The sequence below is a fragment of the Pelodiscus sinensis genome, chromosome 25 (genome assembly GCF_049634645.1).
Source record: "Pelodiscus sinensis isolate JC-2024 chromosome 25, ASM4963464v1, whole genome shotgun sequence".
NCBI lineage: Eukaryota > Metazoa > Chordata > Testudines > Trionychidae > Pelodiscus > Pelodiscus sinensis.
Genome location: NC_134735.1, coordinates 18,378,342 through 18,447,828, shown reverse-complemented (window position 1 = coordinate 18,447,828; position 69,487 = coordinate 18,378,342). Strand labels below are relative to the sequence as shown.

General features: G+C 57.5%; 8 non-coding genes across 8 annotated transcripts; 6 read left to right on the top strand and 2 right to left on the bottom strand.

Annotated features, from left to right (window-relative positions):
- The first annotated feature begins 1,702 nt into the window (after positions 1 to 1,702).
- On the top strand, positions 1,703 to 1,774 carry TRNAM-CAU (transfer RNA methionine (anticodon CAU)). The gene has a single exon. It is a non-coding gene; the product is annotated as a tRNA-Met (tRNA).
- Positions 1,775 to 19,884: 18,110 nt separating this feature from the next.
- TRNAN-GUU (transfer RNA asparagine (anticodon GUU)) lies at positions 19,885 to 19,958 on the bottom strand. The gene has a single exon. It is a non-coding gene; the product is annotated as a tRNA-Asn (tRNA).
- A 105-nt stretch (positions 19,959 to 20,063) lies between these two features.
- On the top strand, positions 20,064 to 20,135 carry TRNAM-CAU (transfer RNA methionine (anticodon CAU)). Its single transcript has one exon. It is a non-coding gene; the product is annotated as a tRNA-Met (tRNA).
- A 1,374-nt stretch (positions 20,136 to 21,509) lies between these two features.
- Positions 21,510 to 21,583, bottom strand: TRNAN-GUU (transfer RNA asparagine (anticodon GUU)). Its single transcript has one exon. It is a non-coding gene; the product is annotated as a tRNA-Asn (tRNA).
- Positions 21,584 to 24,938: 3,355 nt separating this feature from the next.
- On the top strand, positions 24,939 to 25,010 carry TRNAM-CAU (transfer RNA methionine (anticodon CAU)). Its single transcript has one exon. It is a non-coding gene; the product is annotated as a tRNA-Met (tRNA).
- A 12,519-nt stretch (positions 25,011 to 37,529) lies between these two features.
- TRNAM-CAU (transfer RNA methionine (anticodon CAU)) lies at positions 37,530 to 37,601 on the top strand. Its single transcript has one exon. It is a non-coding gene; the product is annotated as a tRNA-Met (tRNA).
- A 1,546-nt stretch (positions 37,602 to 39,147) lies between these two features.
- Positions 39,148 to 39,219, top strand: TRNAM-CAU (transfer RNA methionine (anticodon CAU)). Its single transcript has one exon. It is a non-coding gene; the product is annotated as a tRNA-Met (tRNA).
- Positions 39,220 to 40,772: 1,553 nt separating this feature from the next.
- On the top strand, positions 40,773 to 40,844 carry TRNAM-CAU (transfer RNA methionine (anticodon CAU)). Its single transcript has one exon. It is a non-coding gene; the product is annotated as a tRNA-Met (tRNA).
- Positions 40,845 to 69,487: the final 28,643 nt, after the last annotated feature.

Genomic DNA, 69,487 nt, shown 5'->3' with positions numbered 1-69,487 from the left:
AAGAAGCCAAGTGCTCTTGTTCCCACTACTCCTCCATTCCCCTGCTTCCACCTGATGTCAAATACACAAAGCTCACTACTTCTTCTTTCCTGCACTTAAGCCAAGCAGATCAGGATGGGGAGGAGACATGAGGGAGCCCCCAGGCTCTTGCTCTTTCTCGCACATACACACACATATATTACTTTAGAAAATGCCAGGTGTGAGCTAGAGGAGAATCTCCATTAACTGTTAGCACTATAGGGCATATGATACATACATAAAGCATTTACAGTCCATCCAGCAGAGGGCAACAATACACCCCGCACACATGTAGCTCCCCTCCTTTTCCAAATGCCCCAAGATTTAAACTACTGGAGACTACCCATTAGCTGCTAGTTGTATAGGAACTATGGGTATGTCTACACTACAAAGTTAATTCGAACTAACAGCCGTTAGTTGGAAGTAACGTTCATAGGTGCTACACATACAAACCGCTAGTTTGGACTTAATTCGAACTAGGTAAACTTCATTCTACCAGGAGTAACGCCAAATTCGAATTCAGTAGTTGGAATTAAGGGCTGTGTAGCCACTTAATTCGAAGTAGCTGGAGCCCAGCCCTCCCCAGGTTCCCCTGGTGGCTGCTCTGGGCCAAACCAGGAAAACTCCTCTCCTCTCCCCAGCCCTGGGGCCCTCAAAGGGGTAGACTCTGGCCAGACGGCACTTGCCAGAGCCAGCCCTGCCAGCAGTCTCTGCCCCGAGCCAGGGGCTGCAGGATGAGCCAGGCAGCCAGTGCCAGCGAGCCGTCCCCCCGCCCAGTCCCCCAGCACCCAGGGGCCAGCCAGGGGCCGTAGATGGCGCGCACCCTCCTGGTCTAGTGTGGAGGTCATGGACCTCATTGAGGTTTGGGGGCAGGGCCCCAGCGTCCATGATCTCTGTACTAGGAGGAGGAACGTGGCCGTCTACGGGCGCATAGCGGCCGCCATGGCCCGAAAGGGACACAGGCCACCCAGGAGCAGGCGAATCCTGGTGTTCTGGCTGTGGAAGAAGACAGCCACAAGATGGCGTTTGGAGTCACACGGGCGAGTCGCCTGTCCAAGCGGGACCGAGTCCCTTCCAAAGAGAAACCATGGCAGCCATGCAAGTCCAAGGCTGCACAGGAAACCTCGGGAGCTGCGACTGGGGCTCAGTTCGCGCGGCCACGCTTCCCAGGGGAGGCATGAGACAGGCCCAGAGGTCTGCGCAGCAAACAGGCCCGCAGGAGGGAGGCGGCTAAGAACCCGCGCGGCTCGTGCGTTTCTCCCTCTCAGCTGGCGTAGAGGCGGGAGGGGAGCGACACCTGCCCGGCTGGAGCTTTCGCGCTTGGGCTCGGGGCTTAAGCCCTGAGGCCGAGGCCCCGGCGCGGTTGCTGGGAGACGGGCTCCCGTGGCACGGCACGGCCCCTGAACCTTGCCGGCCACAAGGTGACCTCACCGAGGCCGAGAGGGATGGCTTGGAGGTGGCAAAAGGGAGCCCGCTAGCAAGCGCCAGGAGGCCGAGCGTAGCCACGTCCCCGGGTGGGCTCGAATCACCATCCTTTCGGTTAACAGCCGAACGCGCTGACCCATTGCGCCACAGAGACCTCGAAGGGCTTTCCGAAACGCTGCCTAGCAGCCTGCTCCTCTGCCTGGCCGTGCCAGTGCAGCCCAGGTGCTAGAGTGGATTGCGGGCAGTCTAGCCCCAAGGGAGCAGAGTGGCGCAGCGGAAGCGTGCTGGGCCCATAACCCAGAGGTCGATGGATCGAAACCATCCTCTGCTACGTGTGGGCCGGCCTCTTTTGACTCCGCGCCTTCACTCCAGGCTGCAAGTAGCTAAAGGCCAGGCCAGGATGCCGCCTGCGGGGAAGCTCTCGGCAGCCCCCCGCTTCCTGTGTGGGAGGCACGGAGGCCTCCTCTTCTGTCCTCAGGCAACAGGGCTTCCTCCTGCCCTTTTCCCACCCACAAGGGCCGCCGGGACCCGCTCAGGGAGCGCGCCAGGGAGGCTCTCCAGACGCTCGTGGAACAAAGCACTTCTGGACCACGCTACCCAGAGCCTTCATTCAGGCCTAGACAAAACGCCTAGACAGAGAGCTGCCACAGCATCAACACTGGCCTTGCTCTACTACTCCCAGGCACGCCAAACCCCTCACAAAGAGAACTTCTGCCTTCGCCATACTGCTCAACAACAGGACACGCGAGCAATTCCCTCCGACGCGCCGCTTCTCCCGCATCGCCACCACCCACGCTCTTTAGGCACACGCCGGCTGACCAAAACCCATCTCATCCCATCAAAAGCTTCTGCCCAGCCCAAGAGGACCAGCTACGTTCCCGGCTCAATTCATCCCTTACAGTCAGAGCCAAAAATCACCAGCTGACGGTCCTTCAGAATCCTCAATGGAAAGGGGGAGAGGGAATTGTGGGAGCACTCGCCACGGTCTCGGTTGAGGCTTGCAGCAGTCATGGAAGAGAGAGCTGGCTTCGGTCAAGTCTCGGGAGTACGGCCACGGCTTGGACGGGTCCTTCAGTCCTTGGCTCAGAGCTTCGGTTGGTAGCCCACATCCTCCCGAGGTAAAAAAGCAGGAGGGCTTTCCTTCCAGGGCCTTTTGCATCTTCTGCCGTGGGAGGCGAATCCTGGTGTTCTGGCTGTGGGGGAAAAAGACAGCCACAAGATGGCGTTTGGAGTGACACGGGCGAGTCGCCTGTCCAAGCGGGACCGAGTCCCTTCCAAAGAGAAACCATGGCAGCCATGCAAGTCCAAGGCTGCACAGGAAACCTCAGGAGCTGCGACTGGGGCTCAGTTCGCGCGGCCACGCTTCCCAGGGGAGGCATGAGACAGGCCCAGAGGTCTGTGCAGCAAACAGGCCCGCAGGAGGGAGGCGGCTAAGAACCCGCGCGGCTCGTGCGTTTCTCCCTCTCAGCTGGCGTAGAGGCGGGAGGGGAGCGACACCTGCCCGGCTGGAGCTTTCGCGCTTGGGCTCGGGGCTTAAGCCCTGAGGCCGAGACCGAGGCCCCGGCGCGGTTGCTGGGAGACGGGCTCCTGTGGCACGGCACGGCCCCTGAACCTTGCCGGCCACAAGGTGACCTCACGGAGGACGAGAGGGATGGCTTGGAGGTGGCAAAAGGGAGCCCGCTAGCAAGCGCCAGGAGGCCGTGCGTAGCCACGTCCCTGGGTGGGCTCGAATCACCATCCTTTCGGTTAACGGCCAAACGTGCTGACCCATTGCGCCACAGAGACCTCGAAGGGGTTTCCGAAACGCTGCCTAGCAGCCTGCTCCTCTGCCTGGCCGTGCCAGTGCAGCCCAGGTGCTAGAGTGGATTGCGGGCAGTCTAACCCAAAAGGAGCAGAGTGGCGCAGCGGAAGCGTGCTGGGCCCATAACCCAGAGGTCGATGGATTGAAACCATCCTCTGCTACGTGTGGGCCGGCCTCTTTTGACTCCGCGCCTTCACTCCAGGCTGCAAGTAGCTAAAGGCCAGGCCAGGATTCCGCCTGCGGGGAATCCCTCGGCAGCCCCCCGCTTCCTGTGTGGGAGGCACGGAGGCCTCCTCTTCTGTCCTCAGGCAACAGGGCTTCCTCCTGCCCTTTTCCCACCCACAAGGGCCGCCGGGACCCGCTCAGGGAGCGCGCCAGGGAGTCTCTCCAGACGCTCGTGGAACTAAGCACTTCTGGACCACGCTACCCAGAGCCTTCATTCAGGCCTAGACAAAACGCCTAGACAAAGAGCTGCCACAGCATCAACACTGGCCTTGCTCTACTACTCCGAGGCACTGCCAAACCCCTCACAAAGAGAACTTCTGCCTTCGCCATACTGCTCAACAACAGGACACGCGAGCAATTCCCTCCGACGCGCCGCTTCTCCCGCATCGCCACCACCCACGCTCTTTAGGCACACGCCGGCTGACCAAAACCCATCTCATCCCATCAAAAGCTTCTGCCCAGCCCAAGAGGACCAGCTACGTTCCCGGCTCAATTCATCCCTTACAGTCAGAGCCAAAAATCACCAGCTGACGGTCCTTCAGAATCCTCAGTGGAAAGGGGGAGAGGGAATTGTGGGAGCACGGGCAGCACTCGCCACGTTCTCGGTTGAGGCTTGCAGCAGTCATGGAAGAGAGAGCTGGCTTCGGTCAAGTCTCGGGAGTACGGCCACGGCTTGGACGGGTCCTTCAGTCCTTGGCTCAGAGCTTCGGTTGGTAGCCCACATCCTCCCGTGGTAAAAAAGCAGGAGGGCTTTCCTTCCAGGGCCTTTTGCATCTTCTGCCGTGGGAGCACCTGAAAGTAAAACAGCTGCGGCAGGCGTACGCCATGGCCACCAGGGGCGGCGCCGCAGCAGGGGCTGCCACCTGCCCCTACTTCCCTGCCCTCGACCGACTCTTGGGGGGCGGGGTGGTCCGTGCCAGCCCGGGAGGCAGCGAGCCGGGACTGGAGGGCCCTGACCTGGGCACACCGGAGGGGCCACCACAAGGAGTTCCAGCACTGGAGTCGGCAGGGTCATCCAGGGAGACCGTACCGGGGAAGTAGTTCCAATTAAGTAGTTCGGGGGAGGAGGCGGGAGGGAGACCAGGGACCGCGCACGTGGGCCATGCCTCCCACGGATCACACAGACACCTGTGCACGTGCAAGCACATGCCATGCCACGCTCCAGCTGCGTGACACCCAGGGGCCGTGGCCCAATAGGCACATGCATGTCTGAAGAGACCTGACATGCTCCTGACCCTGGGGCGGTACCACAACTTCACGAGTTTTGCTTACAACACACCTGTTGATACAACCTAGAATCATATTTGCTTTTTTTGCAACAGCATCACACTGTTGACTCATATTCAACTTGTGGTCCACTGTGACCCCTAGATCCCTTTCCACCATGCTCCTTCCTAGACAGTCGCTTCCCATCTTGTATGTATGGAACTGATTGTTCCTTCCTAAGTGGAGCACTTTGCATTTCTCTTTATTAAACCTCATCCTGTTTACCTCTGACCATTTCCCTAACTTGCTAAGGTCATTTTGAATTATGTCCCTCTCCTCCAAAGAAGTTGCAACCCCACCCAGTTTGGTATCATCTGCAAACTTAATAAGCGTACTCTCTATCCCAATATCTACATCATGGATGAAGATATTGAACAGTACGGGTCCCAAAACAGACCCTTGAGGAACTCCACTTGTTATCCCTTTCCAGCAGGATTTAGAACCGTTAACAACAACTCTCTGACTACGGTTATCCAGCCAATTATGCACCCACCTTATCGTGGCCCTATCTAAGTTATAGTTGCCTAGTTTATCAATAAGAATATCATGCGAGACCGTATCAAATGCCTTACTAAAGTCTAGGTATATGACATCCACCGCTTCTCCCTTATCCACAAGGCTCGTTATCCTATCAAAGAAAGCTATCAGATTAGTTTGGCATGACTTGTTCTTCACAAACCCATGCTGGCTATTCCCTATCACTTTATTACCTTCCAAGTGTTTGCATATGATTTCCTTAATTACCTGCTCCATTATCTTCCCTGGGACAGACGTTAAACAGACCGGTCTGTAGTTTCCTGGGTTGTTCTTATTCCCCTTTTTATAGATGGGCACAATATTTGCCCTTTTCCAGTCTTCTGGAATCTCCCCCGTCTGCCATGATTTTTCAAAAATCATAGCTAAATGCTCAGATAGCTCCTCTATCAGCTCCTTGAGTATCCTGGGATGCATTTCATCAGGACCTGGTGAACAGTGGGATGGGGAATGTGGGAGTATGGGGAGCTCAGGGCGGGGGATGAGGAGTGTGAGGATGTGGGGGAGCTCAGGGCAGGGGGTGGGGAGTGTGGGAGGATGGGGAGCTCAGGGCAGGGGTATGGTGGAGCTCAGGACAGGGGGCTGGGGAGTGTATGGGTGTGGGGAGCTCAGGGCAGGGAGTCCAGGAGTGAGGGGGGGCGCAGTGCAGGGATTGTGGTGCAGGAGTCAGGGGTAGGTGGGGGGGGGGGTTTGGAGGCTCAGGGCAGGGGACTGGGAGTGCAGCCACTACACTACTTGGCCACCAGATCCCTGGAGTACACTGTGGCTGTGCAGCCCAGCGTGCTGACAGCACCCAAAGCCCCGCCCCCAGCCCGCCAGGCTTAGTGGGGCACCCCAGAGCGGCTTCCTATCGCCCTTGTCTAGCACAACATGGACAGTTGGTTCCCACTACCGTGATCTCCTGGGAGACTGAGACACTATTCTGCCAGGACGGCCCAAGCTGCTGAGGGAAATTGCCCCCCACCATCCCGTCTGTCCAGGTCCCTCTGCCTCTGGGTTTGTTCTTCAAGGGCCAGACGCGTGGGGCTGAGACTGTCCTTGTTCTGTGTTTGCAGAGTGCCCAGCAGAATGGCTCCTGCTTCACCCCTGGCCTAGAAATAACCAGAACAGGCAGTTTGGGGAGGGAAGAACCAGGGAAGGGAAGGTTTGGGGCCGGGGGCTAAGAGGCGGGGCTGGGAGGCAGGGCTGGGCTGGAGATGCAGATGTAGGGAGTTGGGGTGGAGGCTGGAAGAAATGGAACTCAAGGAGCTGGAAGGGTTGGTGAAGAATGGAGTAAAGGGAGGGGGGCCAGGCTACAGGACATGGAGGTGCCAGCCACAGGAGGGAGGAAGAGACGTTTGTTTGACAGGACCCCAGGGATTTGGGAGCGAGGAACAGTGGGAGGGGAGTGGGAAACATTTGGGGAGAGGAACCTTTGGGAGACCTGGTGGTGAGGAGGGCGGCAGTCAATGGGAGAGGAGACAAAAAGGAGCAGGTGCTGCCTGGGTCCAAGGAGGTGGGGAGAGATGGGGTCTGGGTGTCACGAGTACCAGAGTTAGCTGCACCTCCGTCCTCCTCCCTACCTGGTATCTCTGCCCCCTCCCTCCCGAACTTTCCTTCTGCATGTCTCTGGGCCTCTCTGTCAGTGCCAGAGGGGATCCCCCCCCCCATGGCTGGATTCTTCCCTTCCCGAGACATGCAGTCACCATCTCAGTGGGGTGGGAGCCCTTTGATGCTTCGCCTGCGTGTTCCCAGCCGAGAAGGGGCGGCTAATCCCGCAGAAGCAGAGCCCTGCACTTTTGAGTACCTGGACCCAGGTTTTTGCTGCTTTATAGCGGGTGGGGTTAAAATAACGGAACGTCTCTTGTCCCACCAATCCCCCAGGACTCACCCCTCTTCTCTGCATTGCGCAGCGTCCGGGGGATACCGCCCCGCGGGGACACTCATGCCCGTGTCCAAGGGGCTGTCCCGTAGCCTATGTCAGTGTGAAAAGCATTAAAGGACCCTGCCCCAGAGGGAGAGCGTCTCTGGGGGCGTTGTCCCGGGATGACTGCAGTGCTTTGTCCACACCAGAGTAGTGAGAGGCAGCCGCAGCCAGGGTTGCCAGATGGTCAATAAAAATACCAGTCATACTTGCCATTGCATCACAACCTAGAGTACATCTTATTTAGAAAACTGAGATATTTTCTCAATTTATCTCCTGGACAGAAAGCTCAAATACTGGACTGTCCGGTTCAAACGGGACACCTGGCAACCCTAGCCGCAGCCCCTGCCCGGAAAAGCTCCCAAGCTAAGCACCTGGGGGATTTAGGAGCACCAAGCAGTGGGCACAAAGCACAGTCACACACTTGTGCTCCCAACTCCCTTAGGGCTTTGAAAATTCTCCCCTTAGACGAGTTAGAATCAGTGTCCCCGTTTCACACACGGGGGCTGAGGCCCACTCAGGGGAGTGGCAGGGCCAAGGGCTCTGCAGCAGACCTGGGACTTGAACCTCAGTCTCCCAGAAGTTCCACAACCAGCCCGCTCTGCTTTGCTAAAGGAGCAGGCGGGACTGTTTGTGCAGGAGGAGCTGGGCTGGCTGGCTGGGTGGGGCAGGCCACAGCAGGGCTCAGCCCTTGGCCTGGCTGAGAGCGAGGAGAGGCCTGCAGGCTGAGGGGCAGTGTGACGGACCGGGCCGTGTCTGGGCACAGCTGAGGGCGTCTGCTCAGGGCGAATTGCTCAACTTCGGGGCTCCTTACAGCCCCCAGACTGGTGACCTCTCCACACAGGCCACAAACCAGTCCCACAGAGCGCTTCAGCTGCCTGCCTGAAGCCTCACGAGCAAAACCCCTCCGGCACCCCAGCAATATCCATGCCCCCGATGGCCCCGGGCCTCATACACCGGTGGGGGTCCTAGCACCCAATCCCACCTACCCCGAACAAGTTCTGTCTGGTCCCAAGAAACCAGCCACAGATCCCTGGTCAATTTACCCTCTGGATCTTACCCACAAATCATGCTGAGCCAATCCTTTAGCATCTAACACCTAAAGGTTTATTATTACAATAAAGAAAAGCATGAGAGTAAGGTTGTTAAAGGAATAGTATGTTACATGCACCGAATCTCCCAGTTCTCGATGCAGCCTCTAGCAGAGATGTTACAGCTGCTGGTTTAAGAGTTCTTGTTGCACATCCTAGGGTCAGGATGGGTTCACAGGTCTCTCGGGCTCTTCGATCCCTGCAATGCTGCCTCTGGGATGAAGTGCTGAGCTGAGAACCAAGATGGCATCGACCACATGGCCTATTTATCCCTCCTTCCTGGCCTCTTCTTGGCTGCAGGAGATCACCTGGTCCTCAGCCTCTCTCTGCTGGCCGCTCTTAGGTGTCCGCCCTCATGCTTTAGGTGTGTCCTTGGCCCATTCAGTGCCATTGTCCCACAGGGCCTCGCTCATTAGCATGTCCACAGGCCGGGCTCTGCCCAATGCTCAACCACATGCAGAGAAATATTCAGGATCCACACAGACTACAGATTCCTAACTACACACACAGACGTTATACAACCACATAAATAGCTTACATAGGACTATCAGATAATAAGCTTCTATTCAGCACCCCACATGGCCCCCTTTTCTACCATTTTCTGGGGCCAACACCCCCACCTATGGGTGCAGCAGTGATCTGGCTGCTCCCCTCAAGATCCAGTAATGTGACAGGCAGTGACTGGAGGAGCTGCCTGGGCATAGACTGTAACCCAGGGGCCCACAGTGCAGCAATCATCAGCAGTGTCTGTGTCTCCCCAGCCCCCATTCAGAGCTGAGTACAGGTACCTCCCCAGCCCCCTCCCCACCCCCGTCTCCTGCTCACAGCAGGTCAATAGGGTTCTCCCATTCTTGGGCCTCTGCTTCCCATGCAGCTGCTCCCAACAGGAGTCCCTTGCAGCCCGGCAGGCTGGGGCAGGCCCCATCTCTCCAGCACCAAGGTGATGACGGATACAGACACCAGGAGGAGCGAGACGAGGGTGCAGCCAATGGCCTAGCGGGCAGGAGATGTGGCCGGCCCTGCAAATGGAAAGGACCTGGTGACAGTCGGGTGCAAAGTGGCAAATGGCTCTGCAGTGCCAGCACTAGGCACAGAGCAGCTGCCGTGTAGAGACCTTGGGTGAGTGCCCAGAGGGCTAGATCTACAGGGGATCATGCTGCAGGGGGCATGTTCCCCCGACAGGAGGCCGAAGTGACAGAGGCTGTTGGGGACTCTCCTCCCTTTGCCCAGGTGGTGTTGGAGGAGCAGGGAAGGACCCAGGTTTGCTCAGGCTGCACCAGGACTTGGTGCAAAGGCCTGACAGGAGCCAGCAACGGACACAGCAGCCCAGACCCTCTCGCCTCTCCCCAGTATGGCTGGCAGCTCACAGGGGCGACCCCGCCCTGGGCACGAGGCCTTGGCACCGGCTGTGGGCTCAGGAGGGGGCGGACATGGGACATAAGCGATGCCGAAGGGAGGGGTGTGGGCATTAGAGGCCACTACCATTGCCCCGCCCCCTTCCCCGCACCTACCCCTGCCCCTGTTCTGAGGCCACGCCCCCACTCATTCCACTCCCCCCTCCCTCTGCTGCTTGGGCTCCCCCACCCTCACTCAGGTTCGCTGGCCTGAGGCTGGGGTTACGGTGCAGGATGGCTGGGGAGTGGGGCGCGGGAGAGGCTGCGGGTTGCAGGCTCTGGGACAGGTTCAGGGCAGCGATGGGAGTTTGGGTGCAGACTCAGAGGCAGTTAACTGTGGGAGGAGGATCCAACAGGAGGCTGGGGTTTGGGGTGGGGGGTGTCTACCCCAGCTGCCTGAGAGATACTAGACTGACTCTGGTTTCCTTGTGTCTCCCCGGCTGGGCTCTCACTCCCACTTCTCCTCTCAGGGTCCCTGCCGGCTCCCCTGCTCTATCTGAATGCGTCCCTGGCGCCTCCAACCCCCCCCAAGCCTCACGAATGTGGCCCCGACTGAGACATCTCACTCCCCTGGCACTCCAGCCCCAGCACAGATTAACTCTCCTGGGTTCCAGGGAGAGTGGCATTTGCGGGTCCCTCTCAATCTGAGGGGGGGCCAAAAATGAGGGATCCCCGAACCTCAGTCCTCCCTGTCCCTTCCCCTCACCTCAGTGAGGCTTGTGGGTTTTGGAAGAAGGGTTTTTGTATTTTGCTTTTCTCGTGTGTGGTCCCCAACTGGTTTTTCTGGGGGTCAGTGGCCCTGGAGACAAAAAAGGTTCCTCATCCCTGCCTTTAAGAAAGAAAACTTTGAAACCCTTTGTGGTAGACAGAAATTAACATTTGACCTTATTTAAAATGAAGTTTCCTAAAGTTAAAACACCTAATCTGTGTAAACATTCAAATTAAACCAGTCACCCAAGCTCCAGCACTAGCACAATGGCGCCGCGTGATGATGCAATGGACGGTGCGCACCCAGGCTCCTCCCCTCAGCTCTCTTCTGCACCCAACCGCCCCGTCCCAGACCCCAAACTCCTCGGTAGAAATGTGGCCCTTGACCACTTGCCAAAATGCCCCCCCCCATTAAAAATTATTGACAAAGCCTGATCCAAATGTTTTTTGAAACGTTATTTAATCCGAATTTAAATACATTCTATACAATTGGGAGGGTTGGGGGGAGGGGGACGCAGCTGCTGGCTCCTCAGCTCCTTGTGCTCTCACTGGCTGTCTTCCTGCTGCAAGGGAAGCAGAATCCGTCACATTCATCCCTGGGGACTCAGGGGTACTGGGCCCCCCCAGCATTTCCACCCTCCTCCCCCCTGCGCTGAGACTTGTTCTGCTCTCTGGTCACCCCCCGTCAGGCCCGCAGGGTGAGCTTCTGACCCACCCAGCAGGGACGTGGGGTGGGGGCAGCATGAGGAAAGGGGCGGGGGACTCCCTGAGGGGATGGGAAGGAGACCCTGGCCCTGCCCCGCTCTCCTGCATCTGCTCCGGCTGCTCACCATGTATCCCAGGAGCTGATGGGCCTGCCCATGCAGGGCGTGGGCCAGGACCAGCCCGGCCTGGCTGGGGCGCCTCAGGGGGGAGCGGGCAGCGAGCAGAGCCTTCTCTAAAAAGCAGTTCTCCTGCTCTGGCGTGAAGAGCTGCCCAAAGACCTGAAATCAAGAGCACGGGAGGTTTCAGCTGACGGCCCAGAGCCCGGCCCCAACTCCTGGGGCTAAAACAGCTTCCTCCTTCTGCAAACTCCCTTCCAGACCCTGCACCCAGACGCTCTCCTCACCCTGCACCCCAACCCCTGCCCCAGGTCACACCTTCCTCCTGCCCCCAAGACCCTCCCAGACCTCACCCCCCTCCGCACAACAGAGCAGCCCTAGGCCACTGGCCAACATCTTGGAGCGACCTCCATCAAAAAGTGTTGCCCCCCGTCCCGCCCTGCTTCCCCTCCTACGGGAGATCCGGGGCAAGGTGCGGCGCTGCCCCTAGGAAGCGCCGCCCCTTTGAAAAGCCGGGACAGCGTCACAAAGGGGCAGCGCCGCCCTGTCCACGGCTCGAATAGTCGAGGGAAAATGCATCGACCATTCGATCAGCGACTCCCCGCTTCCCACCCCGCGTCCTACCCGCACGAGGGCCCCAGCCAGCCCCACCCCCGAGCCCTGCCCTGCCCTGGCAGCGCGTCCTTACCTCTCCCACCCGCACGGTGTTGCTGTGCGCCAGGACCCATCTCTCCTTATAGTAGTGCCTGCACCACAGGTCCTCTGCCTGGTGGATGTTGAGGCCTGCAAGAGACAAACCAGGGTGATTCTGCTGGCAGGTCTGAGCCCTTCCCCTCCCACGGGTCCCTGCAGGCATCCCTGGGCAAATGGAGGGGCACAGGGGGCAGAAGGGGAACACAGAGGGACGCATCCCCCCTTGGGCCAGTCTGGGGGAAAAGGGCTGGGTCCCCTCCCCCCGCCGCCGGCACCCTCAGGGTGTCCCTGGGGCCCAGGTCCCGGCTGGGTTCCTTACCCCTGTGGTGCAGGAGGAGTCGGTACAGGCTGTGCACCCCCTTCCGGGCCAGCCGGCTGACGTCTTCGGATGGGTCCGAAATAAAAAGGCCCAGCTGGGCCACGTGGTGACCCATCCTCGGCCAGTCGGCGGAGTTCTGAGGGGAGAGAAGAGGGGGGGTCCCTCAGCATCCTGGGGCTGCACGTCCCATGCTAACGGCCGCCGAGGCGGTTCTGAGCTCGGGGACGGACAGAGACACCTCCCGGGGCGGGGCGGGGCGGGGCGGGGCCGGCCTTGCGAGGAGACAACCCTGAGCAATGGCCCCGACTGAAGGGTCACTCCGGGGGTGGAACAAGGGGATCCACTGACGGCCACTCCCCAGTCTGGGGCCCAGGTGCCCCCCGGAAAGGCCCAGGGTCGCCCCTCCCCGGGGAAAGGAGAACGCGGCCCATTCCCGGCCCATTCCCAGCTCTGCCTCCCGGGGACGCTCCCAGCCCCGCGCCCTGCAGCCCCAGACCCCCCGGCTCCGAGGTCACTTACCTCAAACCCCGGGAGGGTGGTGGCGACTCCCAGCAGGGCCGTGGTGCTGCCAAGGGCCCTGGCTCGCTCCTGGGGCAGGCGGGACTCCAGCCACGGGCTCAGGTGCTGGGGGGGAAAGAGGCAGGTCAGGACCCGTAGGGAGGCGCCGGTTCTGGGCAGAGCCTGGGGCTCCTCTCAGACTGTGCCCCCCCCCCCCCCCCCAGCCACTGACACAGCTCCTCTCTCGGCCCCCCGAGGAAGCAGGGACAATGGCCCCGTCCCCCCCACGGGGCTCACCTCCATGATCAGCTGCAGCCTGGCGGTGTCTGGGGACTCGGCGAGGAGGCTTGCCAGTAGGGCCTGGAGGTCGACGGGAAGGGCCCGGATGAACTGCTGCAAGACAAGGGGGAGCCCTGGGTCAGAGGGGGGTTGGGGAATCCAGGCCACCCGCTGGCCCCGGGGTGCAGCCTTGAGCAGGGTCTGAGCCGCCTCGCAGAGCAGGGAGGAGCCCAGGCTGGGCATGGAAGGGACGGGCCCCCAGGGAGAGCAACGGGAAACCTGGAGGGAAGGATCCAAACCTGCAGCTTCTTCTCTCCCTCTGCCCCCACCCCCACTCCTCTCTGGAGCTCCAGCCCAGCCCGGGAGCAGGGCCCGGAGGGACGTACCTGTGTGTGGATGGGCTCCTGCTGCCAGTCCCCAGACACAGTCTGTCCCACGGCCGCCCTCAGCAGGGGGCTCAGGAGCTGGGCCTGTAGGGGAGGCTGCAAGGTGCTGGCAGGAGAGAGGGGCAGAGACTGTTACTTCAGCAGCAGGGCTGTGTCCAGACTCAGGGGGTTTTTCGGGAAAAGTAGCCTTTTTCCGAAAAAACATCACCTGCGTCTAGACTGCAGTCGCGTTCTTTCGAAATTAAATCGAAAGAACGCGGCTTTTCTTTCCACGGCGGTAAACCTCATTTCACGAGGAAGAACGCCTTCTTTGGAAAGTGCTTCTTTCGAACGAAGGCGTTCTTGAATGGAACTAGGGCTTCTTCCAAAGAGAGCATCCAGACTCACTGGGTGCTCTCTTTCGAAAGAGGCTTGCAGTCTAGACATAGCCCAGGAGACAGAGACTTTCCCACTCCCTGGTCAGGGGATCTGCTCTGGGGGGGAGTCGGCGGGGGGGGGGGGGGGTCGGTACCTGAGGCTGCAGGCGGCGTTGAGGCAGTCGGCCAAGACCAGTGGGGTGGGGGAGTCCTCCATGATCTCCTGTGAGACCCAAGGAGACAAAGGGGCGTGTGAGGCTGGGGCCCCCAAGAGACGCTCACACGGCCAGCGCCCCCACCCAGCAGGATCCAACCCCACTGCCTCCCGCTGGCCTGTAGCCCCCCTGCCCGGCACAGGGCCCCTCCCAGCACCCCCCTCCCAAACCGGGACCAGCTCAATCCTTGTCCCCAGGCCGTCTCCTGCCCCTCACTGCCCTGGTGACCAGCCTCTGAAGCTCCTCATCCCTGCTCCCCAGGCGCATCCTCAGCAGCCCGCTCTGCTAACCTTCCAGCTCCCCCCCCCATGGCCCGGGGAGACCCCTCCCTGTTCCGAATCCCCCTACCTGTCCAGCACCCCAGACCTGCCCCATTTCTGTGTCCCTCCCTCCTCCAGCATCCCCACCCACCCTCCCCATGTCCACCTCCCCCTCCCCCTCCAGCACTCCTGGCCCCACCCATCCCATTTCCAGCACCTCCACCCGCCGCCATGGCCCAGGCAGACCCCTGTCCACCCCACGTATCCCCTCCCCTCCTCCCGGCCGCCGCGACTCGCTCACCACGATCCTGGCCATCATGGTGTCCTTGCAGCAGCGCGGCGCCAGGGTGTCCTCGCCCCTTTGGAGGGCGGCGAGGCAGGCGGGGGGGACGGCCAGGAGGAACCGCTGCAGGGCGGCTGGGCTCTGCACCCCAGAGAGAGTCTGTGAGCCTGGGGCCTGCCTGCCCCCCACGGACAGCTGCAGGGCTCAGGCCTCCCAGGAGTGGAGGTGGGAGCTGCCGGTTGTCCAAGCACCCACACTCCCCCCCCAACTGCTTCCTCAGGCTTGTGGGGGCCCAGCTGGTGCATGACAAGAGACCTCAGCTTGGGGGGCCCAGGTCATGCAGGAGAAGGGGCCCCAGGGGGATCCCCAGGGACAAGCCCCTCCCGGAGGGGGGGACGTGCTGGGAAGGGGCCGGACAATCTCGGGTCCCCCCCGTGTGGAGAAGGTTCCTACCGTGTCCCGGGTGTGGAGCTGCTCTTCAATATCATAGATGGCCCCTTCCTCCACCCGGGAGTCCATCCGCTCCTGGCAGAGCTCCGCCGAGGCGCAGGGGGGCTCTGTGCGGGAGGGAAGGGACCAGGGTGACTCCAGCGGCCAGCAGGGGTCACGCGCCCCCATGTCAGGGACACAGGGCAGGTTTGGCCCCACACGCCCCTCGCAGGGACCCATCCCCCTTCCACCCTCACATCTGCCAACGCCCTCAGCAGAGCCCCCGCCAGGAACAAGAGAGCCAAGCAGCAGCTCCCGCCCCCATCCATTGCCCTGGCTGCGGGGCAGACACTGGGGCTGCCCCCCCGTGTACTGGGTGAGCCCCTGGGCCCAGCATGTTCACGGCCCCTCACCTGGGTCTGAGCGGCTGCAGGAGGTGGCCCGGCTGCAGCTGGAGGCCCAGGCGCTGCTGCTCACTGAGCTGGACCCACAGCTGCAGGGGCTGGTGCGGAGAGGCTGGGGGCTCCCGGAGACTGGCAGGTCCCCGGGGGCCGGGCAGGGCGATGCCCCCTGGTGGTAATGGGGGCTGGGCTCCTGGGGCAGGTGTTTCTCTCCACAGAGGAGGCCCCAGAGCCACCCTACCCGGCTGCCCCGCTGGGCTGGGTCCCGCCTTCCCAGCCGCCTCTGGAGCCAGGTCCGGAGGGGCCTGGCCGGTGGGCGAGTCGCCCCGAGCTGGTGGGATTCAGCTTCCCCGCCCGCGGGGACGGAGGAGCTGCTTCCCACCGGCCCTGGGGCCATCTTCAGGGCTTTCCGGAACCACAGCCTGATGTGTTTGGCCATGCTGCAAATGAGGGGAGCAAAGGGGAGCTTGGGGCGCAGCCTGCAGAGCGAAATCCAGGGGTTCCAGCTCCCCAGAGCGACTGCCCCCAGCCCCCAAATGGCCCCTTGCTTATCGGCTCGGTCTTGCACAGGCACTTCTGGCCCTTGACCGAGGGCTGGGCCTGCCTGGAACCCAGCCGGCCCCGGGCGGGATCCAAACCCCTGGGGGCTCTTACCTTCTGCAAAACGCTGTCCGGATGTGGAACTCACAGAGGACAAAGCAACTGTGAGCAGGAGACGCACCAGAGCTAAAGCAACCGGGGGTCTCCAAAGTCCCCTGGGCCCGCCCCCCCCTTTTCTCAGCCTGAGATGTGGGTTCCTCTGTGAGGTCACCACCTCCCCACCTGCCCTTTGCCTGATCTGCTGAGGGCTGCCCAAAGCCCCTGTGAGGTCACTGCCCCCCCACCTCACCCTGCCAGGCAAATGTCCTGCCTCTGGCCACCCCTCTAGGAAGTTGGAGCCATTCCTAGGGGTCCCCCCCACTCCCTGACTGGGCATCCTGCAGCCAGCAGCTCCAGTAGCCCCATAGGCTGCTCCCTGCCCTACACTGCAGGCTTCTTGCACAAGAACTGTTTCACACCGGAGTTCTTGCGCAAAAGGTCTCGTGCAAGAGCACCTCCACCCTGCCATGTGCTTTTGCACAAGAGTGTCCATGGCATTGTGAACGCTTTCTCGTGCAAGAAAGCTCTGATGACCATTTTAGCCATAAAAGTGTCTTGCTCAAGAAGCCCCTGGTGCCCGTCCACGCTGCCTTCTTGCACAACAGCTCTTGCACAAAAGGGGCTTATTCCTCGTGGGGAGAGGAATAACTCCTGTGCAAGAAGCCCTCTTTTCTGATGCTTTACTGCAAATTTACTTGCACAAGAATTCACGTGCAGTGTAGACGCGCCACAAGTTTTTGCACAAGAACAGTTGTTCTTGAGCAAAATGCCTGCAGTGCAGACTTGGCCTTGGTGTCACCCAGCACTGGACTTCCTGGCCAGGAGCAAGAGTTAGAGCCTCCCACTCGCCCCGCTGCCTCTCACGGGCTCCCGTCCGGCCCCAGCCCTGGGCTTTGCCCTAGCGCATCCCAGCAAGGCCTCTGGCCTGCACTAGACCCATTGACATGTGGAGACTCCACCACTGCCCTGGGGTGCTTTTGTCTATGGGACTCGGACTCACAGCTGAGCATGGAGCCTGATTTCTCCCAGGACTTGGGCTCTTTCCTGGCCAGGCCCTGGAACTGGTTCCACCTTTGTCTGCCAGGGACCGATACTGTCTCTCCAGGGAGGCCCTGCAGTGAAGGCACCTTCCTTTCCCCCCTCGGGAGCAGTCATTGTTCTGCACCCCACAAAGCAGTGGGGGGCTCCTGGCTGCCCCAGCTCCAATCTCTGAGCTTCTCTCTCAACGGGGGCCAGGCCTGGAGGCTCTAGGCCCCCTGGGTATGTATTTCTACACTACCCCGCTAGTTGGAACTAGGGGGGTAATGTATGCATACCGAACTTGCTAATGAAGCCCGGGATTTGAATTTCCCGGGCTTCATTAGCATAAAGCCGGCGCCGCCATTTTTAAAAGCCGGCTAGTGCGAACCCCGTGCCGCGCGGCTACACGCGGCACGGGCTAGATAGTTCGAACTACGTAGCCATTCCGAACTATCTGTACTCCTCGTTCCACGGCTCGGGGTACGCACTAGCCGGCTTTTAAAAATGGCAGCGCCGGCTTTATGCTAATGAAGCCCGGGAAATTCAAATCCCGGGCTTCATTAGCAAGTTCGGTATGCATACATTACCCCCCTAGTTCGAACTAGCGGGGTAGTGTAGACATACCCCCTGAGACTCACTGGTGCTGGCTCACCCCCTGTCCTGCTCGTGGCTCCATTGTCCTTCTCCCCGCAGCCCCCCCCAGCTCTAAATGCTGCTCACATCAGTTCCCCTTCCCCGTGGCCAGGCCCTGCAGGGCTCTGGGGGCTGGTTTGCTGCCCTCAGCCCTGCAGTAGCCTGCTCCCCAGTTTGCAGCCCCTCCCATCATGCGTGGGGTCTCCTGGTACCGGAGGGAGGACGGGGGCAGACCAGGAAGGTTAATTTGATGTTGCAGCGGCGGGAAGAGGAGGGGTGGCGCAGAGGAGCTGTCAGTACATTATCCCAATACGCCATCCCAGTGCAGGCGTCGCACTCAGCTCTACCTGCAGAGGAGTCTCTATCTGCGCTGAGCAGAAAGGGGGTCTAGGACACACACACAAGTAGCCCCAGAACCACGCAGGAGCAGAGTCGTTCTGCGAAAGGGAGAGGTTTATTGGGTCTGCGAGGGCGGCCGTAGGGGGGTGTCGTGTGTGTGCCACTCATCTCCGTTTGGGCAGCGGCACCGGTCGGGCTCAGAACTGGGCACAGGACCCGACCACGGCACCATCGATCTCCAGTGTATCGATCTGCTGGAAGCCGCGGCAGAGCTGAATTGCAGAACGGCTGCCCATTGGCAAAGACCTTGAAATGCTGGTTCCTGCAGCCGATGGAGAGGAACCCGCTCCTCCTGGGGGGAGGAGCAGCCAAGAGAGGGACCCACTCAGACCGGTCTGGCAGCGTGACGTAGTGGAACCAGCGCTGCCTAGGTAGGCTTTTACCTCCCCCCAGTCTGCTTCTGAGACCGAGTTTCCCCCTCTGCCCCATGGGCTAACAACAAGGCACTTTACAAACATTCTCTGTGTCATCGGCATTGTATGAAGGGGGAAACTGAGGCATGGAGCGGCATCTGATTTATATAGCTCAACCCAGTCCCCACCCCTCTCGGTCTGCAGGAAAAGAAGCCAAGTGCTCTTGTTCCCACTACTCCTCCATTCCCCTGCTTCCACCTGATGTCAAATACACAAAGCTCACTACTTCTTCTTTCCTGCACTTAAGCCAAGCAGATCAGGATGGGGAGGAGACATGAGGGAGCCCCCAGGCTCTTGCTCTCTCTCGCACATACACACACATATATTACTTTAGAAAATGCCAGGTGTGAGCTAGAGGAGAATCTCCATTAACTGTTAGCACTATAGGGCATATGATACATACATAAAGCATTTACAGTCCATCCAGCAGAGGGCAACAATACACCCCGCACACATGTAGCTCCCCCTCCTTTTCCAAATGCCCCAAGATTTAAACTACTGGAGACTACCCATTAGCTGCTAGTTGTATAGGAACTATGGGTATGTCTACACTACAAAGTTAATTCGAACTAACAGCCGTTAGTTGGAATTAACGTTCATAGGTGCTACACATACAAACCGCTAGTTTGGACTTAATTCGAACTAGGTAAACTTCATTCTACCAGGAGTAACGCCAAATTCGAATTCAGTAGTTGGAATTAAGGGCTGTGTAGCCACTTAATTCGAAGTAGCTGGAGGCCAGCACTCCCCAGGTTCCCCTGGTGGCTGCTCTGGGCCAAACCAGGAAAACTCCTCTCCTCTCCCCAGCCCTGGGGCCCTTAAAGGGGTAGACTCTGGCCAGACGGCACTGCCAGCAGTCTCTGTACTAGGAGGAGGAACGTGGCCGTCTACGGGCGCATAGCGGCCGCCATGGCCCGAAAGGGACACAGGCCACCCAGGAGCAGGCGAATCCTGGTGTTCTGGCTGTGGGGGAAAAAGACAGCCACAAGATGGCGTTTGGAGTCACACGGGCGAGTCGCCTGTCCAAGCGGGACCGAGTCCCTTCCAAAGAGAAACCATGGCAGCCATGCAAGTCCAAGGCTGCACAGGAAACCTCAGGAGCTGCGACTGGGGCTCAGTTCGCGCGGCCACGCTTCCCAGGGGAGGCATGAGACAGGCCCAGAGGTCTGCGCAGCAAACAGGCCCGCAGGAGGGAGGCGGCTAAGAACCCGCGCGGCTCGTGCGTTTCTCCCTCTCAGCTGGCGTAGAGGCGGGAGGGGAACGACACCTGCCCGGCTGGAGCTTTCGCGCTTGGGCTCGGGGCTTAAGCCCCGAGGCCGAGGCCCCGGCGCGGTTGCTGGGAGACGGGCTCCCGTGGCACGGCACGGCCCCTGAACCTTGCCGGCCACAAGGTGACCTCACCGCGGCAGAGAGGGATGGCTTGGAGGTGGCAAAAGGGAGCCCGCTAGCAAGCGCCAGGAGGCCGAGCGTAGCCACGTCCCTGGGTGGGCTCGAACCACCATCCTTTCGGTTAACAGCCGAACGCGCTGACCCATTGCGCCACAGAGACCTCGAAGGGCTTTCCGAAACGCTGCCTAGCAGCCTGCTCCTCTGCCTGGCCGTGCCAGTGCAGCCCAGGTGCTAGAGTGGATTGCGGGCAGTCTAGCCCCAAGGGAGCAGAGTGGCGCAGCGGAAGCGTGCTGGGCCCATAACCCAGAGGTCGATGGATCGAAACCATCCTCTGCTACGTGTGGGCCGGCCTCTTTTGACTCCGCGCCTTCACTCCAGGCTGCAAGTAGCTAAAGGCCAGGCCAGGATGCCGCCTGCGGGGAAGCTCTCGGCAGGCCCCCGCTTCCTGTGTGGGAGGCACGGAGGCCTCCTCTTCTGTCCTCAGGCAACAGGGCTTCCTCCTGCCCTTTTCCCACCCAGATGGGCCGCCGGGACCCGCTCAGGGAGCGCGCCAGGGAGGCTCTCCAGACGCTCGTGGAACAAAGCACTTCTGGACCACGCTACCCAGAGCCTTCATTCAGGCCTAGACAAAACGCCTAGACAAAGAGCTGCCACAGCATCCACACTGGCCTTGCTCTACTACTCCCAGGCACGCCAAACCCCTCACAAAGAGAACATCTGCCTTCGCCATACTGCTCAACAACAGGACACGCGAGCAATTCCCTCCGACGCGCCGCTTCTCCCGCATCGCCACCACCCACGCTCTTTAGGCACACGCCGGCTGACCAAAACCCATCTCATCCCATCAAAAGCTTCTGCCCAGCCCAAGAGGACCAGCTACGTTCCCGGCTCAATTCATCCCTTACAGTCAGAGCCAAAAATCGCCAGCTGACGGTCCTTCAGAATCCTCAATGGAAAGGGGGAGAGGGAATTGTGGGAGCACTCGCCACGGTCTCGGTTGAGGCTTGCAGCAGTCATGGAAGAGAGAGCTGGCTTCGGTCAAGTCTCGGGAGTACGGCCACGGCTTGGACGGGTCCTTCAGTCCTTGGCTCAGAGCTTCGGTTGGTAGCCCACATCCTCCCGAGGTAAAAAAGCAGGAGGGCTTTCCTTCCAGGGCCTTTTGCATCTTCTGCCGTGGGAGGCGAATCCTGGTGATCTGGCTGTGGGGGAAAAAGACAGCCACAAGATGGCGTTTGGAGTCACACGGGCGAGTCGCCTGTCCAAGCGGGACCGAGTCCCTTCCAAAGAGAAACCATGGCAGCCATGCAAGTCCAAGGCTGCACAGGAAACCTCGGGAGCTGCGACTGGGGCTCAGTTCGCGCGGCCACGCTTCCCAGGGGAGGCATGGGACAGGCCCGGAGGTCTGCGCAGCAAACAGGCCCGCAGGAGGGAGGTGGCTAAGAACCCGCGCAGCTCGTGCGTTTCTCCCTCTCAGCTGGCGTAGAGGCGGGAGGGGAACGACACCTGCCCGGCTGGAGCTTTCGCGCTTGGGCTCGGGGCTTAAGCCCCGAGGCCGAGGCCCCGGCGCGGTTGCTGGGAGACGGGCTCCCGTGGCACGGCACGGCCCCTGAACCTTGCCGGCCACAAGGTGACCTCACCGAGGCCGAGAGGGATGGCTTGGAGGTGGCAAAAGGGAGCCCGCTAGCAAGCGCCAGGAGGCCGAGCGTAGCCACGTCCCTGGGTGGGCTCGAACCACCATCCTTTCGGTTAACAGCCGAACGCGCTGACCCATTGCGCCACAGAGACCTCGAAGGGCTTTCCGAAACGCTGCCTAGCAGCCTGCTCCTCTGCCTGGCCGTGCCAGTGCAGCCCAGGTGCTAGAGTGGATTGCGGGCAGACTAACCCAAAGGGAGCAGAGTGGTGCAGCGGAAGCGTGCTGGGCCCATAACCCAGAGGTCAATGGATCGAAACCATCCTCTGCTACGTGTGGGCCGGCCTCTTTTGACTCCGCGCCTTCACTCCAGGCTGCAAGTAGCTAAAGGCCAGGCCAGGATGCCGCCTGCGGGGAAGCTCTCCGCAGCCCCCCGCTTCCTGTGTGGGAGGCACGGAGGCCTCCTCTTCTGTCCTCGGGCAACAGGGCTTCCTCCTGCCCTTTTCCCACCCACAAGGGCCGCCGGGACCCGCTCAGGGAGCGCGCCAGGGAGGCTCTCCAGACGCTCGTGGAACAAAGCACTTCTGGACCACGCTACCCAGAGCCTTCATTCAGGCCTAGACAAAACGCCTAGACAAAGAGCTGCCACAGCATCAACACTGGCCTTGCTCTACTACTCCCAGGCACGCCAAACTCCTCACAAAGAGAACTTCTGCCTTCGCCATACTGCTCAACAACAGGACACGCGAGCAATTCCCTCCGACGCGCCGCTTCTCCCGCATCGCCACCACCCACGCTCTTTAGGCACACGCCGGCTGACCAAAACCCATCTCATCCCATCAAAAGCTTCTGCCCAGCCCAAGAGGACCAGCTACGTTCCCGGCTCAATTCATCCCTTACAGTCAGAGCCAAAAATCACCAGCTGACGGTCCTTCAGAATCCTCAATGGAAAGGGGGAGAGGGAATTGTGGGAGCACTCGCCACGTTCTCGGTTGAGGCTTGCAGCAGTCATGGAAGAGAGAGCTGGCTTCGGTCAAGTCTCGGGAGTACGGCCACGGCTTGGACGGGTCCTTCAGTCCTTGGCTCAGAGCTTCGGTTGGTAGCCCACATCCTCCCGAGGTAAAAAAGCAGGAGGGCTTTCCTTCCAGGGCCTTTTGCATCTTCTGCCGTGGGAGGCGAATCCTGGTGTTCTGGCTGTGGGGGAAAAAGACAGCCACAAGATGGCGTTTGGAGTCACACGGGCGAGTCGCCTGTCCAAGCGGGACCGAGTCCCTTCCAAAGAGAAACCATGGCAGCCATGCAAGTCCAAGGCTGCACAGGAAACCTCAGGAGCTGCGACTGGGGCTCAGTTCGCGCGGCCACGCTTCCCAGGGGAGGCATGAGACAGGCCCAGAGGTCTGCGCAGCAAACAGGCCCGCAGGAGGGAGGCGGCTAAGAACCCGCGCGGCTCGTGCGTTTCTCCCTCTCAGCTGGCGTAGAGGCGGGAGGGGAGCGACACCTGCCCGGCTGGAGCTTTCGCGCTTGGGCTCGGGGCTTAAGCCCCGAGGCCGAGGCCCCGGCGCGGTTGCTGGGAGACGGGCTCCTGTGGCACGGCACGGCCCCTGAACCTTGCCGGCCACAAGGTGACCTCACCGAGGCCGAGAGGGATGGCTTGGAGGTGGCAAAAGGGAGCCCGCTAGCAAGCGCCAGGAGGGCGAGCGTAGCCACGTCCCTGGGTGGGCTCGAACCACCATCCTTTCGGTTAACAGCCAAATGCACTGACCCATTGCGCCACAGAGACCTCAAAGGGCTTTCCGAAACGCTGCCTAGCAGCCTGCTCCTCTGCCTGGCCGTGCCAGTGCAGCCCAGGTGCTAGAGTGGATTGCGGGCAGTCTAGCCCAAAGGGAGCAGAGTGGCGCAGCAGAAGCGTGCTGGGCCCATAACCCAGAGGTCAATGGATCGAAACCATCCTCTGCTACGTGTGGGCCGGCCTCTTTTGACTCCGCGCCTTCACTCCAGGCTGCAAGTAGCTAAAGGCCAGGCCAGGATGCCGCCTGCGGGGAAGCTCTCGGCAGCCCCCCGCTTCCTGTGTGGGAGGCACGGAGGCCTCCTCTTCTGTCCTCAGGCAAGAGGGCTTCCTCCTGCCCTTTTCCCACCCACAAGGGCCGCCGGGACCCGCTCAGGGAGCGCGCCAGGGAGGCTCTCCAGACGCTCGTGGAACAAAGCACTTCTGGACCACGCTACCCAGAGCCTTCATTCAGGCCTAGACAAAACGCCTAGACAAAGAGCTGCCACAGCATCCACACTGGCCTTGCTCTACTACTCCCAGGCACGCCAAACCCCTCACAAAGAGAACTTCTGCCTTCGCCATACTGCTCAACAACAGGACACGCGAGCAATTCCCTCCGACGCGCCGCTTCTCCCGCATCGCCACCACCCACGCTCTTTAGGCACACGCCGGCTGACCAAAACCCATCTCATCCCATCAAAAGCTTCTGCCCAGCCCAAGAGGACCAGCTACGTTCCCGGCTCAATTCATCCCTTACAGTCAGAGCCAAAAATCACCAGCTGACGGTCCTTCAGAATCCTCAGTGGAAAGGGGGAGAGGGAATTGTGGGAGCACTCGCCACGGTCTCGGTTGAGGCTTGCAGCAGTCATGGAAGAGAGAGCTGGCTTCGGTCAAGTCTCGGGAGTACAGCCACGGCTTGGACGGGTCCTTCAGTCCTTGGCTCAGAGCTTCGGTTGGTAGCCCACATCCTCCCGAGGTAAAAAAGCAGGAGGGCTTTCCTTCCAGGGCCTTTTGCATCTTCTGCCGTGGGAGGCGAATCCTGGTGTTCTGGCTGTGGGGGAAAAAGACAGCCACAAGATGGCGTTTGGAGTCACACGGGCGAGTCGCCTGTCCAAGCGGGACCGAGTCCCTTCCAAAGAGAAACCATGGCAGCCATGCAAGTCCAAGGCTGCACAGGAAACCTCAGGAGCTGCGACTGGGGCTCAGTTCGCGCGGCCACGCTTCCCAGGGGAGGCATGAGACAGGCCCAGAGGTCTGCGCAGCAAACAGGCCCGCAGGAGGGAGGCGGCTAAGAACCCACGCGGCTCGTGCGTTTCTCCCTCTCAGCTGGCGTAGAGGCGGGAGGGGAACGACACCTGCCCGGCTGGAGCTTTCGCGCTTGGGCTCGGGGCTTAAGCCCCGAGGCCGAGGCCCCGGCGCGGTTGCTGGGAGACGGGCTCCTGTGGCACGGCACGGCCCCTGAACCTTGCCGGCCACAAGGTGACCTCACCGAGGCCGAGAGGGATGGCTTGGAGGTGGCAAAAGGGAGCCCGCTAGCAAGCGCCAGGAGGCCGAGCGTAGCCACATCCCGGGGTGGGCTCGAACCACCATCCTTTCGGTTAACAGCCGAACGCGCTGACCCATTGCGCCACAGAGACCTTGAAGGGCTTTCCGAAACGCTGCCTAGCAGCCTGCTCCTCTGCCTCGCCGTGCCAGTGCAGCCCAGGTGCTAGAGTGGATTGCGGGCAATCTAGCCCAAATGGAGCAGAGTGGCGCAGCGGAAGCGTGCTGGGCCCATAACCCAGAGGTCGATGGATCGAAACCATCCTCTGCTACGTGTGGGCCGGCCTCTTTTGACTCCGCGCCTTCACTCCAGGCTGCAAGTAGCTAAAGGCCAGGCCAGGATGCCGCCTGCGGGGAAGCTCTCGGCAGCCCCCTGCTTCCTGTGTGGGAGGCACGGAGGCCTCCTCTTCTGTCCTCAGGCAACAGGGCTTCCTCCTGCCCTTTTCCCACCCACAAGGGCCGCCGGGACCCGCTCAGGGAGCGCGCCAGGGAGGCTCTCCAGACGCTCGTGGAACAAAGCACTTCTGGACCACGCTACCCAGAGCCTTCATTCAGGCCTAGACAAAACGCCTAGACAAAGAGCTGCCACAGCATCAACACTGGCCTTGCTCTACTACTCCCAGGCACGCCAAACCCCTCACAAAGAGAACTTCTGCCTTCGCCATACTGCTCAACAACAGGACACGCGAGCAATTCCCTCCGACGCGCCGCTTCTCCCGCATCGCCACCACCCACGCTCTTTAGGCACACGCCGGCTGACCAAAACCCATCTCATCCCATCAAAAGCTTCTGTAGCGCCCCCTCTCCACCTGGTTACCTTCTTTTAGAGCCAATCTCCTTTCAGGTTCGGATGGATAGGTCTGGGTTCTTCTGGATCCCGCCACCTACTCAATTTTATTCTTTCTGATTGATGTACTTGGCGGTGCCTCCACCCCCCTCACTCCTTCCTAGCAGGGTTGCCAGGGCAGCTTGGGAGGAAAATTCTAGCCCAGGATAATCCCCACGTATTCGCCAGATAGTTGGAGACTCCCAGAAAATAACACAAACACATACACTATAATAAACACAATTATATTAAACAGGAGACAATTATAACAGAACAGGGTAAAACATTATTTTTAGGGTCACCGGTGCCCTGCAACTGTGAAGTTAGTGTCCCGTTGGTACGCGTACTTTGTTGGGGCCCTTGATGACTGTTGACCACACAATCCTTCTCTGCAGAGGTTTAGCAGTGGGGCTGACTAGGTCCAGTACAGCCCAAAGGACTCACAAATGGGAGAAGGCAGCAAATCCCTCCACAGTTTAATAGGCTGCAGGTAATAAAATCCCCAAACAAATTCCCTGACTTACTAACTAAAAATTGGTGCACTCACACACTCCATGAATGAGCCTCAGGTTGAGAGATGACTCAGTCTCTGCAAAGGGGCTGCTCTCTCCTCACAGGGGTCCTCTTCAAGCAGGAACCAGGCTGCTTCGGTCCCAGAATTTCCCCTCACTGTGAAGGGGTGCAGGGCTCAAGATGCAGACCACACAACTGCACCAAAATTCAAAACTATAGCCTCCCAGGCCAGCCTCCAGACCCACACAGCAGGCAGCAGCCCTGAACTTGCTGCTAGAGCCCAGCTGACCATGCAGTGACTCTCTCACCCAGGGAGCTGGAGAGCCAACTCCGCCTGGCTGGGGAAGCCTCCCAGCAAACTCCACAACTGGGAATCAACAGTGGAGACATAAACCCAGCTGAGGGATCCTGCCTTCAGGTCCCTAGAGGCTAGCTCTCAGGGGGAACCCTGCATGCAGGCCTGGGGCTTACTAGCTCCCACACACTCAGTCCTCCCCTTTTCCTGGCTGGCTCCAGACTCCCCTCAACAATGGTCTCTCCTTCCCCCTGGGAGGGGCATCTCACTCCCTGTGGGTTGCCGGGCAGACTCTGGCCCTGGTAGGGAGGGGGAGCCAAGGCAAACTCAGAGTGCTTCTCCCTGAGCTGCCAGCAGACAAAGCCCCGGGAATCCAAGCAATCTCCTTGGGGGTTACACTCTCCCTGTGCGAAAGTTCTTGCCGTCCTCGGCAAGGGTCATTTAACCACAACACAAACATGCAAGGTCCTTTCCATCAGGTAATAGTATACATTGTTTAGTTGACAATAAATATCATTAGCCAATAAGTAAGTATTGCTGTGTCCACATACAATATTAATTTAAACATTAAATTGTTATTCAATTTACATTAATAACATTCTTACTATATTTAAATAAATGACTTAACCTTGGAGTCTCCATTGTTAACTATCAGACACAAACAATAATAGGCCACCCGCACCCATCTATTTACTAAATGCAGAGGGACAGAGGTGGAGGACCCTGGGACATCATAGGTGAGTTTCTGTACAGGTTTTCGCTCTCGTTCTGAACGTCGAAGTACAGGAGCTTCTTCATTCTCAGGGTTCTCAGCAGTAATGACTGCAGGACAATCAATGATTTCCCTCTCTGCAGGTTGCATGGCTTCTCCCACATCCTCTACAGGTGGAACCATCCTAGCTGGTAAACCACTTGCCTCTTCATTCCTTGGGTTGTCACACTGGGTGGAAATGTGCCCATCCTCGCCACATCGGTAGCAGAATCTCTTGTTCCTTGGGAGGGTCACCAAGGTTTTCTTTACAGGTTCTCTGTTGGGGTCCCTTCTCCCTGGGTGAAAAGGAGGGTACTTCCTTTCTGTCAAAGTTGGTGGAAGAATATCGCTAGGTGACCCCTGAGGCATCTTACTCGTCATAAATTCAGTGAGCTGTGCTGTCAGGGTTTTGAGCTGTTGATGGAGGTCCTCAGTGGTAGGCAGACAAAGGTCATCCTTCAGTTTCTGAGGACCAACGGTCTGGCTCACTGAGATCTTATTCCTCTCTCTAACCGTTCTCTTTTCCTCCTCCTCCCGGACTTCTCGCAGCAGTTGGTGGAATTCTGGAGGACTGTTCAATCGGTCTGCAAGTTTCAATTTCATAATTAGAAAATCATCATAAATGGCACCTCGTATGACCTGTTCTAGTCGTACTCGGTGTTCCTTGCTCCTTTCAGTGCCTTTACGGCGGATGCACAGTTGAAGGGATGGTTCCAATCTGTGAAGATAGGAAGATAGTTTTTCACCTGAATGTTGGTAACAGGATCGAAACTGAAAGTAGAGGTCTTCCCCAGTCTCTAGGCTCCCAAAGGCATCCTCCATCGCCGAGAGATAGTCATCAACAGTGGCAGCAGGCTTGCTGGCTTTTAATGCACAGATTACATTCCCTGCAGGTCCTCGCAGGCTTTCTGCCACACGTTTCCTCTTTTCAGCCTCACTACATTGCCATTCCTGCATCACCTGATTTAGTTGATGCCTCCAAGTGTCATAGTCATCTTCCCCTACAGGCACAGGTTTAATGCCTGAAAAGAACTTCAGTTTTCTGTAAGGGCCTGATTCATATGCTGTCTTTATGGACTCCCCTATTGCTTTTCCCATAGCAAAAATTATTTGGTCTGTAGAACTGGAAGGAGGCACAGGACTACTTCCCAAAAGAGTCCTTAATTCAGTCATGGTCTTCCCTTCCTGCATAAGGAAGTTCCCCAATTTGGACTGAAAACCATTAGTTTCAGATGGTGGGGCAGATGGGGAGGGAAAACGTGATTGTGTTTGAATGGTCACCTTCCATCCGTCCTTCTCTCCATCTGGCAGAATTACATGGGGAGTCACTACAGTAGACAGTATAATCTTGCTCTCTACAAGAAGAGATAAAGTAGCTTCCCCTTGTGCTTTCATCTGACTCCGAACCACACAGGTTCCCCATTCTCTGACATTAGCAATCTCATCTTCAATTTGTCTAATTTCCCATTCAGTGGGTACATTAGTGAGCAGAAAGTGGCGTTCAGGGTCAGCTCCCTCCAGCTCACACCAAGCTATAAGCCTCTTCTGATAATCCATACTGGGAATTTACTTAATATCCCAGGAAGACAGCAGGAGTGTATATAAGGTATGAGTTTAAAAGACGGGATCCCAGCGGTGCCTCCAATGTAGCGCCCCCTCTCCACCTGGTTACCTTCTTTTAGAGCCAATCTCCTTTCAGGTTCGGATGGATAGGTCTGGGTTCTTCTGGATCCCGCCACCTACTCAATTTTATTCTTTCTGATTGATGTACTTGGCGGTGCCTCCACCCCCCTCACTCCTTCCTAGCAGGGTTGCCAGGGCAGCTTGGGAGGAAAATTCTAGCCCAGGATAATCCCCACGTATTCGCCAGATAGTTGGAGACTCCCAGAAAATAACACAAACACATACACTATAATAAACACAATTATATTAAACAGGAGACAATTATAACAGAACAGGGTAAAACATTATTTTTAGGGTCACCGGTGCCCTGCAACTGTGAAGTTAGTGTCCCGTTGGTACGCGTACTTTGTTGGGGCCCTTGATGACTGTTGACCACACAATCCTTCTCTGCAGAGGTTTAGCAGTGGGGCTGACTAGGTCCAGTACAGCCCAAAGGACTCACAAATGGGAGAAGGCAGCAAATCCCTCCACAGTTTAATAGGCTGCAGGTAATAAAATCCCCAAACAAATTCCCTGACTTACTAACTAAAAATTGGTGCACTCACACACTCCATGAATGAGCCTCAGGTTGAGAGATGACTCAGTCTCTGCAAAGGGGCTGCTCTCTCCTCACAGGGGTCCTCTTCAAGCAGGAACCAGGCTGCTTCGGTCCCAGAATTTCCCCTCACTGTGAAGGGGTGCAGGGCTCAAGATGCAGACCACACAACTGCACCAAAATTCAAAACTATAGCCTCCCAGGCCAGCCTCCAGACCCACACAGCAGGCAGCAGCCCTGAACTTGCTGCTAGAGCCCAGCTGACCATGCAGTGACTCTCTCACCCAGGGAGCTGGAGAGCCAACTCCGCCTGGCTGGGGAAGCCTCCCAGCAAACTCCACAACTGGGAATCAACAGTGGAGACATAAACCCAGCTGAGGGATCCTGCCTTCAGGTCCCTAGAGGCTAGCTCTCAGGGGGAACCCTGCATGCAGGCCTGGGGCTTACTAGCTCCCACACACTCAGTCCTCCCCTTTTCCTGGCTGGCTCCAGACTCCCCTCAACAATGGTCTCTCCTTCCCCCTGGGAGGGGCATCTCACTCCCTGTGGGTTGCCGGGCAGACTCTGGCCCTGGTAGGGAGGGGGAGCCAAGGCAAACTCAGAGTGCTTCTCCCTGAGCTGCCAGCAGACAAAGCCCCGGGAATCCAAGCAATCTCCTTGGGGGTTACACTCTCCCTGTGCGAAAGTTCTTGCCGTCCTCGGCAAGGGTCATTTAACCACAACACAAACATGCAAGGTCCTTTCCATCAGGTAATAGTATACATTGTTTAGTTGACAATAAATATCATTAGCCAATAAGTAAGTATTGCTGTGTCCACATACAATATTAATTTAAACATTAAATTGTTATTCAATTTACATTAATAACATTCTTACTATATTTAAATAAATGACTTAACCTTGGAGTCTCCATTGTTAACTATCAGACACAAACAATAATAGGCCACCCGCACCCATCTATTTACTAAATGCAGAGGGACAGAGGTGGAGGACCCTGGGACATCATAGGTGAGTTTCTGTACAGGTTTTCGCTCTCGTTCTGAACGTCGAAGTACAGGAGCTTCTTCATTCTCAGGGTTCTCAGCAGTAATGACTGCAGGACAATCAATGATTTCCCTCTCTGCAGGTTGCATGGCTTCTCCCACATCCTCTACAGGTGGAACCATCCTAGCTGGTAAACCACTTGCCTCTTCATTCCTTGGGTTGTCACACTGGGTGGAAATGTGCCCATCCTCGCCACATCGGTAGCAGAATCTCTTGTTCCTTGGGAGGGTCACCAAGGTTTTCTTTACAGGTTCTCTGTTGGGGTCCCTTCTCCCTGGGTGAAAAGGAGGGTACTTCCTTTCTGTCAAAGTTGGTGGAAGAATATCGCTAGGTGACCCCTGAGGCATCTTACTCGTCATAAATTCAGTGAGCTGTGCTGTCAGGGTTTTGAGCTGTTGATGGAGGTCCTCAGTGGTAGGCAGACAAAGGTCATCCTTCAGTTTCTGAGGACCAACGGTCTGGCTCACTGAGATCTTATTCCTCTCTCTAACCGTTCTCTTTTCCTCCTCCTCCCGGACTTCTCGCAGCAGTTGGTGGAATTCTGGAGGACTGTTCAATCGGTCTGCAAGTTTCAATTTCATAATTAGAAAATCATCATAAATGGCACCTCGTATGACCTGTTCTAGTCGTACTCGGTGTTCCTTGCTCCTTTCAGTGCCTTTACGGCGGATGCACAGTTGAAGGGATGGTTCCAATCTGTGAAGATAGGAAGATAGTTTTTCACCTGAATGTTGGTAACAGGATCGAAACTGAAAGTAGAGGTCTTCCCCAGTCTCTAGGCTCCCAAAGGCATCCTCCATCGCCGAGAGATAGTCATCAACAGTGGCAGCAGGCTTGCTGGCTTTTAATGCACAGATTACATTCCCTGCAGGTCCTCGCAGGCTTTCTGCCACACGTTTCCTCTTTTCAGCCTCACTACATTGCCATTCCTGCATCACCTGATTTAGTTGATGCCTCCAAGTGTCATAGTCATCTTCCCCTACAGGCACAGGTTTAATGCCTGAAAAGAACTTCAGTTTTCTGTAAGGGCCTGATTCATATGCTGTCTTTATGGACTCCCCTATTGCTTTTCCCATAGCAAAAATTATTTGGTCTGTAGAACTGGAAGGAGGCACAGGACTACTTCCCAAAAGAGTCCTTAATTCAGTCATGGTCTTCCCTTCCTGCATAAGGAAGTTCCCCAATTTGGACTGAAAACCATTAGTTTCAGATGGTGGGGCAGATGGGGAGGGAAAACGTGATTGTGTTTGAATGGTCACCTTCCATCCGTCCTTCTCTCCATCTGGCAGAATTACATGGGGAGTCACTACAGTAGACAGTATAATCTTGCTCTCTACAAGAAGAGATAAAGTAGCTTCCCCTTGTGCTTTCATCTGACTCCGAACCACACAGGTTCCCCATTCTCTGACATTAGCAATCTCATCTTCAATTTGTCTAATTTCCCATTCAGTGGGTACATTAGTGAGCAGAAAGTGGCGTTCAGGGTCAGCTCCCTCCAGCTCACACCAAGCTATAAGCCTCTTCTGATAATCCATACTGGGAATTTACTTAATATCCCAGGAAGACAGCAGGAGTGTATATAAGGTATGAGTTTAAAAGACGGGATCCCAGCGGTGCCTCCAATGTAGCGCCCCCTCTCCACCTGGTTACCTTCTTTTAGAGCCAATCTCCTTTCAGGTTCGGATGGATAGGTCTGGGTTCTTCTGGATCCCGCCACCTACTCAATTTTATTCTTTCTGATTGATGTACTTGGCGGTGCCTCCACCCCCCTCACTCCTTCCTAGCAGGGTTGCCAGGGCAGCTTGGGAGGAAAATTCTAGCCCAGGATAATCCCCACGTATTCGCCAGATAGTTGGAGACTCCCAGAAAATAACACAAACACATACACTATAATAAACACAATTATATTAAACAGGAGACAATTATAACAGAACAGGGTAAAACATTATTTTTAGGGTCACCGGTGCCCTGCAACTGTGAAGTTAGTGTCCCGTTGGTACGCGTACTTTGTTGGGGCCCTTGATGACTGTTGACCACACAATCCTTCTCTGCAGAGGTTTAGCAGTGGGGCTGACTAGGTCCAGTACAGCCCAAAGGACTCACAAATGGGAGAAGGCAGCAAATCCCTCCACAGTTTAATAGGCTGCAGGTAATAAAATCCCCAAACAAATTCCCTGACTTACTAACTAAAAATTGGTGCACTCACACACTCCATGAATGAGCCTCAGGTTGAGAGATGACTCAGTCTCTGCAAAGGGGCTGCTCTCTCCTCACAGGGGTCCTCTTCAAGCAGGAACCAGGCTGCTTCGGTCCCAGAATTTCCCCTCACTGTGAAGGGGTGCAGGGCTCAAGATGCAGACCACACAACTGCACCAAAATTCAAAACTATAGCCTCCCAGGCCAGCCTCCAGACCCACACAGCAGGCAGCAGCCCTGAACTTGCTGCTAGAGCCCAGCTGACCATGCAGTGACTCTCTCACCCAGGGAGCTGGAGAGCCAACTCCGCCTGGCTGGGGAAGCCTCCCAGCAAACTCCACAACTGGGAATCAACAGTGGAGACATAAACCCAGCTGAGGGATCCTGCCTTCAGGTCCCTAGAGGCTAGCTCTCAGGGGGAACCCTGCATGCAGGCCTGGGGCTTACTAGCTCCCACACACTCAGTCCTCCCCTTTTCCTGGCTGGCTCCAGACTCCCCTCAACAATGGTCTCTCCTTCCCCCTGGGAGGGGCATCTCACTCCCTGTGGGTTGCCGGGCAGACTCTGGCCCTGGTAGGGAGGGGGAGCCAAGGCAAACTCAGAGTGCCTCTCCCTGAGCTGCCAGCAGACAAAGCCCCGGGAATCCAAGCAATCTCCTTGGGGGTTACACTCTCCCTGTGCGAAAGTTCTTGCCGTCCTCGGCAAGGGTCATTTAACCACAACACAAACATGCAAGGTCCTTTCCATCAGGTAATAGTATACATTGTTTAGTTGACAATAAATATCATTAGCCAATAAGTAAGTATTGCTGTGTCCACATACAATATTAATTTAAACATTAAATTGTTATTCAATTTACATTAATAACATTCTTACTATATTTAAATAAATGACTTAACCTTGGAGTCTCCATTGTTAACTATCAGACACAAACAATAATAGGCCACCCGCACCCATCTATTTACTAAATGCAGAGGGACAGAGGTGGAGGACCCTGGGACATCATAGGTGAGTTTCTGTACAGGTTTTCGCTCTCGTTCTGAACGTCGAAGTACAGGAGCTTCTTCATTCTCAGGGTTCTCAGCAGTAATGACTGCAGGACAATCAATGATTTCCCTCTCTGCAGGTTGCATGGCTTCTCCCACATCCTCTACAGGTGGAACCATCCTAGCTGGTAAACCACTTGCCTCTTCATTCCTTGGGTTGTCACACTGGGTGGAAATGTGCCCATCCTCGCCACATCGGTAGCAGAATCTCTTGTTCCTTGGGAGGGTCACCAAGGTTTTCTTTACAGGTTCTCTGTTGGGGTCCCTTCTCCCTGGGTGAAAAGGAGGGTACTTCCTTTCTGTCAAAGTTGGTGGAAGAATATCGCTAGGTGACCCCTGAGGCATCTTACTCGTCATAAATTCAGTGAGCTGTGCTGTCAGGGTTTTGAGCTGTTGATGGAGGTCCTCAGTGGTAGGCAGACAAAGGTCATCCTTCAGTTTCTGAGGACCAACGGTCTGGCTCACTGAGATCTTATTCCTCTCTCTAACCGTTCTCTTTTCCTCCTCCTCCCGGACTTCTCGCAGCAGTTGGTGGAATTCTGGAGGACTGTTCAATCGGTCTGCAAGTTTCAATTTCATAATTAGAAAATCATCATAAATGGCACCTCGTATGACCTGTTCTAGTCGTACTCGGTGTTCCTTGCTCCTTTCAGTGCCTTTACGGCGGATGCACAGTTGAAGGGATGGTTCCAATCTGTGAAGATAGGAAGATAGTTTTTCACCTGAATGTTGGTAACAGGATCGAAACTGAAAGTAGAGGTCTTCCCCAGTCTCTAGGCTCCCAAAGGCATCCTCCATCGCCGAGAGATAGTCATCAACAGTGGCAGCAGGCTTGCTGGCTTTTAATGCACAGATTACATTCCCTGCAGGTCCTCGCAGGCTTTCTGCCACACGTTTCCTCTTTTCAGCCTCACTACATTGCCATTCCTGCATCACCTGATTTAGTTGATGCCTCCAAGTGTCATAGTCATCTTCCCCTACAGGCACAGGTTTAATGCCTGAAAAGAACTTCAGTTTTCTGTAAGGGCCTGATTCATATGCTGTCTTTATGGACTCCCCTATTGCTTTTCCCATAGCAAAAATTATTTGGTCTGTAGAACTGGAAGGAGGCACAGGACTACTTCCCAAAAGAGTCCTTAATTCAGTCATGGTCTTCCCTTCCTGCATAAGGAAGTTCCCCAATTTGGACTGAAAACCATTAGTTTCAGATGGTGGGGCAGATGGGGAGGGAAAACGTGATTGTGTTTGAATGGTCACCTTCCATCCGTCCTTCTCTCCATCTGGCAGAATTACATGGGGAGTCACTACAGTAGACAGTATAATCTTGCTCTCTACAAGAAGAGATAAAGTAGCTTCCCCTTGTGCTTTCATCTGACTCCGAACCACACAGGTTCCCCATTCTCTGACATTAGCAATCTCATCTTCAATTTGTCTAATTTCCCATTCAGTGGGTACATTAGTGAGCAGAAAGTGGCGTTCAGGGTCAGCTCCCTCCAGCTCACACCAAGCTATAAGCCTCTTCTGATAATCCATACTGGGAATTTACTTAATATCCCAGGAAGACAGCAGGAGTGTATATAAGGTATGAGTTTAAAAGACGGGATCCCAGCGGTGCCTCCAATGTAGCGCCCCCTCTCCACCTGGTTACCTTCTTTTAGAGCCAATCTCCTTTCAGGTTCGGATGGATAGGTCTGGGTTCTTCTGGATCCCGCCACCTACTCAATTTTATTCTTTCTGATTGATGTACTTGGCGGTGCCTCCACCCCCCTCACTCCTTCCTAGCAGGGTTGCCAGGGCAGCTTGGGAGGAAAATTCTAGCCCAGGATAATCCCCACGTATTCGCCAGATAGTTGGAGACTCCCAGAAAATAACACAAACACATACACTATAATAAACACAATTATATTAAACAGGAGACAATTATAACAGAACAGGGTAAAACATTATTTTTAGGGTCACCGGTGCCCTGCAACTGTGAAGTTAGTGTCCCGTTGGTACGCGTACTTTGTTGGGGCCCTTGATGACTGTTGACCACACAATCCTTCTCTGCAGAGGTTTAGCAGTGGGGCTGACTAGGTCCAGTACAGCCCAAAGGACTCACAAATGGGAGAAGGCAGCAAATCCCTCCACAGTTTAATAGGCTGCAGGTAATAAAATCCCCAAACAAATTCCCTGACTTACTAACTAAAAATTGGTGCACTCACACACTCCATGAATGAGCCTCAGGTTGAGAGATGACTCAGTCTCTGCAAAGGGGCTGCTCTCTCCTCACAGGGGTCCTCTTCAAGCAGGAACCAGGCTGCTTCGGTCCCAGAATTTCCCCTCACTGTGAAGGGGTGCAGGGCTCAAGATGCAGACCACACAACTGCACCAAAATTCAAAACTATAGCCTCCCAGGCCAGCCTCCAGACCCACACAGCAGGCAGCAGCCCTGAACTTGCTGCTAGAGCCCAGCTGACCATGCAGTGACTCTCTCACCCAGGGAGCTGGAGAGCCAACTCCGCCTGGCTGGGGAAGCCTCCCAGCAAACTCCACAACTGGGAATCAACAGTGGAGACATAAACCCAGCTGAGGGATCCTGCCTTCAGGTCCCTAGAGGCTAGCTCTCAGGGGGAACCCTGCATGCAGGCCTGGGGCTTACTAGCTCCCACACACTCAGTCCTCCCCTTTTCCTGGCTGGCTCCAGACTCCCCTCAACAATGGTCTCTCCTTCCCCCTGGGAGGGGCATCTCACTCCCTGTGGGTTGCCGGGCAGACTCTGGCCCTGGTAGGGAGGGGGAGCCAAGGCAAACTCAGAGTGCCTCTCCCTGAGCTGCCAGCAGACAAAGCCCCGGGAATCCAAGCAATCTCCTTGGGGGTTACACTTCTGCCCAGCCCAAGAGGACCAGCTACGTTCCCGGCTCAATTCATCCCTTACAGTCAGAGCCAAAAATCACCAGCTGACGGTCCTTCAGAATCCTCAATGGAAAGGGGGAGAGGGAATTGTGGGAGCACTCGCCACGTTCTCGGTTGAGGCTTGCAGCAGTCATGGAAGAGAGAGCTGGCTTCGGTCAAGTCTCGGGAGTACGGCCACGGCTTGGACGGGTCCTTCAGTCCTTGGCTCAGAGCTTCGGTTGGTAGCCCACATCCTCCCGAGGTAAAAAAGCAGGAGGGCTTTCCTTCCAGGGCCTTTTGCATCTTCTGCCGTGGGAGGCGAATCCTGGTGTTCTGGCTGTGGGGGAAAAAGACAGCCACAAGATGGCGTTTGGAGTCACACGGGCGAGTCGCCTGTCCAAGCGGGACCGAGTCCCTTCCAAAGAGAAACCATGGCAGCCATGCAAGTCCAAGGCTGCACAGGAAACCTCAGGAGCTGCGACTGGGGCTCAGTTCGCGCGGCCACGCTTCCCAGGGGAGGCATGAGACAGGCCCAGAGGTCTGCGCAGCAAACAGGCCCGCAGGAGGGAGGCGGCTAAGAACCCGCGCGGCTCGTGCGTTTCTCCCTCTCAGCTGGCGTAGAGGCGGGAGGGGAACGACACCTGCCCGGCTGGAGCTTTCGCGCTTGGGCTCGGGGCTTAAGCCCCGAGGCCGAGGCCCCGGCGCGGTTGCTGGGAGACGGGCTCCTGTGGCACGGCACGGCCCCTGAACCTTGCCGGCCACAAGGTGACCTCACCGAGGCCGAGAGGGATGGCTTGGAGGTGGCAAAAGGGAGCCCGCTAGCAAGCGCCAGGAGGCCGAGCGTAGCCACGTCCCTGGGTAGGCTCGAACCACCATCCTTTCGGTTAACAGCCGAACGCGCTGACCCATTGCGCCACAGAGACCTCGAAGGGCTTTCCGAAACGCTGCCTAGCAGCCTGCTCCTCTGCCTGGCCGTGCCAGTGCAGCCCAGGTGCTAGAGTGGATTGCGGGCAGTCTAGCCCCAAGGGAGCAGAGTGGCGCAGCGGAAGCGTGCTGGGCCCATAACCCAGAGGTCGATGGATCGAAACCATCCTCTGCTACGTGTGGGCCGGCCTCTTTTGACTCCGCGCCTTCACTCCAGGCTGCAAGTAGCTAAAGGCCAGGCCAGGATGCCGCCTGTGGGGAAGCTCTCGGCAGCCCCCCGCTTCCTGTGTGGGAGGCACGGAGGCCTCCTCTTCTGTCCTCAGGCAACAGGGCTTCCTCCTGCCCTTTTCCCACCCACAAGGGCCGCCGGGACCCGCTCAGGGAGCGCGCCAGGGAGGCTCTCCAGACGCTCGTGGAACAAAGCACTTCTGGACCACGCTACCCAGAGCCTTCATTCAGGCCTAGACAAAACGCCTAGACAAAGAGCTGCCACAGCATCCACACTGGCCTTGCTCTACTACTCCCAGGCACGCCAAACCCCTCACAAAGAGAACTTCTGCCTTCGCCATACTGCTCAACAACAGGACACGCGAGCAATTCCCTCCGACGCGCCGCTTCTCCCGCATCGCCACCACCCACGCTCTTTAGGCACACGCCGGCTGACCAAAACCCATCTCATCCCATCAAAAGCTTCTGCCCAGCCCAAGAGGACCAGCTACGTTCCCGGCTCAATTCATCCCTTACAGTCAGAGCCAAAAATCACCAGCTGACGGTCCTTCAGAATCCTCAGTGGAAAGGGGGAGAGGGAATTGTGGGAGCACTCGCCACGTTCTCGGTTGAGGCTTGCAGCAGTCATGGAAGAGAGAGCTGGCTTCGGTCAAGTCTCGGGAGTACGGCCACGGCTTGGACGGGTCCTTCAGTCCTTGGCTCAGAGCTTCGGTTGGTAGCCCACATCCTCCCGAGGTAAAAAAGCAGGAGGGCTTTCCTTCCAGGGCCTTTTGCATCTTCTGCCGTGGGAGGCGAATCCTGGTGTTCTGGCTGTGGGGGAAAAAGACAGCCACAAGATGGCGTTTGGAGTCACACGGGCGAGTCGCCTGTCCAAGCGGGACCGAGTCCCTTCCAAAGAGAAACCATGGCAGCCATGCAAGTCCAAGGCTGCACAGGAAACCTCAGGAGCTGCGACTGGGGCTCAGTTTGCGCGGCCACGCTCCCAGGGGAGGCATGAGACAGGCCCAGAGGTCTGCGCAGCAAACAGGCCCGCAGGAGGGAGGCGGCTAAGAACCCACGCGGCTCGTGCGTTTCTCCCTCTCAGCTGGCGTAGAGGCGGGAGGGGAACGACACCTGCCCGGCTGGAGCTTTCGCGCTTGGGCTCGGGGCTTAAGCCCCGAGGCCCCGGCGCGGTTGCTGGGAGACGGGCTCCTGTGGCACGGCACGGCCCCTGAACCTTGCCGGCCACAAGGTGACCTCACCGAGGCCGAGAGGGATGGCTTGGAGGTGGCAAAAGGGAGCCCGCTAGCAAGCGCCAGGAGGCCGAGCGTAGCCACGTCCCGGGGTGGGCTCAAACCACCATCCTTTCGGTTAACAGCCGAACGCGCTGACCCATTGCGCCACAGAGACCTCGAAGGGCTTTCCGAAACGCTGCCTAGCAGCCTGCTCCTCTGCCTCGCCGTGCCAGTGCAGCCCAGGTGCTAGAGTGGATTGCGGGCAATCTAGCCCAAATGGAGCAGAGTGGCGCAGCGGAAGCGTGCTGGGCCCATAACCCAGAGGTCGATGGATCGAAACCATCCTCTGCTACGTGTGGGCCGGCCTCTTTTGACTCCGCGCCTTCACTCCAGGCTGCAAGTAGCTAAAGGCCAGGCCAGGATGCCGCCTGCGGGGAAGCTCTCGGCAGCCCCCCGCTTCCTGTGTGGGAGGCACGGAGGCCTCCTCTTCTGTCCTCAGGCAAGAGGGCTTCCTCCTGCCCTTTTCCCACCCACAAGGGCCGCCGGGACCCGCTCAGGGAGCGCGCCAGGGAGGCTCTCCAGACGCTCGTGGAACAAAGCACTTCTGGACCACGCTACCCAGAGCCTTCATTCAGGCCTAGACAAAACGCCTAGACAAAGAGCTGCCACAGCATCCACACTGGCCTTGCTCTACTACTCCCAGGCACGCCAAACCCCTCACAAAGAGAACTTCTGCCTTCGCCATACTGCTCAACAACAGGACACGCGAGCAATTCCCTCCGACGCGCCGCTTCTCCCGCATCGCCACCACCCACGCTCTTTAGGCACACGCCGGCTGACCAAAACCCATCTCATCCCATCAAAAGCTTCTGCCCAGCCCAAGAGGACCAGCTACGTTCCCGGCTCAATTCATCCCTTACAGTCAGAGCCAAAAATCACCAGCTGACGGTCCTTCAGAATCCTCAGTGGAAAGGGGGAGAGGGAATTGTGGGAGCACTCGCCACGTTCTCGGTTGAGGCTTGCAGCAGTCATGGAAGAGAGAGCTGGCTTCGGTCAAGTCTCGGGAGTACGGCCACGGCTTGGACGGGTCCTTCAGTCCTTGGCTCAGAGCTTCGGTTGGTAGCCCACATCCTCCCGAGGTAAAAAAGCAGGAGGGCTTTCCTTCCAGGGCCTTTTGCATCTTCTGCCGTGGGAGGCGAATCCTGGTGTTCTGGCTGTGGGGGAAAAAGACAGCCACAAGATGGCGTTTGGAGTCACACGGGCGAGTCGCCTGTCCAAGCGGGACCGAGTCCCTTCCAAAGAGAAACCATGGCAGCCATGCAAGTCCAAGGCTGCACAGGAAACCTCAGGAGCTGCGACTGGGGCTCAGTTCGCGCGGCCACGCTTCCCAGGGGAGGCATGAGACAGGCCCAGAGGTCTGCGCAGCAAACAGGCCCGCAGGAGGGAGGCGGCTAAGAACCCGCGCGGCTCGTGCGTTTCTCCCTCTCAGCTGGCGTAGAGGCGGGAGGGGAACGACACCTGCCCGGCTGGAGCTTTCGCGCTTGGGCTCGGGGCTTAAGCCCCGAGGCCGAGGCCCCGGCGCGGTTGCTGGGAGACGGGCTCCTGTGGCACGGCACGGCCCCTGAACCTTGCCGGCCACAAGGTGACCTCACCGAGGCCGAGAGGGATGGCTTGGAGGTGGCAAAAGGGAGCCCGCTAGCAAGCGCCAGGAGGCCGAGCGTAGCCACGTCCCTGGGTAGGCTCGAACCACCATCCTTTCGGTTAACAGCCGAACGCGCTGACCCATTGCGCCACAGAGACCTCGAAGGGCTTTCCGAAACGCTGCCTAGCAGCCTGCTCCTCTGCCTGGCCGTGCCAGTGCAGCCCAGGTGCTAGAGTGGATTGCGGGCAGTCTAGCCCCAAGGGAGCAGAGTGGCGCAGCGGAAGCGTGCTGGGCCCATAACCCAGAGGTCGATGGATCGAAACCATCCTCTGCTACGTGTGGGCCGGCCTCTTTTGACTCCGCGCCTTCACTCCAGGCTGCAAGTAGCTAAAGGCCAGGCCAGGATGCCGCCTGCGGGGAAGCTCTCGGCAGCCCCCCGCTTCCTGTGTGGGAGGCACGGAGGCCTCCTCTTCTGTCCTCAGGCAACAGGGCTTCCTCCTGCCCTTTTCCCACCCACAAGGGCCGCCGGGACCCGCTCAGGGAGCGCGCCAGGGAGGCTCTCCAGACGCTCGTGGAACAAAGCACTTCTGGACCACGCTACCCAGAGCCTTCATTCAGGCCTAGACAAAACGCCTAGACAAAGAGCTGCCACAGCATCAACACTGGCCTTGCTCTACTACTCCGAGGCACAGCCAAACCCCTCACAAAGAGAACTTCTGCCTTCGCCATACTGCTCAACAACAGGACACGCGAGCAATTCCCTCCGACGTGCCGCTTCTCCCGCATCGCCACCACCCACGCTCTTTAGGCACACGCCGGCTGACCAAAACCCATCTCATCCCATCAAAAGCTTCTGCCCAGCCCAAGAGGACCAGCTACGTTCCCGGCTCAATTCATCCCTTACAGTCAGAGCCAAAAATCACCAGCTGACGGTCCTTCAGAATCCTCAATGGAAAGGGGGAGAGGGAATTGTGGGAGCACTCGCCACGTTCTCGGTTGAGGCTTGCAGCAGTCATGGAAGAGAAAGCTGGCTTCGGTCAAGTCTCGGGAGTACGGCCACGGCTTGGACGGGTCCTTCAGTCCTTGGCTCAGAGCTTCGGTTGGTAGCCCACATCCTCCCGTGGTAAAAAAGCAGGAGGGCTTTCCTTCCAGGGCCTTTTGCATCTTCTGCCGTGGGAGCACCTGAAAGTAAAACAGCTGCGGCAGGCGTACGCCATGGCCACCAGGGGCGGCGCCGCAGCAGGGGCTGCCACCTGCCCCTACTTCCCTGCCCTCGACCGACTCTTGGGGGGCGGGGCGGTCCGTGCCAGCCCGGGAGGCAGCGAGCCGGGACTGGAGGGCCCTGACCTGGGCACACCGGAGGGGCCACCACAAGGAGTTCCAGCACTGGAGTCGGCAGGGTCATCCAGGGAGACCGTACCGGGGAAGTAGTTCCAATTAAGTAGTTCGGGGGAGGAGGCGGGAGGGAGACCAGGGACCGCGCACGTGGGCCATGCCTCCCACGGATCACACAGACACCTGTGCACGTGCAAGCACATGCCATGCCACGCTCCAGCTGCGTGACACCCAGGGGCCGTGGCCCAATAGACACATGCATGTCTGAAGAGACCTGACATGCTCCTGACCCTGGGGCGGGACCCAGCAGGATGCTTTCCCTCCACACGTCTCCTCTACATGGAGGCAGGGGACATCTCCCCGCCCCCCGCCCGCCCACCGCCCCGGCCACACTATACATGGCACAGGGACATGGGTGCAGTCTTGGGGCAGCTCCCCGTCCCGGGGAGAGCCAGACATCCTGACCATGGCCTCTGTACAAGCACAGCGGCTCTGACGGTGCAGGGCATGGTCGCCCTCACGTTGCGGGGCGGGGGGAGGGGGCTGGGCATCATCTACTGTGTCCCCAGGGAGAAGTGACCACTCTCTTTCTCTACAGCTGTACCAGCTGCTCGTGCAGGGCGCACCACCCCACCCGGGACATGCTCCCGCACCCATGGCCTGCTCCGGTCCGCCACCACAGAGCAGGAGTACTGGGACCAGCACCTGGGGTCCTTGCGAGCCCTGCACCACACCGTCAAGGCCTGGATGTGGGAAGACCTGCAGCTCCGCCAGGAGCAGCTGGCTGAGGACCGAGCCAGAAATGCAAATCTGCAGGCCCTGCTGCAGAGCATGGTGCCCTGTGCTGATCCTGCGCCTGCTGCCCCCCCAACAACTGTCCCTCCTCCCACTCCTGCCCCCCTCCCACCTCTTCCTCCTCAACCCCCACACCCTCCTCCTCCTCAATGTCCACACCCCCCACCTCAACCTCTGCACCCTCCACCCCATCCCCCCGGGGACGCCGAGGCCCCCTCCCTTGCCGTGCTGGGAGGCGGTTGGCCCGGCGTCACCCCCACCCCGATCCCTGAGTTTCCCCTCTCCCTCTTTCCCCTTCCAGCTCCCTCCTCCCAGTTTTCCCCCTCCCCTCTCCCACACTCTCTCCTGCCCTTTCCTGCCTCCTTTCCCCCGTCTCCCCACAGTTTTATTTCCCCTCCCCAGTTTTGTTAAATAAAGAGAGTTTGTATTTTTGAACACACGTGTCCTTTATTTTTTTTTACATCAGGAAGGGGGGCTAGGGAGGGGTAAGTGGAAGAAGGTGAGGGAGGAATGGGGCATGAGCCCCCGATGGGGAGGACTAGGGTGGCTCTGCAGGCTCCTTGGGTGGAAGCTCTCCTGCAGGGCCTCCTGGATCCTGACAGTCCCCCGATTGAATTCAAATTAGCTTTTAGGTCTAGATACACTAGTTCAAATTAGCTTAGTTCGAATTAACTAATTCGAATTCAGTTAGTTCGAATTCGTGCTGTAGTGTAGACATACCCATTAATGACACACTCTTGCAGTTCTGATGCCATGCAACAGAGGGCAACAGACTGCACCGAAAATGTTGCGTATGAAAAAAAAAGCTTATTGAAGTTTTTCTACAATATTTTACCAACATTTTTAAAGCACAAATCGTTTAATGTAAGTTAAATCTTTGCCCTCAAACACTTCACGTGCAATGATCTTGGGCATTCCACACAATCATTTAGCATTGAAAGGCGATCTTTTCCTGTGCTTTGCGGTGACAATTTGGATTTGGGCATCCAAATCCAAACTGGCAGGAAAATGTCTATTTGAAACTAAACCTCACACAAGCCATTTGTGCTTCTAACTGACCGTTCTGTCTCCTTTCATTTGCAAAAAACTCAAAACAAAGGAAAATGTCAAATAGAAGCCCAGGTGGGATGATACGTCTGGTGCCTCCGGCCACAGCAACCCCCCGCCCAGTGAGTGCAGAGGAGGCAATAACTCACTGGCTGCCGGGTTACGACAGGGGCAGGGAATTCCAGAAGAAACTCGCCCAGCAGAAGGGTTTGGCATTCCCCCTCGGAAAGAGCCACTTTCCTGCCCTGAAAAGACATTTCCAGGCTCAGTCATGCTGGGCGAAGCCCAGGAAAGGGGCATGGAGACAAAGCATCTCATTGGACAAGCCCGCCCCCCCCGTTGTGTCATAATATTTCCTTTGGCATCCGTTGCCATGTGTGACGGACCGGACCGGGCCGGGCCGTGTCTGGGCACAGCTGAGGGCATCCGCTCAGGGCGAATTGCTCAACTTCGGGGCTCCTTACAGCCCCCAGACTGGTGACCTCTCCACACAGGCCACAAACCAGTCCCACAGAGCGCTTCAGCTGCCTGCCTGAAGCCTCACGAGCAAAACCCCTCCGGCACCCCAGCAATATCCATGCCCCCGATGGCCCCGGGCCTCATACACCGGTGGGGGTCCTAGCACCCAATCCCACCTACCCCGAACAAGTTCTGTCTGGTCCCAAGAAACCAGCCACAGATCCCTGGTCAATTTACCCTCTGGATCTTACCCACAAATCATGCTGAGCCAATCCTTTAGCATCTAACACCTAAAGGTTTATTATTACAATAAAGAAAAGCATGAGAGTAAGGTTGTTAAAGGAATAGTATGTTACATGCACCGAATCTCCCAGTTCTCGATGCAGCCTCTAGCAGAGATGTTACAGCTGCTGGTTTAAGAGTTCTTGTTGCACATCCTAGGGTCAGGATGGGTTCACAGGTCTCTCGGGCTCTTCGATCCCTGCAATGCTGCCTCTGGGATGAAGTGCTGAGCTGAGAACCAAGATGGCATCGACCACATGGCCTATTTATCCCTCCTTCCTGGCCTCTTCTTGGCTGCAGGAGATCACCTGGTCCTCAGCCTCTCTCTGCTGGCCGCTCTTAGGTGTCCGCCCTCATGCTTTAGGTGTGTCCTTGGCCCATTCAGTGCCATTGTCCCACAGGGCCTCGCTAATTAGCATGTCCACAGGCCGGGCTCTGCCCAATGCTCAACCACATGCAGAGAAATATTCAGGATCCACACAGACTACAGATTCCTAACTACACACACAGACGTTATACAACCACATAAATAGCTTACATAGGACTATCAGATAATAAGCTTCTATTCAGCACCCCACATGGCCCCCTTTTCTACCATTTTCTGGGGCCAACACCCCCACCTATGGGTGCAGCAGTGATCTGGCTGCTCCCCTCAAGATCCAGTAATGTGACAGGCAGTGACTGGAGGAGCTGCCTGGGCATAGACTGTAACCCAGGGGCCCACAGTGCAGCAATCATCAGCAGTGTCTGTGTCTCCCCAGCCCCCATTCAGAGCTGAGTACAGGTACCTCCCCAGCCCCCTCCCCACCCCCGTCTCCTGCTCACAGCAGGTCAATAGGGTTCTCCCATTCTTGGGCCTCTGGTTCCCATGCAGCTGCTCCCAACAGGAGTCCCTTGCAGCCCGGCAGGCTGGGGCAGGCCCCATCTCTCCAGCACCAAGGTGATGACGGATACAGACACCAGGAGGAGCGAGACGAGGGTGCAGCCAATGGCCTAGCGGGCAGGAGATGTGGCCGGCCCTGCAAATGGAAAGGACCTGGTGACAGTCGGGTGCAAAGTGGCAAATGGCTCTGCAGTGCCAGCACTAGGCACAGAGCAGCTGCCGTGTAGAGACCTTGGGTGAGTGCCCAGAGGGCTAGATCTACAGGGGATCATGCTGCAGGGGGCATGTTCCCCCGACAGGAGGCCGAAGTGACAGAGGCTGTTGGGGACTCTCCTCCCTTTGCCCAGGTGGTGTTGGAGGAGCAGGGAAGGACCCAGGTTTGCTCAGGCTGCTCCAGGACTTGGTGCAAAGGCCTGACAGGAGCCAGCAACGGACACAGCAGCCCAGACCCTCTCGCCTCTCCCCAGTATGGCTGGCAGCTCACAGGGGCGACCCCGCCCTGGGCACGAGGCCTTGGCACCGGCTGTGGGCTCAGGAGGGGGCGGACATGGGACATAAGCGATGCCGAAGGGAGGGGTGTGGGCATTAGAGGCCACTACCATTGCCCCGCCCCCTTCCCCGCACCTACCCCTGCCCCTGTTCTGAGGCCACGCCCCCACTCATTCCACTCCCCCCTCCCTCTGCTGCTTGGGCTCCCCCACCCTCACTCAGGTTCGCTGGCCTGAGGCTGGGGTTACGGTGCAGGATGGCTGGGGAGTGGGGCGCGGGAGAGGCTGCGGGTTGCAGGCTCTGGGACAGGTTCAGGGCAGCGATGGGAGTTTGGGTGCAGACTCAGAGGCAGTTAACTGTGGGAGGAGGATCCAACAGGAGGCTGGGGTTTGGGGTGGGGGGAGGGATCCCCGAACCTCAGTCCTCCCTGTCCCTTCCCCTCACCTCAGTGAGGCTTGTGGGTTTTGGAAGAAGGGTTTTTGTATTTTGCTTTTCTCGTGTGTGGTCCCCAACTGGTTTTTCTGGGGGTCAGTGGCCCTGGAGACAAAAAAGTTCCTCATCCCTGCCTTTAAGAAAGAAAACTTTGAAATCCTTTGTGGTAGACAGAAATTAACATTTGACCTTATTGAAAATGAAGTTTCCTAAAGTTAAAACACCTAATCTGTGTAAACATTCAAATTAAACCAGTCACCCAAGCTCCAGCAGTAGCACAATGGCGCCGCGTGATGATGCAATGGACGGTGCGCACCCAGGCTCCTCCCCTCAGCTCTCTTCTGCACCCAACCGCCCCGTCCCAGACCCCAAACTCCTCGGTAGAAATGTGGCCCTTGACCACTTGCCAAAATGCCCCCCCCCCATTAAAAATTATTGACAAAGCCTGATCCAAATGGTTTTTGAAACGTTATTTAATCCGAATTGAAATACATTCTATACAATTGGGAGGGTTGGGGGGAGGGGGACGCAGCTGCTGGCTCCTCAGCTCCTTGTGCTCTCACTGGCTGTCTTCCTGCTGCAAGGGAAGCAGAATCCGTCACATTCATCCCTGGGGACTCAGGGGTACTGGGCCCCCCCAGCATTTCCCCCCTCCTCCCCCCTGCGCTGAGACTTGTTCTGCTCTCTGGTCACCCCCCGTCAGGCCCGCAGGGTGAGCTTCTGACCCACCCAGCAGGGACGTGGGGTGGGGGCAGCATGAGGAAAGGGGCGGGGGACTCCCTGAGGGGATGGGAAGGAGACCCTGGCCCTGCCCCGCTCTCCTGCATCTGCTCCGGCTGCTCACCATGTATCCCAGGAGCTGATGGGCCTGCCCATGCAGGGCGTGGGCCAGGACCAGCCCGGCCTGGCTGGGGCGCCTCAGGGGGGAGCGGGCAGCGAGCAGAGCCTTGTCTAAAAAGCAGTTCTCCTGCTCTGGCGTGAAGAGCTGCCCAAAGACCTGAAATCAAGAGCACGGGAGGTTTCAGCTGACGGCCCAGAGCCCGGCCCCAACTCCTGGGGCTAAAACAGCTTCCTCCTTCTGTAAACTCCCTTCCAGACCCTGCACCCAGACGCTCTCCTCACCCTGCACCCTAACCCCTGCCCCAGGTCACACCTTCCTCCTGCCCCCAAGACCCTCCCAGACCTCACCCCCCTCCGCACAACAGAGCAGCCCTAGGCCACTGGCCAACATCTTGGAGCGACCTCCATCAAAAAGTGTTGCCCCCCCCCGCCCTGCTTCCCCTCCTACGGGAGATCCGGGGCAAGGTGCGGCGCTGCCCCTAGGAAGCGCCGCCCCTTTGAAACGCCGGGACAGCGTCACAAAGGGGCAGCGCCGCCCTGTCCACGGCTCGAATAGTCGAGGGAAAATGCATCGACCATTCGATCAGCGACTCCCCGCTCCCACCCCGCGTCCTACCCGCACGAGGGCCCCAGCCAGCCCCACCCCCGAGCCCTGCCCTGCCCTGGCAGCGCGTCCTTACCTCTCCCACCCGCACGGTGTTGCTGTGCGCCAGGACCCATCTCTCCTTATAGTAGTGCCTGCACCACAGGTCCTCTGCCTGGTGGATGTTGAGGCCTGCAAGAGACAAACCAGGGTGATTCTGCTGGCAGGTCTGAGCCCTTCCCCTCCCACGGGTCCCTGCAGGCATCCCTGGGCAAATGGAGGGGCACAGGGGGCAGAAGGGGAACACAGAGGGACGCATCCCCCCTTGGGCCAGTCTGGGGGAAAAGGGCTGGGTCCCCTCCCCCCGCCGCCGGCACCCTCAGGGTGTCCCTGGGGCCCAGGTCCCGGCTGGGTTCCTTACCCCTGTGGTGCAGGAGGAGTCGGTACAGGCTGTGCACCCCCTTCCGGGCCAGCCGGCTGACGTCTTCGGATGGGTCCGAAATAAAAAGGCCCAGCTGGGCCACGTGGTGACCCATCCTCGGCCAGTCGGCGGAGTTCTGAGGGGAGAGAAGAGGGGGGGGTCCCTCAGCATCCTGGGGCTGCACGTCCCATGCTAACGGCCGCCGAGGCGGTTCTGAGCTCGGGGACGGACAGAGACACCTCCCGGGGCGGGGCGGGGCGGGGCGGGGCCGGCCTTGCGAGGAGACAACCCTGAGCAATGGCCCCGACTGAAGGGTCACTCCGGGGGTGGAACAAGGGGATCCACTGACGGCCACTCCCCAGTCTGGGGCCCAGGTGCCCCCCGGAAAGGCCCAGGGTCGCCCCTCCCCGGGGAAAGGAGAACGCGGCCCATTCCCGGCCCATTCCCAGCTCTGCCTCCCGGGGACGCTCCCAGCCCCGCGCCCTGCAGCCCCAGACCCCCCGGCTCCGAGGTCACATACCTCAAACCCAGGGAGGGTGGTGGCGACTCCCAGCAGGGCCGTGGTGCTGCCAAGGGCCCTGGCTCGCTCCTGGGGCAGGCGGGACTCCAGCCACGGGCTCAGGTGCTGGGGGGGAAAGAGGCAGGTCAGGACCCGTAGGGAGGCGCCGGTTCTGGGCAGAGCCTGGGGCTCCTCTCAGACTGTGCCCCCCCCCCCCCCAGCCACTGACACAGCTCCTCTCTCGGCCCCCCGAGGAAGCAGGGCCAATGGCCCCGTCCCCCCCACGGGGCTCACCTCCATGATCAGCTGCAGCCTGGCGGTGTCTGGGGACTCGGCGAGGAGGCTTGCCAGTAGGGCCTGGAGGTCGACGGGAAGGGCCCGGATGAACTGCTGCAAGACAAGGGGGAGCCCTGGGTCAGAGGGGGGTTGGGGAATCCAGGCCACCCGCTGGCTCCGGGGTGCAGCCTTGAGCAGGGTCTGAGCCGCCTCGCAGAGCAGGGAGGAGCCCAGGCTGGGCATGGAAGGGACGGGCCCCCAGGGAGAGCAACGGGAAACCTGGAGGGAAGGATCCAAACCTGCAGCTTCTTCTCTCCCTCTGCCCCCACCCCCACTCCTCTCTGGAGCTCCAGCCCAGCCCGGGAGCAGGGCCCGGAGGGACGTACCTGTGTGTGGATGGGCTCCTGCTGCCAGTCCCCAGACACAGTCTGTCCCACGGCCGCCCTCAGCAGGGGGCTCAGGAGCTGGGCCTGTAGGGGAGGCTGCAAGGTGCTGGCAGGAGAGAGGGGCAGAGACTGTTCATTCAGCAGCAGGGCTGTGTCCAGACTCAGGGGGTTTTTCGGGAAAAGTAGCCTTTTTCCGAAAAAACATCACCTGCGTCTAGACTGCAGTCGCGTTCTTTCGAAATTAAATCGAAAGAACGCGGCTTTTCTTTCCACGGCGGTAAACCTCATTTCACGAGGAAGAACGCCTTCTTTGGAAAGTGCTTCTTTCGAACGAAGGCGTTCTTGAATGGAACTAGGGCTTCTTCGAAAGAGAGCATCCAGACTCACTGGGTGCTCTCTTTCGAAAGAGGCTTGCAGTCTAGACATAGCCCAGGAGACAGAGACTTTCCCACTCCCTGGTCAGGGGATCTGCTCTGGGGGGGAGTCGGCGGGGGGGGGGGTCGGTACCTGAGGCTGCAGGCGGCGTTGAGGCAGTCGGCCAAGACCAGTGGGGGGGGGGAGTCCTCCATGATCTCCTGTGAGACCCAAGGAGACAAAGGGGCGTGTGAGGCTGGGGCCCCCAAGAGACGCTCACACGGCCAGCGCCCCCACCCAGCAGGATCCAACCCCACTGCCTCCCGCTGGCCTGTAGCCCCCCTGCCCGGCACAGGGCCCCTCCCAGCACCCCCCTCCCAAACCGGGACCAGCTCAATCCTTGTCCCCAGGCCGTCTCCTGCCCCTCACTGCCCTGGTGACCAGCCTCTGAACCTCCTCATCCCTGCTCCCCAGGCGCATCCTCAGCAGCCCGCTCTGCTAACCTTCCAGCTCCCCCCCCCATGGCCCGGGGAGACCCCTCCCTGTTCCGAATCCCCCTCCCTGTCCAGCACCCCAGACCTGCCCCATTTCTGTGTCCCTCCCTCCTCCAGCATCCCCGCCCACCCTCCCCATGTCCACCTCCCCCTCCCCCTCCAGCACTCCTGGCCCCACCCATCCAATTTCCAGCACCCCCACCCGCCGCCATGGCCCAGGCAGACCCCTGTCCACCCCACGTATCCCCTCCCCTCCTCCCGGCCGCCGCGACTCGCTCACCACGATCCTGGCCATCATGGTGTCCTTGCAGCAGCGCGGCGCCAGGGTGTCCTCGCCCCTTTGGAGGGCGGCGAGGCAGGCGGGGGGGACGGCCAGGAGGAACCGCTGCAGGGCGGCTGGGCTCTGCACCCCAGAGAGAGTCTGTGAGCCTGGGGCCTGCCTGCCCCCCACGGACAGCTGCAGGGCTCAGGCCTCCCAGGAGTGGAGGTGGGAGCTGCCGGTTGTCCAAGCACCCACACTCCCCCCCCAACTGCTTCCTCAGGCTTGTGGGGGCCCAGCTGGTGCATGACAAGAGACCTCAGCTTGGGGGGCCCAGGTCATGCAGGAAAAGGGGCCCCAGGGGGATCCCCAGGGACAAGCCCCTCCCGGAGGGGGGGACGTGCTGGGAAGGGGCCGGACAATCTCGGGTCCCCCCCCGTGTGGAGAAGGTTCCTACCGTGTCCCAGGTGTGGAGCTGCTCTTCAATATCATAGATGGCCCCTTCCTCCACCCGGGAGTCCATCCGCTCCTGGCAGAGCTCCGCCGAGGCGCAGGGGGGCTCTGTGCGGGAGGGAAGGGACCAGGGTGACTCCAGCGGCCAGCAGGGGTCACGCGCCCCCATGTCAGGGACCCAGGGCAGGTTGGGCCCCACACGCCCCTCGCAGGGACCCATCCCCCTTCCACCCTCACATCTGCCAACGCCCTCAGCAGAGCCCCCACCAGGAACAAGAGAGCCAAGCAGCAGCTCCCGCCCCCATCCATTGCCCTGGCTGCGGGGCAGACACTGGGGCTGCCCCCCCGTGTACTGGGTGAGCCCCTGGGCCCAGCATGTTCACGGCCCCTCACCTGGGTCTGAGCGGCTGCAGGAGGTGGCCCGGCTGCAGCTGGAGGCCCAGGCGCTGCTGCTCACTGAGCTGGACCCACAGCTGCAGGGGCTGGTGCGGAGAGGCTGGGGGCTCCCGGAGACTGGCAGGTCCCCGGGGGCCGGGCAGGGCGATGCCCCCTGGTGGTAATGGGGGCTGGGCTCCTGGGGCAGGTGTTTCTCTCCACAGAGGAGGCCCCAGAGCCACCCTACCCGGCTGCCCCGCTGGGCTGGGTCCCGCCTTCCCAGCCGCCTCTGGAGCCAGGTCCGGAGGGGCCTGGCCGGTGGGCGAGTCGCCCCGAGCTGGTGGGATTCAGCTTCCCCGCCCGCGGGGACGGAGGAGCTGCTTCCCACCGGCCCTGGGGCCATCTTCAGGGCTTTCCGGAACCACAGCCTGATGTGTTTGGCCATGCTGCAAATGAGGGGAGCAAAGGGGAGCTTGGGGCGCAGCCTGCAGAGCGAAATCCAGGGGTTCCAGCTCCCCAGAGCGACTGCCCCCAGCCCCCAAATGGCCCCTTGCTTATCGGCTCGGTCTTGCACAGGCACTTCTGGCCCTTGACCGAGGGCTGGGCCTGCCTGGAACCCAGCTGGCCCCGGGCGGGATCCAAACCCCTGGGGGCTCTTACCTTCTGCAAAACGCTGTCCGGATGTGGAACTCACAGAGGACAAAGCAACTGTGAGCAGGAGACGCACCAGAGCTAAAGCAACCGGGGGTCTCCAAAGTCCCCTGGGCCCGCCCCCCCCTTTTCTCAGCCTGAGATGTGGGTTCCTCTGTGAGGTCACCACCTCCCCACCTGCCCTTTGCCTGATCTGCTGAGGGCTGCCCAAAGCCCCTGTGAGGTCACTGCCCCCCCCACCTCACCCTGCCAGGCAAATGTCCTGCCTCTGGCCACCCCTCTGGGAAGTTGGAGCCATTCCTAGGGGTCCCCCCCACTCCCTGACTGGGCATCCTGCAGCCAGCAGCTCCAGTAGCCCCATAGGCTGCTCCCTGCCCTACACTGCAGGATTCTTGCACAAGAACTGTTTCACACCGGAGTTCTTGCGCAAAAGGTCTCGTGCAAGAGCACCTCCACCCTGCCATGTGCTTTTGCACAAGAGTGTCCATGGCATTGTGAACGCTTTCTCGTGCAATAAAGCTCTGATGACCATTTTAGCCATAAAAGTGTCTTGCTCAAGAAGCCCCTGGTGCCCGTCCACGCTGCCTTCTTGCACAACAGCTCTTGCACAAAAGGGGCTTATTCCTCGTGGGGAGAGGAATAACTCCTGTGCAAGAAGCCCTCTTTTCTGATGCTTTACTGCAAATTTACTTGCACAAGAATTCACGTGCAGTGTAGACGCGCCACAAGTTATTGCACAAGAACAGTTGTTCTTGAGCAAAATGCCTGCAGTGCAGACGTGGCCTTGGTGTCACCCAGCACTGGACTTCCTGGCCAGGAGCAAGAGTTAGAGCCTCCCACTCGCCCCGCTGCCTCTCACGGGCTCCCGTCCGGCCCCAGCCCTGGGCTTTGCCCTAGCGCATCCCAGCAAGGCCTCTGGCCTGCACTAGACCCATTGACATGTGGAGAATCCACCACTGCCCTGGGGCGCTTTGGTCTATGGGACTCGGACTCACAGCTGAGCATGGAGCCTGATTTTAGTTCGAACTAGCGGGGTAGTGTAGACATACCCCCTGAGACTCACTGGTGCTGGCTCACCCCCTGTCCTGCTCGTGGCTCCGTTGTCCTCCTCCCCACAGCCCCCCCCCCCAGCTCTAAATGCTGCTCACATCAGTTCCCCTTCCCCGTGGCCAGGCCCTGCAGGGCTCTGGGGGCTGGTTTGCTGCCCTCAGCCCTGCAGTAGCCTGCTCCCCAGTTTGCAGCCCCTCCCATCATGCGTGGGGTCTCCTGGTACCGGAGGGAGGACGGGGGCAGACCAGGAAGGTTAATTTGATGTTGCAGCGGCAGGAAGAGGAGGGGTGGCGCAGAGGAGCTGTCAGTACATTATCCCAATACGCCATCCCAGTGCAGGCGTCGCACTCAGCTCTACCTGCAGAGGAGTCTCTATCTGCGCTGAGCAGAAAGGGGGTCTAGGACACACACACAAGTAGCCCCAGAACCACGCAGGAGCAGAGTCGTTCTGCGAAAGGGAGAGGTTTATTGGGTCTGCGAGGGCGGCCGTAGGGGGGTGTCGTGTGTGTGCCACTCATCTCCGTCTGGGCAGCGGCACCGGTCGGGCTCACAACTGGGCACAGGACCCGACCACGGCACCATCGATCTCCAGTGTATCGATCTGCTGGAAGCCGCGGCAGAGCTGAATTGCAGAACGGCTGCCCATTGGCAAAGACCTTGAAATGCTGGTTCCTGCAGCCGATGGAGAGGAACCCACTCCTCCTGGGGGGAGGAGCAGCCAAGAGAGGGACCCACTCAGACCGGTCTGGCAGCGTGACGTAGTGGAACCAGCGCTGCCTAGGTAGGCTTTTACCTCCCCCCAGTCTGCTTCTGAGACCGAGTTTCCCCCTCTGCCCCATGGGCTAACAACAAGGCACTTTACAAACATTCTCTGTGTCATCGGCATTGTATGAAGGGGGAAACTGAGGCATGGAGCGGCATCTGATTTATATAGCTCAAGCCAGTCCCCACCCCTCTCGGTCTGCAGGAAAAGAAGCCAAGTGCTCTTGTTCCCACCAGTCCCACAGGACTCCTCATCGCTTTTGTTCCCACCAGTCCTCCATTCCCCTGCTTCCACCTGATGTCAAATACACAAAGCTCACGACTTCTTCTTTCCTGCACTTAAGCCAAGCAGATCAGGATGGGGAGGAGACATGAGGGAGCCCCCAGGCTCTTGCTCTTTCTCGCACATACACACACATATATTACTTTAGAAAATGCCAGGTGTGAGCTAGAGGAGAATCTCCATTAACTGTTAGCACTATAGGGCATATGATACATACATAAAGCATTTACAGTCCATCCAGCAGAGGGCAACAATACACCCCGGACACATGTAGCTCCCCCTCCTTTTCCAAATGCCCCAAGATTTAAACTACTGGAGACTACCCATTAGCTGCTAGTTGTATAGGAACTATGGGTATGTCTACACTACAAAGTTAATTCGAACTAACAGCCGTTAGTTGGAAGTAACTTTCATAGGTGCTACACATACAAACCGCTAGTTTGGACTTAATTCGAACTAGGTAAACTTCATTCTACCAGGAGTAACGCCAAATTCGAATTCAGTAGTTGGAATTAAGGGCTGTGTAGCCACTTAATTCGGAGTAGCTGGAGGCCAGCACTCCCCAGGTTCCCCTGGTGGCTGCTCTGGGCCAAAGCAGGAAAACTCCTCTCCTCTCCCCAGCCCTGGGGCCCTTAAAGGGGTAGACTCTGGCCAGATGGCACTTGCCAGAGCCAGCCCTGCCAGCAGTCTCTGCCCCGAGCCAGCGGCTGCAGGATGAGCCAGGCAGCCAGTGCCAGCGAGCCGTCCCCCCGCCCAGTCCCCCAGCACCCAGGGGCCAGCCAGGGGCCGTAGATGGCGCGCACCCTCCTGGTCTAGTGTGGAGGTCATGGACCTCATTGAGGTTTGGGGGCAGGCCCCCAGCGTCCATGATCTCTGTACTAGGAGGAGGAACGTGGCCGTCTACGGGCGCATAGCGGCCGCCATGGCCCGAAAGGGACACAGGCCACCCAGGAGCAGGTGCACCTGAAAGTAAAACAGCTGCGGCAGGCGTACGCCATGGCCACCAGGGGCGGCGCCGCAGCAGGGGCTGCCACCTGCCCCTACTTCCCTGCCCTCGACCGACTCTTGGGGGGCGGGGCGGTCCGTGCCAGCCCGGGAGGCAGCGAGCCGGGACTGGAGGGCCCTGACCTGGGCACACCGGAGTGGCCACCACAAGGAGTTCCAGCACTGGAGTCGGCAGGGTCATCCAGGGAGACCGTACCGGGGAAGTAGTTCCAATTAAGTAGTTCGGGGGAGGAGGCGGGAGGGAGACCAGGGACCGCGCACGTGGGCCATGCCTCCCACGGATCACACAGACACCTGTGCACGTGCAAGCACATGCCATGCCACGCTCCAGCTGCGTGACACCCAGGGGCCGTGGCCCAATAGGCACATGCATGTCTGAAGAGACCTGACATGCTCCTGACCCTGGGACCCAGCAGGATGCTTTCCCTCCACACGTCTCCTCTACATGGAGGCAGGGGACATCTCCCCCCCCCCGCCCGCCCACCGCCCCGGCCACACTATACATGGCACAGGGACATGGGTGCAGTCTTGGGGCAGCTCCCCGTCCCGGGGAGAGCCAGACATCCTGACCATGGCCTCTGTACAAGCACAGCGGCTCTGACGGTGCAGGGCATGGTCGCCCTCACGTTGCGGGGCGGGGGGAGGGGGCTGGGCATCATCTACTGTGTCCCCAGGGAGAAGTGACCACTCTCTTTCTCTACAGCTGTACCAGCTGCTCGTGCAGGGCGCACCACCCCACCCGGGACATGCTCCCGCACCCATGGCCTGCTCCGGTCCGCCACCACAGAGCAGGAGTACTGGGACCAGCACCTGGGGTCCTTGCGAGCCCTGCACCACACCGTCAAGGCCTGGATGTGGGAAGACCTGCAGCTCCGCCAGGAGCAGCTGGCTGAGGACCGAGCCAGAAATGCAAATCTGCAGGCCCTGCTGCAGAGCATGGTGCCCTGTGCTGATCCTGCGCCTGCTGCCCCCCCAACAACTGTCCCTCCTCCCACTCCTGCCCCCCTCCTACCTCTTCCTCCTCAACCCCCACACCCTCCTCCTCCTCAATGTCCACACCCCCCACCTCAACCTCTGCACCCTCCACCCCATCTCCCCGGGGACGCCGAGGCCCCCTCCCTTGCCGTGCTGGGAGGCGGTTGGCCCGGCGTCACCCGCACCCCGATCCCTGAGTTTCCCCTCCCCCTCTTTCCCCTTGCTTTCCCCTTCCAGCTCCCTCCTCCCAGTTTTCCCCCTCCCCTCTCCCACACTCTCTCCTGCCCTTTCCTGCCTCCTTTCCCCCGTCTCCCCACAGTTTTATTTCCCCTCCCCAGTTTTGTTAAATAAAGAGAGTTTGTATTTTTGAACACACGTGTCCTTTATTTTTTTTTACATCAGGAAGGGGGGCTAGGGAGGGGTAAGTGGAAGAAGGTGAGGGAGGAATGGGGCATGATCCCCCGATGGGGAGGACTAGGGTGGCTCTGCAGGCTCCTTGGGTGGAAGCTCTCCTGCAGGGCCTCCTGGATCCTGACAGTCCCCCGATTGAATTCAAATTAGCTTTTAGGTCTAGATACACTAGTTCAAATTAGCTTAGTTCGAATTAACTAATTCGAATTCAGTTAGTTCGAATTCGTGCTGTAGTGTAGACATACCCATTAATGACACACTCTTGCAGTTCTGATGCCATGCAACAGAGGGCAACAGACTGCACCGAAAACGTTGCGTATGAAAAAAAAAGCTGATTGAAGTTTTTCTACAATATTTTACCAACATTTTTAAAGCACAAATCGTTTAATGTAAGTTAAATCTTTGCCCTCAAACACTTCACGTGCAATGATCTTGGGCATTCCACACAATCATTTAGCATTGAAAGGCGATCTTTTCCTGTGCTTTGCGGTGACAATTTGGATTTGGGCATCCAAATCCAAACTGGCAGGAAAATGTCTATTTGAAACTAAACCTCACACAAGCCATTTGTGCTTCTAACTGACCGTTCTGTCTCCTTTCATTTGCAAAAAACTCAAAACAAAGGAAAATGTCAAATAGAAGCCCAGGTGGGATGGTACGTCTGGTGCCTCCTGCCACAGCAACCCCCCGCCCAGTGAGTGCAGAGGAGGCAATAACTCACTGGCTGCCGGGTTACGACAGGGGCAGGGAATTCCAGAAGAAACTCGCCCAGCAGAAGGGTTTGGCATTCCCCCTCGGAAAGAGCCACTTTCCTGCCCTGAAAAGACATTTCCAGGCTCAGTCATGCTGGGCGAAGCCCAGGAAAGGGGCATGGAGACAAAGCATCTCATTGGACAAGCCCGCCCCCCCCTGTTGTGTCATCATATTTCCTTTGGCATCCGTTGCCATGTGTGACGGACCGGACCGGACCGGGCCGTGTCTGGGCACAGCTGAGGGCATCCGCTCAGGGCGAATTGCTCAAATCCGGGGCTCCTTACAGCCCCCAGACTGGTGACCTTTCCAAACAGGCCACAAACCAGTCCCACGGAGCGCTTCAGCAGCCTGCCTGAAGCCTCCCGAGCAAAACCCCTCCGACACCCCAGCAATATCCGTGCCCCAGATGGCCCCGGGCCTCATACACCGGTGAGGTCACTCGTCAGGTCGGGCCGGTGAACTACGAGATCTATCAACCGGATCGGAAGAAGAAAACCCAAATATTTCATGTAAATTTCCTGAAGCACTGGCGAGAACGGGAGGCCCTGATGATTACCCCCTAGCCAGCGGAGCCCACTCTAGGGCCGGAAATACCTGATCTGGGGGAGGAAAGAGAGCCACAGCTGGGAAACACCCTCTCTGCAACCCAGGTGAAACAAGCACATTGTCTCATAGGGTATGTGGAATGAGGAGTAACGGTAGTTCGAACTAGGAAGCCTAGTTCGAACTACCTAGTTCGTGCCCCGTGTAGCCGCGCTGCACGGGGTTCGAACCAGCGGGCTTTTAAAAATGGCGGCGCCCCGCTTATGCAAATGAAGCCCGGGAAATTCAAATCCCGGGCTTCATCTGCAAGTGCGGTATGCCTACATTACCCTCCTAGTTCGAACTAGGAGGGTAGTGTAGACATACCCAGAGAGACATTTCGAAAGACCTTCACAACCCAACCCGGCCATACTGGGGTAATAACACATAACATTTGGACCCCTCCAGGCCAAGTGGTACGAGAAGGTACTCGGCCTCTCCCCCGCCAGATGCGGAAGGTAGTCGAGGAGGAAGTCCAGTCGATGCTGCAACTGGGAGTGATAGAGCGCTCCCAGAGCGAGTGGCGTAGCCCAATCGTCTTGGTGCCGAAGCCAGATGGCAGTGTCCGCTTCTGCATCGATTTCAGACGAGTAAATGAAATTTCAAAATTTGACGCCTACCCCATGCCGCGAACAGACGCACTGTTAGAACGCTTGGGGAGAGCCGACTTTATAACCACCCTAGATCTTACAGAGGGATATTGGCAGATCCCCCTGGACTCCGAATCGAGAGAAAAAACTGCCTTTTCAACTCCCCCGGGATTGTTCCATTTTATAAGGATGCCATTCGGACTCCATGGGGCCCCTGCAACATTTCAGCGAATGATGGACCGCTTGCTATCCCCGCATACGGCGTATGCCGCCGCGTTCCTAGATGATGTGGTAATTTACAGCCAAGATTGGGAGGAACATCTGGAGCGGGTAGCGGCCGTAATGCGGACATTGCGGGATGCCGGCCTGACCACCAATCCCACGAAATGTAAACTTGGCTGGCAGGAAACCACCTACCTCGGGTACCAGCTGGGGTGGGGCCTAGTCCGGCCTCTAGTAGGGAAGGTGGAGGCGGTCCAAAACTACCCGGCACCCAACTCCAAGAAGAAAGTAAGACAGTTTTTAGGGTTGGCAGGCTACTATCGCCGTTTTGTGCCACACTTTGCAACTCGAGCCGCGCCTCTCACGGCGCTCCTCAAGAAAGACAGTCCTCAAAGGATCAGGTGGTCGCCGGAATGCAAGACAGCTTTTCAGGACCTAAAAGCCGCTGTGTGCAGCGAGCCAGTTCTGTTCAGCCCCGATTTCTCCCGGCCCTTCATTGTCCAGACGGACGCGTCAGACTGCGGACTGGGGGCAGTACTGTCCCAGGAAATTGAGGGAGAAGAACACCCAGTGCTGTATATCAGCCGAAAACTATTTCCTCGAGAGCGCCGCTACGCCGCAATTGAGAAGGAGGCCCTAGCGATAAAGTGGGCCATCGAGGCGCTGCGGTATTACCTCCTTGGAGACTCTTTTATTCTTTTTACAGACCATGCACCCCTACAATGGCTCCATCAGATGCGGGATACCAACAGTCGCATCATGAGATGGTACCTGTCCCTCCAACCGTATGTATTCACAGTGAAACACCGAGCAGGGAGGGACAATGTCGATGCCCTGTCCCGCAGGGAGGAAGAGCAGAATCCCGGTCCCGGAGATTGGGAGCTGGACTTAAGGGGGGAGGAGTGTAGGGGGGTGGAATGGCCACCCACTGAGCCGGAGGCGGAGGAACCCCTCTGGGAGCCATTTTGGGCCCAGCCTAGCCCCGCCCCCTCACCTGACCGGAAGTCAAAGGGCGGGACTAGGACTATAAGAAGGCTGCCTGGGAGCTCAGTCAGGGCCCAGCCCAAAGTTATAGTGAGGAGGCTGCTGTCAGGCAGCCCCATCATTGGGGAGCTTCACAGATCCCATCGAGCCCTTGTGGGGGATGAGCCGGGGGCAGAGCCAGGATTGTGCACTGGGAGCAGGGTGGGCTCAACCCCCCTTGCAGCAGCAAGCGCCCCGCGATCTGCAGGGTGGGAGGCGAGTCCCAGTCCCCGCGATGGCCATGGTGCGAATCCTGAGCAGCGCCACTCGCCTTCCACAGGCATCTGTGGGGACTGGAAGAACCATTTCACAGCGGCGCAGAGCAAGGCCTTCGACGGGATCTACCGGGACCGCATGGGAGGCCTCCTGGGGGCGTTCCCCTGGGATGCGCCCTGGGATTGAACAGTGGGAATAAAGCATCCAGGAGACCACGAGGAGCCAGGGCTGAGTTGCTGGGAGTGGCTGGCTGCCGTGGTTCACACAGCCTATGGGAGGGAATGGCTCCGGCCTGGCAGGATGGACCAGGCTGAGGAGCGTTGCCTGGCTTGGGCATTTCATGCCAGTGCTACCTGCCATGCCCTTGCCCTCCCTCCCACCAGGTTCCATAATCAGCCTGGCCTCTTATTGCCACAGGGAGCACCTCCAGGGTCAGCCTCCAGCCACTGCAGCTCGCTCCCTCGGCCTGTGACACCTCCCTGAACCTTACCGGCACCGCTCTACAGACTGAGGTGCATGTTCTGGGAGTGAGGTGTTGTGTCATCGTCTGCCCTGGAACTCTGGGTGCCTTAAATGCTCTGCTGCTGGGCTCACAGCCTGACACCCACAGCCTCCGACAAGCCCACAGAGCCCTGTGTGCGCCAGCCTGTGGCTTCCTTCTTCCCTCCAGAGCTGAGTTTCCCCCAGGCAGGCTTTTCGCAGGAGTACGAGGTGCAGGCTTCCTGTCTCCTCCTTGCTGGCAGGGCCCATCCCACTTAGCTCTGACTCCTGCACTCCCCACACCGCCAGCCCCCTGCCCTGAAGGACCCGAGCAAGGCCAAGTAAGTCTTCTAGTAAAATATTACAGCTTCAAAAGAGAAGCAATGTTTTGGTAAGAGAGTGAAGGAGAGAGGTACAGATTGGCCTTTCTCACCCTCGTTGTCTGAAGAAACAGTTCAGCATTCAGTAACTAAAGGGTTCACCCTGGAAAGTGGGTGACCAGGAAGTGTTGGCAGGTAGCCAGGAGAACCAATGGGAAGAACGTGTTAGAGTTGGCTTGAAAGGGAATCTGCCTGCTGCTTTTCCTTTGGGCATTCAAACCAAGAACTGGGGGGAAGGGAGATGAATACCCATGCCTAGAAATGGACTAGACTTTGGAAGTACAAACATGTGAGTAGATAGGGAATGTTTATAGTTCTACACAATTTTCTTTGTTTTGGTGTTTAGTTAACCCCCCCTTACGCTGTAACTAAAACTGAATCCCAGGGAAGCAATTCTCTGTGTTTTAATCTATTCTTTTCTCAGCTGCTCTATAACACCTAGCAATGAAGTATCCTTTATCAAGAATATCTTTTTGTTTTGTTAATAAGAACACCCTTTTAAAGACTAGGATCTGATTCTTGTGTCCTGGAAAGTAATAGGAGGTGGGTGAGTGCATGACTAAGACTGAGAGGTCAGCTATCAGAGATTATTGGGTTTTCTTCAAGCTTGCTAGTGGTAGCAGAGCTTGGGATACCCCTCTGAAGAAGTTCCCAGGAGCCAGCATCCCACACCGGCAGCTCCTCATAGTTGTGCCATCCTCAGCTGTGGCATCTCCTGTCTGGGATCGGATCTCTCTGCTTGGGAAGAGGGAGGACGTGGCTTTGGAGGTCACTGGGGGGCCTGGTGCTGTGCAGAGGCAGCAGTCGGGCCCCACACACACTCCCCACATCAGTAGGAGCCATGGGGAAGCAGAGCACAACAGAGCAAGTGCATTTGTCCAGTGCTGTCTGACTCCGCCATGGCTCCTGCCACACAGAGAATAGAGGGGGCATGACTGCTGCCTCCATGTGGTGCCAGCCCCCCAGTGATCCCCAAAGCTGCATCCTAGGGTACAAGATGCCACGCAGGGAGAGGGCGGGGTGATGGTGGGAAAGAGCAGGGCATGGGGCAGTAATGGACAGGAAGTCCCAGGCCAGATTGTGCAATTGCTCCAGCTGAGGATGGCCCATGGGCTGGGGACAGTGCTGCTGAACACGATCCGGGGGTTATCCAAGATCACAAATGGGCATATGAGTCAACAAGGTAATACAGCTGCAAAAAAGGGTTTGTCTAAACAGGGCTCTGGCTTGTCAGATCTGGCCGGTGCCTGTCCTCCTCCACCAGTCTCAGCTGACGGACTCTGTTGGGTTCTGGCTGCCACACTGTAGGGAAGATGTGGGCCAGGTGGAGCGAGTCCAGGGGAGAGTCACAAAAATGATAAAAGGTGTAAAATACCTGACCCATGAGAACGCCATAGACAGTCTTGAGAAAAGAAAAGGTAGGGAGGGCCGATAACAGGCCTTCACGTGTGTTACGGGCTCTTCTAAAGGGGCTGATGATCACTTGTCTCCATGTCCACTGAAGTTGGACAATGTGTGAGGGACTTTACCTGCACCGAGGGAGATTTAGGGGAACTTTCTGTCCCTAAGGGCAGTTAAGCTCTGGAAGAGGCTCCCAAAGGAGGCTGTGGAATCGCTGTCGCTGGAGGCGTTTAAAAAGAGGCTGGGCAGACACCTGTGAGGAATGGTCCAGGGTGACGTGCTCCCCTCACAGCTCAGACTTGAAGATTTCAGGGGGTTTCTTGACGCCCTGCCCCTCCAGGGCTCTGTGCTTTCTGCCTCGCTGCTCTGAACGAACTCCCCGAAAACATCCATTGAGCTGCCTCATCATCCCTTCCCTCCGTAGCACTCCCCGTCTCCATGACGCCTGCAAAGCCAGGAGAACCCTGGGGCTGATGGTGTGATGAGACCACTGCCTCTCCTGGAGACGATGACTCCTTGTGCTGCCCTCCCAGGCAGTCTGGGCGCTGAACTTCTCTTCACTGCTCAGGTGCCCAACACAGGGCGGTTCTCCTCAAGGCGCAGCAAACGGCTTGGCTGGGGCTGTGACAGACCGGACTGTGTCTGGGCACAGCTGAGGGCTTCCGCTCAGGGCGAATTGCTCAACTTCGGGGCTCCTTACAGTCCCCAGACTGGTTACCTCTCCAAACAGGCCACAAACCAGTCTCACAGAGTGCTTCAGCTGCCTGCCTGAAGCCTCACGAGCAAAACCCCTCCGAAACCCCAGCAATATCCGTGCCCCAGATGGCCCCGGGCCTCATACACCGGTGGGGGGGTCTTAGCACCCAATCCCACCTACCCCGAACAAGTTCTGTCCGGTTCCAAGAAACCAGCCACAGATCCTTGGTCAATTTACCCTCTGGACCTTACCCACAAATCATGCTGAGCCAATCCTTTAGCATCTAACATCTAAAGGTTTATTATTACAATAAAGAAAAGCATGAGAGTAAGGTTGTTAAAGGATAGTACATTACATGCATCAAATTTCCCGGTTCTCGATGCAGCCTCTAGCAGAGATGTTACAGCTGCTGGCTTACAAGTCCTTGTTGCGCATCCTAGGGTCAGGATGGGCACACAGTTCTTCCTGGCTCTTCGATCCCTGCACTGCTGCCTCTGGGATGAAGTGCTGAGCTGAGTACCAAGATGGAGTCGACCACATGGCCTATTTATCCCTCCTTCCTGGTCTCTTCTTGGCTACAGCAGGTCACCTGGCCCATGGCTTATCCCTGTGTTCCCTGCTGGTAGCCACTAGGTATGAGTCACCACTCTTGAGGTGTGTCCTTGGCCTAAAGAGGGCTATTGTTCCAGAGCTTTACTCGTTAGCATATCCATAGGCTGAGCTGCTTTGCCCAAAGTTCAACCACATACAGAGAAATATCTGGTATCCACACAAAATACATGCTTATAACTTCACATACCAACATTATACAATCACAGGAATAGCATATATGGAATCAGAAGAAAGTAGGCTTCTACTGGACACCTCACGTGGCCCCCCTTTGTGCCACTTTTGGGGCCAACACCCCCACATGGGTGCAGCAGTGATCTGGCTGCTCCCCTCAACATCCAGTAACATGACTGGGGGCAGGGAGGAAAAGTTGCTTTCCTCTCCCCCACATTGTTTCCTAAAAATCCCCCCTCACTTTCTGTGTCTAGCGTCAGGAGTGAAAGCAACTTAAAATTCTTACAGGTACTGTGGTACCACACCTCCCTTTGTGGAGGTCAAGGCAAGAGCTTGAATCACAGAATTATAGAATAATAGGACTGGAAGGGACCTCAAGAGGTCATCGAGTCCAGCCTCCCGCCCTCAAGGCAGGACCAAGCTCAGTCTACACCATCCCTGACAGATGTCTATCTAACCTGTTCTTAAATAACTCCAGAGAGGGAGATTCCACCACCTCCCTTGGCAATTTATTGCAATATTTGACCACCCTGACAGTTAGGAATTTTTTCCTAATGTCCAATCTAAACCTCCCCTGCTGCACTTTAAGCCCATTACTCCTTGTCCTGTCCTCAGAAACCAAGAGGAACAAATTTTCTCCTTCCTCCTTGTGACACCCTTTTAGATATTTGAAAACCGCTATCATGTCCCCCCTTAATCTTCTTTTTTCCAAACTAAACAAGCCCAGTTCATGAAGCCTGGCTTCATAGGTCATGTTCTCTAGACCTTTAACCATTCTTGTCGCTCTTCTCTGTACCCTTTCCAATTTCTCCACCTCTTTCTTGAAATGTGGCGCCCAGAACTGGACACAGTACTCCAGCTGAGGCCTAACTAGTGCAGAGTAGAGCGGCAGAATGACTTCACGAGTTTTGCTTACAACACACCTGTTGATACAACCTAGAATCATATTTGCTTTTTTTGCAACAGCATCACACTGTTGACTCATATTCAACTTGTGGTCCACTGTGACCCCTAGATCTCTTTCCACCATGCTCCTTCCTAGACAGTCGCTTCCCATCTTGTATGTATGGAACTGATTGTTCCTTCCTAAGTGGAGCACTTTGCATTTCTCTTTATTAAACCTCATCCTGTTTACCTCTGACCATTTCCCTAACTTGCTAAGGTCATTTTGAATTATGTCCCTCTCCTCCAAAGAAGTTGCAACCCCACCCAGTTTGGTATCATCTGCAAACTTAATAAGCGTACTCTCTATCCCAATATCTACATCATTGATGAAGATATTGAACAGTACGGGTCCCAAAACAGACCCTTGAGGAACTCCACTTGTTATCCCTTTCCAGCAGGATTTAGGACCGTTAACAACAACTCTCTGACTACGGTTATCCAACCAATTATGCACCCACCTTATCGTGGCCCTATCTAAGTTATAGTTGCCTAGTTTATCAATAAGAATATCATGCGAGACCGTATCAAATGCCTTACTAAAGTCTAGGTATATGACATCCACCGCTTCTCCCTTATCCACAAGGCTCGTTATCCTATCAAAGAAAGCTATCAGATTAGTTTGGCATGACTTGTTCTTCACAAACCCATGCTGGCTATTCCCTATCACTTTATTACCTTCCAAGTGTTTGCATATGATTTCCTTAATTACCTGCTCCATTATCTTCCCTGGGACAGACGTTAAACAGACCGGTCTGTAGTTTCCTGGGTTGTTCTTATTCCCCTTTTTATAGATGGGCACAATATTTGCCCTTTTCCAGTCTTCTGGAATCTCCCCCGTCTGCCATGATTTTTCAAAAATCATAGCTAAAGGCTCAGATAGCTCCTCTATCAGCTCCTTGAGTATCCTGGGATGCATTTCATCAGGAGCTGGTGACTTGCTGACATCTAACTTTCCTAAGTGATTTTTAACTTGTTCTTTGTGTATCCTGTCTTCTAAACTTACCCTCTCTCTGCTTGTATTCACTACGTTAGGCACACCTCCAGACTTCTCGGTGAAGACCGAAACAAAGAAGTCATTGAGCATCTCCGCCATTTCCAAGTTTCCTTTTACTGCTTCTCCCTCCTCACTAAGCAGTGGGCCTACCCTGTCCTTGGTCTTCCTCTTGCTTTTAATGTATTTAAAAAAGGTCTTCTTGTTTCCCTTTATGCCTGTAGCTAGTTTGATCTCATTTTGTGCCTTTGCCTTTCTAATCTTGCCCCTGCATTCCCGTGTTGCTTGCCTATATTCATCCTTTGTTAGTTGTCCTAGTTTCCATTTTTTATACGACTCCTTTTTTATTTTGAGATCATGCAAAATCTCCTTGTTAAGCCAAGCTGGTCTTTTGCCATATTTTCTATCTTTCCTACACAGCGGAATTGTTTGCTTTTGGGCCCTTAACAACGTCCCTTTGAAATACTTCCAACTCTCCTCAGTTGTTTTTCCCTTCAGTCTTGCTTCCCATGGGACCTTACCTACAAGTTCTCTGAACTTATCAAAATCTGCCTTCCTGAAATCCATTAGCTCAATTGTGCTGGTCTCCCTTCTACCTTTCCTTAAGATCATGAACTCTATTATTTCCTGATCCCTGTCCCCTATACTGTCTTCCACTTTCAAGTTCTCCACTAGTTCCTCCCTATTTCTTAAAACCAAATCCAGAACAGCTTCTCCTCTGGTAGCTTTTTCAACCTTCTGAAACAGAAAGTTGTCTCCAATGCAGTCCAGAAACTTCTTGGATAGCCTGCGCCCCGCTGTGTTAGTTTCCCAACATATGTCTGGATAGTTGAAGTCCCCCATCACCACCAAATCTTGGGCTTTGGCTAGTTTTGTTAATTGTTTAAAAAAGGCCTCATCCACCTCTTCCACCTGGCTAGGTGGCCTGTAGTAGACTCCTAGCATGATATCACCCTCGTTTTTTACCCCTTTTAGCTTAACCCAGAGACTCTCTACACAGCTATCTCCTACGTTCATCTCCACTTCAGTCCAAGTGTGTACATTTTTAATATACAAGGCAACCCCTCCTCCCTTTTTTCCCTGTCTGTCCTTCCTGAGCAAGCCGTACCCTTCCATACCAACATTCCAATCGTGCGTCCCATCCCACCAGGTTTCTGTAATACCAATGATATCAAAGTTGTATTTATTGGTTAGCAATTCCAGTTCTTCCTGCTTATTACCCATACTTCTTGGATTTGTATATAGGCATCTAAGATACTGATTTGATCTTGCCTCCCTGTTGTGCCCTGACCCTCCTTGCTCCTTCCCATTATAGGCCGTAATCCCCCCCATTTCCAACCCATCTCTCAGTCCCGCACATTCAGCACTTACCTGTGGGCTTTGCTCACCTGTCCCCGTCGAACCTAGTTTAAAGCCCTCCTCACAAGGTTAGCCGGTCTGTGTCCAAACTGAATGACAGGAAATTACCTGTGAGAAATTTGAATGTGTGGAATCCAGGGAGCTCAGGGCTGGGGTGTGTGGGTGTGGGGAGCTCAGGTTAGGGGGATGGAGTGTGAGGATGTGGGGGAGCTCAGGGCAGGGGGGTGGGAAGTCTGTAGATGTGGGGGAGCTCAGAGCAGTGGGATGGGGAATGTGGGAGTATGGGGAGCTCAGGGCGGGGGATGAGGAGTGTGAGGATGTGGGGGAGCTCAGGGCAGGGGGTGGGGAGTGTGGGAGGATGGGGAACTCAGGGCAGGGGTATGGTGGAGCTCAGGACAGGGGGCTGGGGAGTGTATGGGTGTGGGGAGCTCAGGGCAGGGAGTCCAGGAGTGAGGGGGGGCGCAGTGCAGGGATTGTGGTGTAGGAGTCAGGGGTAGGTGGGGGGGGGTGTTTGGAGGCTCAGGGCAGGGGACTGGGAGTGCAGCCACTACACTACTTGGCCACCAGATCCCTGGAGTACACTGTGGCTGTGCAGCCCAGCGTGCTGACAGCACCCAAAGCCCCGCCCCCAGCCCGCCAGGCTTAGTGGGGCACCCCAGAGCGGCTTCCTATCGCCCTTGTCTAGCACAACATGGACAGTTGGTTCCCACTACCGTGATCTCCTAGGAGACTGAGACACCATTCTGCCAGGACGGCCCAAGCTGCTGAGGGAAATTGCCCCTCACCATCCCGTCTGTCCAGGTCCCTCTGCCTCTGGGTTTGTTCTTCAAGGGCCAGACGCGTGGGGCTGGGACTGTCCTTGTTCTGTGTTTGCAGAGTGCCCAGCAGAATGGCTCCTGCTTCACCCATGGCCTAGAAATAACCAGAACAGGCAGTTTGGGGAGGGAAGAACCAGGGAAGGGAAGGTTTGGGGCCGGGGGCTAAGAGGCGGGGCTGGGAGGCAGGGCTGGGGTGGAGATGCAGATGTAGGGAGTTGGGGTGGAGGCTGGAAGAAATGGAAGTCAAGGAGCTGGAAGGGTTGGTGAAGGATGGAGTAAAGGGAGGGGGGCCAGGCTACAGGACATGGAGGTGCCAGCCACAGGAGGGAGGAAGAGACGTTTGTTTGACAGGACTCCAGGGATTTGGGAGCGAGGAACAGTGGGAGGGGAGTGGGAAACATTTGGGGAGAGGAACCTTTGGGAGACCTGGTGGTGAGGAGGGCGGCAGTCAATGGGAGAGGAGACAAAAAGGAGCAGGTGCTGCCTGGGTCCAAGGAGGTGGGGAGAGATGGGGTCTGGGTGTCACGAGTACCAGAGTTAGCTGCACCTCCGTCCTCCTCCCTACCTGGTATCTCTGCCCCCTCCCTCCCGAACTTTCCTTCTGCATGTCTCTGGGCCTCTCTGTCAGTGCCAGAGGGGATCCCCCCCCCCCATGGCTGGATTCTTCCCTTCCCGAGACATGCAGTCACCATCTCAGTGGGGTGGGAGCCCTTTGATGCTTCGCCTGCGTGTTCCCAGCCGAGAAGGGGCGGCTAATCCCGCAGAAGCAGAGCCCTGCACTTTTGAGTACCTGGACCCAGGGTTTTGCTGCTTTATAGCGGGTGGGGTTAAAATAACGGAACGTCTCTTGTCCCACCAATCCCCCAGGACTCACCCCTCTTCTCTGCATTGCGCAGCGTCCGGGGGATACCGCCCCGCGGGGACACTCATGCCCGTGTCCAAGGGGCTGTCCCGTAGCCTATGTCAGTGTGAAAAGCATTAAAGGACCCTGCCCCAGAGGGAGAGCGTCTCTGGGGGCGTTGTCCCGGGATGACTGCAGTGCTTTGTCCACACCAGAGTAGTGAGAGGCAGCCGCAGCCAGGGTTGCCAGATGGTCAATAAAAATACCAGTCATACTTGCCATTGCATCACAACCTAGAGTACATCTTATTTAGAAAACTGAGATATTTTCTCAATTTATCTCCTGGACAGAAAGCTCAAATACTGGACTGTCCGGTTCAAACGGGACACCTGGCAACCCTAGCCGCAGCCCCTGCCCGGAAAAGCTCCCAAGCTAAGCACCTGGGGGATTTAGGAGCACCAAGCAGAGGGCACAAAGCACAGTCACACACTTGTGCTCCCAACTCCCTTAGGGCTTTGAAAATTCTCCCCTTAGACGAGTTAGAATCAGTGTCCCCGTTTCACAGACGGGAGCTGAGGCCCACTCAGGGGAGTGGCAGGGCCAAGGGCTCTGCAGCAGACCTGGGACTTGAACCTCAGTCTCCCAGAAGTTCCACAACCAGCCCGCTCTGCTTTGCTAAAGGAGCAGGCGGGACTGTTTGTGCAGGAGGAGGAGCTGGGCTGGCTGGCCGGCTGGGGCAGGCCACAGCAGGGCTCAGCCCTTGGCCTGGCTGAGAGCGAGGAGAGGCCTGCAGGCTGAGGGGCAGTGTGACGGACCGGGCCGTGTCTGGGCACAGCTGAGGGCGTCTGCTCAGGGCGAATTGCTCAACTTCGGGGCTCCTTACAGCCCCCAGACTGGTGACCTCTCCACACAGGCCACAAACCAGTCCCACAGAGCGCTTCAGCTGCCTGCCTGAAGCCTCACGAGCAAAACCCCTCCGGCACCCCAGCAATATCCATGCCCCCGATGGCCCCGGGCCTCATACACCGGTGGGGGTCCTAGCACCCAATCCCACCTACCCCGAACAAGTTCTGTCTGGTCCCAAGAAACCAGCCACAG